Raw genomic sequence first — 71,651 nt, 5'->3', positions numbered from 1 at the left:
AACTAATTTTTAATCTATTTGGTATTTAGGCATTACAATTTTTGGCTTGCCTTGGCTGCATTGGGTGAAGAGGAATTGTTTTGACCAGCATGATACAAAAAAGACTCTAAAATGCAGAGAAGAGCAATAAAGATGATTAGTGGACTGGAGGTTAAAACATATGATAAACAGTTACAGGAATTGGGTGTGTCTAAGAAGATCAGGGATGACATGGTATCAGTTTTAGAATATGAGGGGGTGTCACAGAAGGTATCGATCTATTCTCCAAAGTACTTGAGGGCAGGATAAGAAGTAAGTTACGGATGGCAGCTAATCAAGGAGGGACCCAATCTAGAACTAAGGAGAAGTTTTATGTTAGCGAGAACAATCAGTGGAACAGGTTGCCTTCAGAAGTTGTGGACGCTCGATGAATGGAGCTCTTAAAGAAGAGATTGGACGTCTACTAGCCTGGAATAGTTTAGGGCCACAATGGTGAACCTATGACATGTGTGCCGGAAGTGGCACGCAGAGCAAACTCTCCAGGTTTGTGGCTCTTCTGGGTTCCAGCACGCCAGCCAGCTGGTCTTTACACGCGTGGGAGTGCCAGAAACGGGAAGAGTAACTCCCCGGAGCACATGCGCGCATCAGGAAGATGACCATCCAGTTTCCTGGGTGTGCATGTGCCCTGGCCAGCTGGTCTTCACGCACGCATGGGAGCCAGAAACTGGAAGACTAGGTGGCCAGTGCGCAGGCCAGAAACTGGAAGATCATCTTCCCTGTGCGCGCATGCACACCAGGCAACTGCTCTTCTTGTTTCCAGGGTGCATATGTACACCAGCCAACTGGTCTTCGCATCCATACAGGTCTTACCTCAAAGAGGGGCCTGATCTTGTTCCTTTCCAGGTAGCCTTGGATTCTGTTTTGCTGACGAGATGCCATCAGTTTGCCGAGGAACGAAGGCTGCTGTTTGCCTGCTGCTTCTCCAGAAACTCCTGCTATCCTTTTCCCAGCTCTCTCCAGAAAACGAGCAGGCTGACAACTGCAGGACAGGGGTCTCCGCCGCCCCAGAACTGTGCCGTGCCAGGGAAGTTTTATTGGGCACCCGGTGTGGCTGGTAGCAGCAGCAGCGGTGGTGGCAGTGGTGGCGGCAGAGCATGCCAGAGCCCCCTGCCACCGTGGGACTGTGCTGCGCCTGGGGGTTTTCTTGGGCGCCTGGTGCAGCCAGTAGAAACAGCTACTCCTGCAATACCGACGGCTTCAGGAGATGCTAGTCCGGCAGGGATGGGGGTGGTGGCCACGTGGCTGCGAAGCTTGCCAGGCCGCCCCCTCTCCCCACCAGTCTAGCATCTCCCAAAGCCTCCAGCGGTGAAGCTTGCCAGGCTGCCCCCCCACCCCCTCCCTGTCTCACCTTCACAATGCAAGCAGCTTCGGAACACGCTAGCCTGGTGGGAAGATTGGGGGGAGCCTGGCAAGCTTTGCAGTCGTGTGGCTGCGAAGTTTGCCTGCCCACCCCCTGCCCTCCCCTCGCAATGCTGGCAGCTTCAGGAGATGCTAGCCTGGTGGGGAGGGGGATGCAGCCCAATAAGCTTTGTAGCCATGTGACTGCGAAGCTTGCCAGGCTGCCCCTCCCTCCCTGCCAGGCTGCCCCCCCCCCTCCCTGCCAGGCTGCCCCCCCCCTCCCCGCCAGGCGAGTGTCTCCTGAAGCCACCGGCTGCGAAGCTTGTGCTGAAAAGGTTCTCCAACACTGGTATAGGTTCTCCTGCCTTATAGGGGGTTGGGCTAGATGACCTCCAAAGTCCCTTTGAACTCTGTAATTCTGTATTAAGGCAGGAGGAGGGGCAGCTGCGTCAGTTGGCATTTAATTCTAACAAAAATATGAGGACAATTCGGAAGCTCATCTCGTCCACATTTGGCTAATGCAGCCCAGGTCAGTGATGTTGCCTTAAAGTCCCTCTGATTCTTGAAAGAAAACAGAAACAAAACGAAATTTTCCAGGTGAATCTTTTGATAATCTCAAGTGAGAAGAAGGATCAAAAAGTTCAAGGGGAGGATTGTTCCATAACTGGAGAAAATGTGACCAAAAAAACAGGTGGATGTAGGCCACCTGTTGCTAGAAGAAATTCACAGAGGACAATCCTGTACCCAAGTATTACAGGAAACTAATCTGAAATCAAAGTGTAGATAGGAAAAGTCAACATTTCAAAGGAAAGGACACAGTTGCTCTACTAGTTTAAACTGATAACTGGCACCTTAATTTGTGAAGCGAAACTGAATCACAGAGTCCAAAGATCAGGCTGCCTTCCTTATTGGCCTTTGAGTTCTCTGTGTGGCCCGCTAGCTTTTATTGATTTCTCCTTCCTCCTTCCCCTTTTCCTTGCCTTGCAGGTGCCGTAATCATAAGTTGTGCTTCACACCACCAACAGGATGTTCCTGATATGGTTGGGACTTGTGCCAGTGATGGGATTTTGTCTCAGCACAGCCCATGCAGGTAACCCTCGAGGCGGCAACAGATCCCTTTCCCTTGCAGGCCACCTAAACCTCCCCAAACCGCTTGGGTAAAAAGCAAGTTCTGCCATTTGGCCTGAAGCCCCAACCGGGATTTTCTCTCCTGGAGGCGGCAGGGACTCAACCTCTCCCTGTGTGCGTCGTGTCCCCCTCCTCTTTGTTTCTTAACAGCATTATATTCTTCTTTTATTATTCTAATGTGGACTAGTTTTAATGTTTGTAAGCTGTCCGGAATCATCTCTAACGAGATGGGTGGCAAATAAATGTAATAAAAAACAAACTAAATAAATAAACTTAGCTGGAAAAGGGCAGAAGCGCCTGGGATGGTGGTGGTGGAGGGACTGCGAATGAGCCCAACAATGGTTCCACAGGCAGATTAGGAAAATGCCTCCCTATGTTTTGTGGCTCCTGGTGTTTTCTTTTCTGTGGGGAAATGGGCATCTCTCTCGGTGTGTGTCTCTTTCTTTCTCTCCCTCTCTTTCTCTCTCCCTCTCTCTCTCTCGGTCTCATCTCTATCACATCTCTGTCTCTCTTTCCCCGTCTCTCTCTGTGTCTTTTCATTTTTTCATTTTTTTTCATTTTCCCTTTATTTGTATGCCGCCCTTTTCCCTGGGGGGACTCAGGGCAGCTCACAGTTTAAAAAAAAAGGGGGGGGGAAAGGACAAACAGTTCCCAACATACAGACAATACAACATATTAAAAAACACAACAGCCACACAATTCGAGTGGGGTTAGAGTCTTTAACCCCAGGCCAGCCGGGACAGCCAGATCTTTAGGGCGGCGCGGAAGGACTGGAGGGTGGTGAGGGTCCGAATCTCCATGGGGAGTTCGTTCTAGAGGGTCGGAGCAGCCACCGAGAAGGCTCTTTTCCCCGTCTCTCTCTGTCTCTCTGTCTGTCTCTGTCTCTGTCTCTGTCTCTCTCTCACACACACACAAACACGTTTGTGTGTGTGTGTGTGTGTGTGTGCCCTCTTGAACCATTTCCAAAAATAGGTGAGGGCTTGGGTTTTTCTTTTTTTTGCTGAGGTTGTTCTTTCTTCTTCTTTGAGTGCTTTTTACCTTATGATTTAAATCAAGAGTCATTTCAGGTTCCCTGTCAGCTGAACCCAATACTGGCTGGCCCCGCCCCTCACCCTCTCCTCCCAGTCTCTCCTCGCCTGGCCTGAGAAGGTAAGGGTGACAGGAGGGGGGCAATGGAGACTCGCTTCATATTCCAGAGTGGGAGCAAAGCGCCCCTGTACTTGTCCTGTCTCTTGCTGGGTCTCACAGACACTTCTTCCAGTCCTTGTTGGTGCTGCACACACCTCAGTCGCTCGGGGAGGTGCATGTCTTGCTCTTGGCCCTGAGACACTGACCTGGCCCAGCTGCGGCCAATGCTCCAAGTGATAATGGGCTCCAGAAGGAGGAGGGGACACTGTCTCCCCCATTGTGAAGGGCGCTAAATTTAACCATGCTGCGCAAGGCATTGCAAGAGCAGTGGGCAGGCTATGGAGATGGCAACAGCAGCGGCATTGGCCACAGCTGGGCTAGGGATGGAGAGCGACCAAGGTGTACACAGCATCAACAAGGGCTGGAAGAAATGCCCACGGAACCAAGCAAGAGACGGGTCAAGTACAGGGGCACTTCGCGCCCACTCTGGAGTGTGGAGCGAGTCTCCATCACCCACTCACCCCAGTCGCCCTTACCTTCTAAGGCCAAGCGAGGAGTGACTAGGAGGTGAGGGCGAGGAGTGGGGCCAGCCAGTGGTGGATTCAGCTGACAGGGAGCCTCAGCAAGGGGACAAAAGAGCCGCATGTGGCTCCAGAGCCACAGGTTGCCGACATCTGTCCTATACCATATTTCCTTCCATAACCATGCACTGGTTAAAGCATATTTTAGGAGCACAACCAGTATCCAGAAATACACTGCTTAAAAAAAAATCAAGATGTATTTCTTATGACTCTAGTATTTGATGGTTCAAGTAAGTCTTACCCATAACAGAACCCACAAAAGCATAATTCATAATCCGATATAATTAGGCATATAGAGTAAATTCTACTCAGTTGAATGAGATTTTCTCTCTCTCTTTTAATAATACCAGTTGAACCACCGAGGTTTTGAGCAAAGTAATGTGGCATAATTTGGCAATAGTCATCCAATATGTAAGGAGGTTTAGGGCAAAAATATCATTTTGTCATTTGAGAATATGCACTGCTACTTTAAAAAAAAACATTTTTTCACAAAAAAACTTAGGGTTTTTTGTGTATTGAACAGATGAAGTTCAATTTATTGGATAATTTAACCAAAGAAATGTACAACAAAGAAATTCCAGTTTGGGTGGAGAAATGTTAATGGCAGAAATGTTCATTCAAAAATATGTTCTCTTATTTTATGAAAATGTGTGATGGGATGGAAATTAAAGTTGGTTGCTGCCTGGACTTCAATTTTTGTCTTTTAGAGAAATAATTTGTCAGGAAATCCTCTAGTTTTAATCCACACGCAGACACAAATGTCTGTTTCATAAGAGAACAATTCACTTCTTTTTATTCCACAGCCCACCATATCATCATTTTGTCATTTCAAAACACCTGGGTCCATTTCAAATTACGCTTCTGTCTGTGTTATTGGCCAGACAATTTCATTCAGAATATTCTATGCAAGAGCCCATAACCCATTTGCTTTGGTTGCCCCTTCTCATTCACTGCTTGCTACTCTAACTGTGATGTCTGAATCCGACTGTTTTCAGGTAACTTGATACTCCATATGGACACTGTGGTTGAAATTCTGAACGATGTGGAATCCCACTTGAAAGGAACCCCAGACCTAATTATGGCAGAGCTATACCAGGAGTTGGAGTTTTGCAATAGCAAAATTTGCCAGTTTGTTCTTGGTCCAATGACTTCCAGGACCTCGAACTTGCCTTATCTGAGTGAGGCAAAGAGAATATTCTTTAAAAATCTAGTGAATCGTACACTTGATGGCTCCCAAGTGGAACATGGGGTAGTCTTAACTCCTGATGGAACCACAGTTTCAATTAGCCCTTTGCTTGCTGGGATAGCAGCTGGATTGAAAATGAAAAATGAGTTGCCTGAGAAACTTTTGATCGCTGATCCTTCAAACAGTTCTGGAGAAGAATCAGGGCTTTCTTTGGATCCCCTCATTTCCAGCACTATTTCAATGGACCTTGGAATGGCTTTTCTGCTATTTTACCTGAAGCAGAGCCAGGTAGCCCTGGGACCAAATGGCTGTTGGGATAGTATTTCTGAACCCTCTACTTTTATCCTAATGGGTCCTCCCTCATATATGACCGATGCTGCTATCAACGGTGCAATGGATGGCTTTATTTTGGGCACTTACCTGGTAGAGAAGATTGATCCACCACCCAATATCAGTCTTCTGCTGAATGACTATTACGGCTCTAAGGGTCTGGACGGGGAAGAAAAGATGCGGAGCAACTTCCGCAGGAAAAGTTTTGCAGCACTGCTGAGTAAAGAAAAGCTACAGGAGCAGGTAGAAGATGCTCTGCGCTTTCTCCAGAAGATGAATGAAGTCAGCTCCCTCCTTGAAGGAATCACCGACAAGGAATTGACATTTCTGGCAAAACAGGCTGCTGATGAGTTCATGACGATGTATGTAGGTATGTCCCTTGTTAGAAAAATAGACATCCTGGTAGGATTTCACTTATTGCTGATGTTTGAGATACTACATTGCTGGTAATTAGTTCAAGTGAGGCCATTTATTTAACTTATTTGCAACATTTACATACTCCCCTCTTCTTGCATCCATTCTAAGCAAACATCTCATGGCATGTAAAGTACAATCCTTGCAGTGTTAACAGACACTGTTAGTTAAATGAAACCTCTTCTCGGGCTCTTGAACCATCCATGTAGACATTATGGAGCTAATGAAAAGATAATGGCCTTCAGCCACAATGCGCTCTCTAGGCCCATCACAATATTTTGCTACCCTGCTATTATTCCCTGATTCAGTCTAGCACATTGTGTCTCCCGGAGGGTTAAACACTCCCTTGGGGGAAGTGGGGGAGGTTGAGGTTGGCTAATTGACACGAGATGCTCAAGAACGTCCTCGTTCTACTGCAGATGGAATGCCAATGGGGACCCTCAAGCAGGACATGAGAGCAAGCGTGTCTCCTGCTAGGCACACTTATGGCATTGAGAAACACATGGCTCCTGATACTGTGGATACTGCTTAGCTGTAAGCAACAGATGCCACTGTCACCTTCCTTTCCCTGGAATCGTCAGGTTTTACTTTAAGCTGCCAAGTTTAGAAGCCAAGCGTTGGGATAACAATATCCATACTTTGACTATGTCCCGGGAGGAAAAGTACTGTCTATGGTTCAATATGATTTGGGGAGGGCAACTTCTCACAGTGTTACACATAGAGTAGTTGGAATTCTTCCTATCTATACTGTCTCTGTCATGTTTTATTTTATGAATATTTATAATTGCTATAATATACTGGGTGATTTGATAGTAGCCACGGCATTATCAGCAGCGTCCTGGCTTTCTGCTTTCTGGTGCGTTGCAATGTTTCCTCTTCTGCCCTTCAGCTCTGATGTTTTTCTCCTCGCTCTCCCATAGAATGTCCTGCCATAATCCCGCGGTGCATGTGGGGGGCTCGTCCTTATAAAGGAACACCCACTCAACTTAAGCTGCCCTTGGGGTTTGTCTACATCCATCACACCAGCACCCCTTCTGAGCCGTGCCGGAACTTCTCCTCCTGCGCAGCTGACATGCGGAGTATGCAGCGATTCCACCAAAATTACCGTGGTTGGGACGACATTGGCTACAGGTGTCTCTATGCAATACACATTTTCCAATAAACTAGCTGGACATTTTAATAGCATTTTATCAAATTATATTGTAGAATGCATTTTATATTTGGACTATTAGAAGTTGCTTACTGCTTTTACAGAAGGGTAAAATGTGGGTGAAGAGCAAAATTCCAATTAATCCAGGAAAAAGTTCTTCCCTGTTCCAAGTACATTGGGGGGCTCCATATTTGGGCAAGCTTTAATAGATGAAAGATGAGCATCTGCATATTGTCTTGCATTCCTCTATCAAAGTTTGGTTTGACGAGCCGAGGTGGCGCAGTGGTTAGGGTGCAGTACTGCAGGCCACTTCAGCTGACTGCTATCTGCAGTTTGGCTGTTCTAATCTCACCGGCTCAAGGTTGACTCAGCCTTCCATCCTTCCGAGGTGGGTGAAATGAGGACCAAGATTGTTGGGAGCGATATGCTGACTCTGTAAACCGCTTAGAGAGGGCTGAAAGCCCTATGAAGCGGTATATAAGTCTAACTGCTATTGCTATTGCTATTGAAGCAGCAATACTATACATTTGTTTCATATGCTCCCATTTTAGCTGCCCTGGATTATCAATCATATAGATTACTGTTTATTTCTAGGAAGGCTTATTTAAATAATGTTCACTTTCACATCCATCTGTTTTTGAAAGTATCTTTCTACTCATTCAGCAAAGCTGTGCATTCTTACATGGCTTTTATTTTTCCTAGACGTGTTTTTAAAGTGCATTTCTTTTTATGAAATCGGAAAAATTCCACAAGATGTTTACACTGCTTTTCTTGATTTCTCTTCTGTCCCTGCACAGCTTTGTTTTTGGCAGTGATGGCTACCTCTACCAAGGCCGGGGTTGGCACTGGGTAGGAGCTCACACCCGGGGCTACAACAGCAAAGGATACGGCATCAGTTTCATTGGCAACTACATGAAGACTCTCCCTGACTCCCATGAGCTGGAACTGATGAAGAACAACTTCATTCAGTGTGCAGTGAAGGGTGCCAGGCTGCAGGCGAACTACACCATCCATGGACACCGGCAGATGGTGCGCACCTCATGCCCAGGAGACAGACTTTTCCAGGAGATAGAAACATGGAAAGGTTTCAAAGCAGGATGCTTTATAGGCAAAGGCTGCGATAAGCTTTTTACCTAATATGGAACTTGGAACTAAAGTACGAAAGATCTTTATCTCAGTATTCCTCTCAAACACCAGGGGGCGGCCTTTCACACTAGCAACGGTTCAATTAAAATACATTATCAAAAATCCATTCATTTGCATTCTTTTGAAGAAAGTTAGCATCCCCTCCCCTCCTAGAAGAATGAAATATTTTAGGAATTATTAAAAAGGCAGAATATTATATTTCCCCGGATGAGAAAAGAAGAAACATGTTTTAAAGACCAAGCAGCTCCCTGCAGCTCCCTTCCGCCCACTTCAGCTCCAGGGTAATGGGATTACGACATGGGCCTCAGGACATGGCAGGATTAGCCCTCTATCCATCTAGCAACAGAACTCACCATGTGGCACCTGGGGAGATTGCTTCACTCAGCAAGATTCAACCAAGCCTGGGACTCAAAACAACCTACAAAGTTACCCCTGCATGGCCCCACTGGAGTCTGAGAACCAATCAGAATACATTTCTTACACAGGAACAGGAAGCTCCAAGGCGGGGCTCCAGAGCGGATATAAATTTCTCTCTCTCATGTGCTCTTTTTGCCCAGGACCTCAACCCATGTGGTCCTGTCCACCAATAAACTATCTTTCCAAGCAGTCTCCATGTTTCCAGTGTCTTTCTTCCCACTTGGAACTGAACCCAGATGGACATTTCTTCCAACAAGTTGGCACCCCAGATGGGACTCCAAGCTAACCTGACCGATGGACCTGGACCAGGTAAGCCTCCTTTGCTGGCAGCAGACCCATTGAGTCTGTCTGTGAGGTTTCCTGGACCTTGGCCATTTTAAAGGGTTTTTGAGTGTTGAGCTCAAAGGCTTCTTGGAAAGAAGGTGTGTACCTTTAAAATTTAATTTTATGGTCCAGAAAAGCATGGGAAATGTGTGTGTGCCTGTGTGTATGTGAGTGTAGTGATCCTTCTCCCAATCACAGCTGGATCTTGTTTTCTCTGTGTGTTCTACCAAGAGTGTGTCACAATTCCTCAATCTCCTTCTCTTACTTTTGCGCCAAGGTTCTTAGTATTATAATTACTTTAGTCATATAATCTAACCATATTGTAAAACTCATATACCCTAACTTAGATTTACATCAGACAGATTCCTTTCTGGCAGTGTGTATCTTTTGTTATTCCTGATTGGCCTATTAACAGCACAAAAGGTGTGAGGATTGCTCTGGTAGTAGATAGAGTATAGGTACGTGCCAATTTCTGAAGGAAACGGATGGCATTTGTAGAAGAAGGAAAAGGACCCATGAAGGACTCTGATCCCAATGCAGGAAGGATACAACTGACCACAGGCACATGCTTTCGCAGAGGCTCATGTGCCACAAATGCCCAACAACCAAATGCTCAAAAGGAAAACACCTTTACAGCAGCACAACACATATACATATTACAGTAGAACAAAAGTCTATTAAATAACAAGTTTCTACTTTGTGTGATGATACTCATTACTTTTTTTAAAATTACTGTACCCTTCATTTTTCTCCCTTTTTCTCAAACGATAGAATTCTTTCTATTATGATGAATGAGGGATGCATATTTAGCAGGGATAGTTTGGGGGACCATGATATTTGCGGGCTTATTATGAGGGGTGGCAGGCACAGGGGATGCACCAACTGCCATCCCAGATGACTTTCTATATATTGCAATTTCTAATTCATCTCTGTAATAATTCCAAAAAGGACAACAATTTGTGTTGCAAACAAACAAACCTTGACTCATAAGAATTTTAAAATGCACTCAGGCATAAAAGAGGGAGGGAAGAAGAACAGCTTCAAAAAATAAAACTAGCAATAAAAAAGAGAGGACTTTGAGTCAACATCCAAAATAATCAGATTCCATTCAGATGGAGTCAAATTCTCATTAAGTATGTTAAAACATTTACAAATGTAAGCAAACTATCTCAAAATCATTTCTTTTTATAGGTTTAATTAAGCATTTTAAACCTCAAAAATTTCCAGAAGAAAAATCAAAATTGTATTCAGAGCAGAAAAGGAAATGTGACTGCATAGCTTTTATACGCAGATGAAAAAGATCACAACAGTGAAAAGTGAAGGTGCAGGAGCAGGTGACCCATTTACCTCGAATTTCTCAGAAGAGAGAAAGAGGGAGAAATAAAGTGGTTAAAGTGAGCAGAAAAACCCGCAGCTGTCTTTAATGACCCAGAAGGAAGGAGGGAAAGAAGGGGGGAATACACAGAGGCATTCACAGGTATCTCTGGGGGCATCTCACACGCACACACTCATGGTTAAAATGAGCAGACACCCACACTCCCCCCCTTGCCTGATTCCCTCCAAAGAATGACCCAGAAGGAAGAGGGGGGGATACACACAGGCAATCACAGGTCTCTGGATCCCTTCCACTTATCACACTCACATTCATACTGCAATCAGACCTTCATGCTTGCTCATATCAACCAATCATTATAAGTGTTTCAGGGAGCTTTTTCACCAGCCAATGAGCTCCATTTTGTATTATTAGAGGATCTCACCCTCCCGGTTTGGAAATGATAACACACATACATACACACACACATACCATTAAACAACCTAGCAACTTACTCTTTCTTTATGTGAAAGGGAATAAAAGTACATTCACACCAACTTTTACCATCAACATACTCACATTTGCACTGCAATCAGACTGCTTGTGTAAATTAATTTCACATACAAAAATCCCATTTCATTCTTTCTTCATGAAAAGCAATTATTACAATTATTTCAGGGAGCTGTACGTAAGCCAATGAGCCCCATTTTCTATTATTAAAGGATCAACTTCCCTCCAGGTCTGGAAATGATTACACACATACATGCACAAATACCATGGGTGGCAACCGTAGCGGGTCTGAAGCTCTTTTTTGGCATGTTCAAGAAGCGGAGGTCAGTAGTTTTTGGTGCAAGAAGCTTGCAGCCACCATTGCTAGCTCGGTTCCAGCTGGCAAAGAGGCGGCATCTGGGAGGCTTCTCACACCGAAAAAAAAGGAGGTGGGGCTGCAGACATCTTGTGACAAGAGGGAACGACGCAGGCGGGTGGGGAGCCCAGCGGAAATGGCTCAGCCTTGGCTCAACCCTCTGCCACCAGCCACAGGAGGATTAAGGTAACCCTGAGGGGATATTAAGTAAGTGCTGGGTGGGGGCCTCTGTAGGAGATGAAACGGGGTGATGCATGGTGAAGGAAGAGTGGGCGGCCTGCAAGAGGAGGCCCCAGGAAGGCCGGAGCCAGGAAATAGCCCATTCCCCAAGCCGGCCAAGGCGAACGGCAAGCGAGCAGAGGCTCTGGGCCTCAGGGAATGGCGTCTCCCTGGTTCCACCACAAAACCGTGAAGCCCTTATCCGCGCCGACATAAGTGCGGAGGGCAAATCCACGCCGTTCAAAGCGCTAAGGAAAAACGCAACCCTACCGCGATGACATAATCGCGGAGGGCAAATCCGCGCCTTCCGAAGCACTCAGCACCCTAACCCTAACCCTAACCCTAACCCTAACCCTAACCCTAACCCTAACCCTTAACCTAACCCTAAACCTAACCCTAAACCTAACCCTAAACCTAACCCCTAAACCTAATCCTAACCCTTACCTTAATTTAAATTGGCTTTCTGCCGCTGCGCTGTTTTAAAGCACCCTTCTATCGCTGCGCTGTTGTTGCGGTGGTGATGACGCGCGGTGATGACATTGCGGCTTTAGCGACGCAGTTTTATCACCACTATTTTGACGAGCGCGGTTTTGTCGTGCCACGGTGTCCCTGGGCTCCAGCACCTGACCCAAGTCGAAGGGTGAGCAGGCAGCATGCTTACCTTTGGTGAACTGAGCAGAGTGGGTGAGGCACGGAGGTGGCTGGAGAGGCGATTAGCTGAGCCGCATGGTGAAGGCAACATAGCCGAGGTGGTGCAGTGGTTAGAGTGCAGTACTGCAGCCACTTCAGCTGACTGCTAGTTCTGCAGCTCGGCGCTTCAAATCTCACCGGCTCAGGGTTGACTCAGCCTTCCATCCTTCCAAGGTGGGTGAAATGAGGACCCAGACTGTGGGGGCGATATGCTGACTCTGTAAACCACTTAGAGAGGGCTGGAAGCCCTATGAAGCGGTATATAAGTCTAACTGCTATTGCTATATATAGGGCTGGGATGGGTGGGGTGAGCATCGAATGGGTGGGTGGGGGGGTGAGTGAATGTCAAGCAAGTGCTTGGGGCGAGCAAGCGGCGACTGGGTGGCCGGGAGCGGGGCTAGCCAGAGGTCATTACCAGTTCAGTGAACCAGGTCAAATTTTCCCTACCGGTTCACCCGAACTGGTGCGAACTGGCTGAATGCCACCTCTGGAGTGTGGCAAGGAGAGGCGCTCTTGATGTCAGTGATGAGTTGGCCATGCCCACACAGTCACATGCCCACCCAGCTGGTCTTCAGAGCAGAGAACTGGTTGTTAAATTATTTGAATCTCACCACTGGTGAGGACAATTAACCAACAGAACAGCTTGCCTGCAGAAATCGTGGGCGCTCCATCACTGGATGTTTTTAAGAAAGTCTAGACCAGGGGTGTCAAACTCGCATTGTCACGGCAGTGTCATATAACGTATCAGGACTCCCCCCCCCTTTGCTAAACAGGGCATGGCCAGCGCTTGTAGGCCCCGAGTTTGACAACTCTGGCCTAGACAGTCACTTATCTGAAATGGTATAGGTTCTCCTGTTTGAGCAGAAGGCTGGACTAGAAGACTTCCAAGGTCCCTTCCAGCTCATCATAGTCTATTTTCTAGTCTTTCCCTCCCGCCTCCCTCATGTAGAGCAACCAGCACAACGTGTCTTATTAACTCTTTGCTCTGATATTTTTATTTTATTTCAAGGTTATTTCAAGTACACCAGTTCAGAAATTAAAATGAATTTGCTTCTGTCACCAGGATGCTCGGGCCCTTTGATTTTAGGAATAAACATATTTTTGTTGTAGTTGTTGAAGAGTTTTAAAGTCAAAATAATAAAAGTCACAGTTGGTTGTTTCCTGGCCATAGAACACATAAAATGTTATTTGGAAACAAGAAAGGGGACTATGGCGTGAATAAGCATCTGCCTCTCGCAAGGCTGTTTTCTATTGTTAACATCTCCCGTGGTTCTCTGGGATTCAGGATTGTGGGATGTTAGGCATTTCTCCAGAAGCCCTTCCTAGCAACACGGCTGATGGGGTTACTGATTAAGGCTAGTGTACGGATCTCCTGCTCTTGATACTATCTTCACCCACTTTTGCCCTCAAGGTACTCATAAGTGATTTGAAAGTGCCATCGCCTTCACTTCTGCTACCTTCAAAATGCTGAGAATAAGAGAGATCATTGATCTCAGAAAACACCCAAATTCTCCCCTCCCACAATCGTACACAAAAGAGAAACAAAAGAAAAGAATTGAATTGAATTTATTGCATTTATATGCCGCCCTTTTCCCCGAAGGGGACTCATAAGAAATAAGACATCTGAACGGATTGCCATGTGGTCCTCTGCAAAAGAGAAGATTTTGGTCTTTCTGGGTTGTCTGGATGACAGACGCAATTATGTGAGGCTGTCAAACCAGCCCTCCCCTTCCATTCTCAGTCAAAATATCTGAAGCTGAGAAGTTGCGAGGAGGGTGAGGTTAGAGTTTCTTTTAATGGAGAAATGACACGCACATACACACACCAACCCCCATTGAACACCAGCCTCAGGGAGTTCTTGCGCAGCTGCTGAACTGCCCTAAAAGAGGAGAGAATGTGGCCCAGCTAGAGAGCTGACCCAAACCCTCGTGTGGAATTCTTAAGTGCAATGCGGCAAATTGGCTCAACTAATTTTGCCACGGAAGATCCACTCTGAACGGGGCTGCTAAGGCAGGTGTCACGGAAGGGAGACTGGATGGGGAATATGTCATCTGCTTTTGGGTGGCAGCAGAGCTCACCTAGGGGAGCAGTCTGGATTGAGTGCAGCTTCAGCCACCCACACAGCACAAGGCAATAGCAGTTAGACTTATATACCGCTTCATAGGGCTTTCAGCCCTCTCTAAGCGGTTTACAGAGTCAGCATATCGCCCCCAACAATCCGGGTCCTCATTTTACCCACCTCGGAAGGATGGAAGGCTGAGTCAACCTTGAGCCGGTGAGATTTGAACCGCCGAACTGCAGATAGCAGTCAGCTGAAGTAGCCTGCAGTACTGCACCCTAACCACTATGCCACCTTGGCTCTAGATAGATAGATAGATAGGAGATATGGATGGATAGATAGATAGATAGATAGATAGATAGATAGATAGATAGAAGATAGATAGAAGATAGATAGATAGATAGATAGATAGATAGATAGATAGATAGATAGATAGCAGTAGCAGTTAGACTTATATAGCGCTTCATAGAGCTTTCAGCCCTCTCTAAGCGGTTTACAGAGTCAGCATATCGCCCCCCACAGTCTGGGTCCTCATTTCACCCACCTCGGAAGGATGGAAGGCTGAGTCAACCTGAGCCGGTGAGATTTGAACAGCCGAACTGCAGAACTGCAGTCAGCTGAAGTAGCCTGCAGTGCTGTATTTAACCACTGCGCCATCTCGGCAGAACGAAGTGAGATTATTATCATGTCACAGAAGATCACATGGGGATCTGCAGAGCTGAGGGAGCAGCAGAGGAAGCCAGTCAGTCAGAGGGAGGATGAAGGGAGGTTAAAGGCAAAGGGCAGCTTAGAAGCCAATGTAATGAAGGAAAAGGGGTTGTGGGGGAAAAATCTGGGTCCTGGGTAAAAGCTAAGCAGTGAAATACTAAAAACAAAGGACATTCCCATAACTCTTTCTGATAATTACACAGGGCAATGGTGGTAGTGGAGTTGGGAAATGAGCATGTGGGTACAAAGGGGGTGGTGGGCTTAAGCATGAGCCCAAGGGGAAAAACCTTGGCTTCATTGCTGTCATGCGCCTTGTCTATCTCTGTGTTATGTTCATTTTTGCACGTAATCAACTGCTGGGGCTGCAAGATACTTTCCATTCCTCTCTATTCAGCAAGGTTCAGCGGCTCCCTGCTTTATCGAGCAGCAAAAGATCCGTCTAAGAATCCCTACATAAAGATGCTCTAAATCAGTGTTTCTCAACCTTGGCAACTTGAAGATGTCTGGACTTCAACTCCCAGAATTCCCCAGCCAGCATTCGCTGGGAGTTGAAGTCCGGACATCTTCCAAGTTGCCAAGGTTGAGAAACACTGTCCTAGCCACTGTCTTTCCACTGAAGAGGATGAAGGTATCTGAGGCTTTAAATCAGTGTTTCTCAACCTTGGCAACTTGAAGATGTCTGGACTTCAACTCCCAGAATTCCCCAGCCAGCATTCGCTGGCTGGGGAATTCTGGGAGTTGAGGTCCAGACATCTTCAAGTTGCCAAGGTTGAGAAACACTGCTCTAGATAAATCTGCTCTGCAGGCATACATAATCTCCCTTTCTTTGCTCAGAGCCCGTTTCATAGAAAACATGCTCTCCTTCTCTTTCTTCTCTAAAATTTAGCTCTACCAAGGCTGGGCTACTCTGCGATACAACCTAGAGACGTGGAATGAGCTATTTAGCAGAAACCCATCACTTCCTTCGTCGGAAGAGCAGGAAATGAAACGTTGCGACCCACAACTTCTCTCCCCTCAGCATTCCTCTTCTGAGTTGCTTGCATTTTTCAAGGAGGTTGGGCCACGGGACTTCACGGTGTGCAAGGGCCATGTTCAGACAGGTTCTATGGACTGGGGAAGAGCCGGTGGATCAAGGTGCAAGCATCGCCATGCTTCACCCATCGTTTTTAGAGTTAGGACTCCACAGGGCTGCCAACAAGGGCAGGCTGGGTTTTCTTGGGATGATCTCAAGTAGGTGTCTCACATCAAGGGTGTGCAAGACTTGCCTGCGAGGCATAACGGGCAGTTCTGCAGTGCGTGCTCTTTTGTCACAGGAAGCGTCTGAGTCGGCAAACAGCAACACAGGATGTGGTGAAGCTGCCAGTGTGTTTTTATTTCCTGCCATGGCAGCACAAAGGTTTTTTTTGGCAAAAAGTGAGCAGTAGGAAACCTGCACCTCAGAGTGAGAAGGGTAGAGGGGCCCCGTGCTCACCTTAGCAAGGACTATTCATTGAGAGTAACTCCATTTTTTAAGGGCTCGAAGTGGAAAGTAACTGACTCTTTCCACTGTCTAGGCAGACTGGTATCTGTTTGCTTGTGACTGCTCAGGGTGGGGGTGGGGCCCCCCCGACTACGTGTCTTTGGAGAAATGGCCAAGTCAGAAGAGGTAATTTTGGTCTAGAAGTATGAATGTAGGGCTACCTTGACTATGGTATGCTTGGCAATGGAGGTGTTACTTTTGTGAAATGGCTCTTCTTTCCTTTTTATTTTGGGGTTTGACAGATGGCAGCTCAGCCTGAAACAGAGGGCTCAACTTTGCTTAAGGCCTACCTATGGCAGACAGTGATGCCAACTGGGGAGAAGGCGCCAGAATTGGGACCTATTCACGATGGATCAGAGAGCAGCAGGTGCAAGAGGAAGATACCGAAGTGGAAGCGAGTGCACAGCCATCCTGAGACTGAAGTTCCTGAGCCTGGACACCACGATCTCCCACCATTGGCTTCCCAAGAGAGCAGAGCGGCCACCAAGAGATCCATCTTCCAGAGGGCTTTCTCTCTGCCAGGCAGGATGAGCAAGGCCCAGGAGAGGAGCAGCAAGCTCAGTGTGAGGAAGTACCTGCGTTCCATGTCTCATTGGAAGAACCAAGAGGCCCCCTCCCAAACAGTGAGGGAGACCAAGGAAACAAGCGAAGGTAACGGGGGGAGGGGGCTACGTTATCCTGCCAATTACGGTCCAGCGGGTGTAGAGGAATGTTAGTAAAATTAGGCCATGCTCCAAGGCCAGATATACACTTTCTGCTTTCCTCATCACCAAAACCACCATTTTCTGGCTGCAGGAAAAGACAGCAATGTCTTCTGTTCATTGCCATCCCCATCTGTTCTCTGAAGCTCAGCTTTGAAAGTTCTGTTTTCTGTCCTAAGCATCTTAAACAGTTGGTTCCCCATGCTTCAATCTAATCACATCCCCAACTCCAATTAGCTGTAGTGCCTGGCATACTTTCCCACTGCAGTGGCTGGTTGCTCCTCCATATGGTTATTTCATGCTGACCTGCTGGGCTGCAATATTCTCAGCTGATCAGAAGCTTCCTCCCCCCCCCCAACGTCTTGTAAAGAAGCTGTTGAGTGAGAGAAAGAGGGTGAAGACAGTCCCTCCATAATAGTTCACAGAATATGTGGTAGATGCAGTAGCAGAATGCTCAATCTGGACTGCACAGCAATACTGCGACCGGGACAGAAATTTGTTAAGCCAATTGCAGCACCCCTGAAGCAGCGCAGAGTGCAAGTGCCTGGCATTTAGAATTACCCTACATTTCCCCCACATATGCTCCCTTCCATCTGGTGCCGCTGCCCCTTTATCTATAGCGATAGGGCTCATTCTGTGTTTTTTATCCAAAATACATGCAGGCATGCCTGATGCAATTTCTAGAACAGGAAAAAAAAGTAGTGGTGATGGTGGCCTTCTCCACTGGGTTACAGAGAGAGCAAGGAGTTCATGCTCCTGAATTGATGTGCTGAAGCCACAGGATTTGGATCGCTTGAGCTAAATTGGCACAGTCCTGGCCTGTTGAAACTTGACTTAGTTATTATACAACAGATTTCAGGACTTTTTTCCTGTATGTGGGATCTCCTTTCATAATCCTCCATCCAATTCTTGGGGGACTGTTGTTGTTGTTATTATATACTTTATTCGTTAAACATGAAACTCAAGTCAACTGAACATTCAAAAATTCATCACAAACACCATTGACTGGTGCTAATGGTTGATATGGGTTGCTGCCAGCATCCTAGGTATCGACCAAGTACCTTCTTAAGATGTACGATGTTCCAAGTAGCCCAGTTTTTTGCAGTTCCGCTGGTGTTATTGCAGGAAGCTGCAATTTCTTGATGTGTTTTATAAAATTCGTGGACATGGTACCAAGTGCCCCGATGACAATGGATATCACTCTTACATGTTTCATCCATAATCGCATAGTTTCAATGACCAGGTCGTGGTATTTTGTGATTTTTTCCAGTTCTTTTCCTTTGACTCTGGCATCTCCTGGTACCACAATGTCAATAAATTGCACGTTTCGGTTGTTGACAACTGTGATATCTGGTGCGTTATGTTCCAAATGTTGATCTCTGTGTATTTGAAAGTCCCACAAGTTCTTCACTTTCTCATTTTGATAACTTTTTCCACTTTATGTTCTTATGACTTTCTTGATACAGGTAATTCGTATTTTTTACATAATGACCAGTGGATTAATTTAGCAACTTGGTCATGTCTAGCTTTGTAATCAGTTTGCATGATTTTGCTGCATTCACATATTAAACGTGAAACAGTTTCAACTGTTGTTGCAAAGTCTCCAGTTAATGATTCCAGTTGAGTAGCATATCTCTGGAACTGCCCATGTATTAATGGCTTTCATTATGTTTCCAGCATTCAGCTTTGATTTTAATATTTTGCGGACCCTCCTGATGTATTTCTTTTGCGTTGACTCTTTGACTTTTTCATTCAAGATGTTATCTGCTTCCAATATGCCTTTGTACTTGTAACCATTATCCTTTGCTAATGCTTTCACTATATTTCCATTTCCCAGTTCTATTCCTTCTGTGTTTTCCATTTTTCCTTGCAGCATGGATAATATAGCACATTTTTCAAGTCCAAAGTTCATTTTGATGTCGCTGCTGAACAGTTGAACTGTGTTGAGTATTGATTTAAGTCCAGTGGGGTTTTTTGCATACATTTTTAAGTCATTTATGTATAGTAGATGGCTTATCTTGCCATGTTGGCTTGAGATTTGATATCCCAGTTTTCTGTTTCGTAGGACTGTCAGTGGAATTAATGCGATGTTGAACAATAGTGGTAAAAGTGGGTCCCCCTGCAAGATTCCTCATCTGATGTTGACTTCACCAATGTTCTCCCCATTTATTTTTAGAACTGATTTCCATTTTTGCACATTTGCTTTAAAAAATGTGCTGATTCCAAAGTTGTAATAGTCATAGTAGTAGTAGTAGTAGTAGTAGTAGTAGTAGTATTAGCAGTTGTTATGTGGTTAATCTTTGGTGAGATTCACAGCCTTTGAGGCTGGTTGGTATCTCAACAGCTCGAGTCCTAACCAAGGACCTAGGAACTGTTAAGGTAACGTCGGAGGATATCAGCTGTTCCAAGTAGGGTGGTTTTTTGTAGAATCAGAATGTTCAAGTCTGATAAATTTAAAATTTCCAAATAGTGAGGTAGCCCTTTAGGTATTGCTCCAAGGGCTCCAATAACAATCGGGGACAATACATGATTTCTTTTTCCACAGTCACTCAACTTCAATTTGCAATTCGTGCATCTCCAGGTATTGCAATGTCAATGAACCATACTTTTCTCTTTTCAACTATTGTTATGTCAGGTGTGTTATGGGCCAAGTGCCTGTCAGTCTGAATTCTGAAGTCCCACAAGATCTTGACTTTCTCATTCCCTAAAACCTTCTGAAACTGATGTTCCCAGTGGTTTTTGTTGTACTCAAATCCAAACTTTTGACGCAATTTCCAGTGAGTGATCTTAGCAACGCGGTCATGGCATTGTAGGTAGTCAGTTTGTGAAATTTTGCTGCACCCTCTGATCAAGTGGTCGACTGTCTCGTCTTTCTCATTACAGAGGCGACATTTGCTGTTGGTGGTAAAATGTTGAATTTTTGCCTTTATGCAGTTTGTGGCTAAAGGCTTGTTCTTGAGCTGCCAAAATAAAGCCTTCTGTTTCTTTTTTCAGTGCTCCTGATCTTAACCAGTTCCAAGTTAGCTTTGGGTCAGCTTTGCCTTCAATACTTTTCAAGTATTGACTATGCATAGCTTTGTTTTTCCAATTTTCAGCTTGCTTCTCAATTACTTCTTTCTTATATTCAGTTTTTGACTTAGTTGCCTTTAAAAGGCCTCCTTTATTTACTTCCTTAATCATTGGTACTTCACTTTTCTGGATGTAATCATTCAAGCTGTGTTTTTCTTCTTCAACAGTCTGTTTTACTTGGAGGAGTTCTCGATCACCCTCTGCTCTTGGTAGATATAATCGGTCAACATCACTTTTAGGGTGCAAAGCATGATTCATTGTCATAAGCTTCCTTGTTTTTCTGTCCAAGCTCCATCTGGGTCAAGTCAATTATTCCTGCAGAGTATCGAATCACAGGTATAACCCACTTATAAATATAGCCTATTTATGGCTTTTATGATGTTTCCTCCACTCACTTTGGACTTTAATATCTTACGAATTCATCGAATGTACTTGGCTGAAGTTAATTCCTTGACTTTATTATGCATTAAGTCAGAGGCCTCTAAACTCCCCAAGTACTTGTAGCCTTCTTCTGGTTTTACTGCCTTTATCATTTCTTCATTCTCAAGTTCTATTCCATCATCTTCTATGACCTTGCCTGCTTTGGTTGCCATTATTGCACATTTGTCAATTCCAAACTGCATACCAATGTCTTGTCTAAACTCTTTTGTGCTTTCAATTAATAAATTCAGTTCAGCTTTTGTTTTACCAAACAGCTTCAAATCCTCCATGTACACCACGTGCGAAATTTTCATTCCTTTCTTTGCAAGTTCGGATCCACAGTTCATCTTCTTCAAAATGATTGTCAGTGGTAGCATTGAGAGTATAAAAAGTAGGGATGAAAGGAATTGCCCTGGAAAATGCCTTGTTTAACTTCAACTTCACTCAGTACTTCTTCATTAGCTGTAAGCTTCGTTTTCCAGAGGTTCATTGAAGTTTCCATGAATTTTTGTATGTTGCTGCTGATTCCAAAGATTTTCAGGCATTTCTTGATCCAGTTAGGGGAAACTGAATCAAATGCTTTCTTATAGTCTATCCAAGCCATGAACAGGTTGGTTCATCTTTTCTTTGAATTCTTTAGGATTAGTTTGTTAATCAGCAGTTGGTCCTTTCTTCCTCTTGAATTTTTGAAGCATCCTTTCTGTTCTACAGGAAGCAAGTTATTTCTTTCCAAGTATCCATAAATTTGGTTTGCAATGATACCAGTAAGGACCTTGTATGTTGTTGGCAAAGAGGTGATTGGCCTATAGTTTCCAGGATCCTTTCCTTTTTCTTTATCTTTTTGGATCAAAAATGTCCTTCCAGTTGTCATCCATTCATCATTTTCAGGTGTTTTTAAAATCTGGTTCATTTGGGCTGCCAATCTTTTGTGCACACTTGTAAGTGCCTTTAACCAGAAGCCATGTAACTCATCTGGTCCAGGTGCACTCCAATTCTTCACTTTTCTTGACTGTCTTTGCACCATTTCTTTTGTTATTTTCACATCTTCCATTTTATGCACTTTAATAGAATCCTCAATCTATTATTATTATTATTATTGTTATACAATTGTATCACAGCGGCCAGTTGTTTCGCCGGATTTGGCATTGGTTACTAGTCGGGCCCCACCCAGGGGCCTAGGACGTCGTAACGTATTTTCGTAATATGCGTGCAGATCCAAGCAGTGCGGCTTTTTGCATTTGACTGATGGTGATTTTGTCAATTTTTAACTGTTTTAAATGTAATTCCAGTGCTTTTGGAATAGCACCCAGTGTGCCAATTACCACTGGAATTACCACTGCTGGTTTGTGCCATAGTCGTTGAATTTCGATTTTTAAGTCCTGGTATCTTGCGATTTTTTCATGTTCCTTCTCGGCGACCCTGCTATCACCTGGTATTGCGATGTCTATGATTGTGACCTTATTTTTCTCAACCAGTGTGATGTCTGGTGTATTATGCGCCAGTATTTTGTCGGTTTGTATACGGAAATCCCACAAGATCTTGACCATCTGATTTTCGGTGACTTTTTCAGGCTGATGTTCCCACCAGTTTGTTGCTGTTTTAATATTATAATTTTTGCACGAATTCCAATGGATCATTTGTGCTACTGAATTGTGCCGCAATTTATAATCAGTCTGCGCGATTTTTTTACAGCAGCTGAGTATGTGATCAACAGTTTCATCAGCTTCTTTGCAAAGTCTGCATTTGGCATCATCAGAGGATTTTTCGATTTTGGATTATTATTATTATTATTATTATTATTATTATTATTATTATTATTATTATTATAAAAAAAATTAAATGTGATATGCTACTCAGCTGGAATCATCAACTGGACTTATTATTATTATTTTTCTTCTGTCCAGGAATTTGCCTCTCCTTGACCATTTTAGGGAATAATAATGCTTGCCTTTAGCCAGAGTTTGGAAAGTATTGTGCAATAAAATACTTAATTGTTTTTAAGCTTTTGTGCAAAAGGAAGTGTTATACTTACTTAGCAAGTAACGTAGCAAAGTTCTCTGCAAGTGGAGAGAAACCACACTTGTACTTTGTCTACATTGTACTGGCTTTCGAGTTTTGTGAAAATGGAGTTTCAGGAGATCTCAATGATATGACTCAGTTTCGATTTCTGGTTGAGCTTAACATGAGCCACAATAAAATGTATCCTAATTAAATGATCAGTAGAAGATCTATCATCTATCATCTATCTATCTATCTATCTATCTATCTATCTATCTATCTATCTATCTATCTATCTATCTATCTATCTATCTATAATCTATCTATCAATCATCTATCTATCATCTATCTATCTATCTATCTATCTATCTATCTATCTATCTATCTATCTATCTATCTATCTATCTATAATCTATCTATCAATCATCTATCTATCATCTATCTATCTATCTATCTATCATCTATCTATCTATCAATCATCTATCTATCTATCTATCTATCTATCTATCTATCTATCATCTATCATCTATCTATCTATCTATCTATCTATCTATCTATCTATCTATCTATCTATCTATTATCTATCTATCAATCATCTATCTATCTATCTATCTATCATCTATCTATCTATCTATCTATCTATCTATCTATCTATATCTATCTATCTATCTATCTCTATCTATCTATCATCTATCTATCTATCTATCATCTATCTATCAATCATCTATCAATCATCAATCATCTATCTATCTATCTATCTATCATCTATCATCTATCATCTATCATCTATCTATCTATCTATCAATCTATCTATCTATCTATCTATCTATCTATCAATTATCTATCTATCTATCTATCTATCTATCTATCTATCTATCTATCTATCTATCTATCTATCTATCTATCATCTATCTATCATCCATCCATCCATCCATCCATCATCCATCATCTATCTATCTATCTATCATCTATCTATCTATCTATCTATCTATCTATCTATCTATCTATCTATCTATCTATCTATCTATCTATCTATCTATCTATCTATCTATCTGCTGCAGTGAGCTGTGGTCATACAATTTTCATTTCCAAAATCCCCCGACAACTTTCCACAAATCTTTTTTTAAAAAAAATATTTGCATTTTTGGGGGTATATGTCTACATTTCTTGGCAAGTTTTTCAGAAGCAGTTTGCTGTTGCCTTGTCTCTAGGGCCGAGAGACCCAAGATCACCTAACTGGTCTTAGGTGTAAAAGAGCAGAATTCAAAGCCTTCCAATTTCTAGCTGGGTGCCTTAACCCCTCCCCCAAACTCCATTGTCCAAACTCATCTTAATGACTTAAAATATAGAAGCCGGATCTCCCAGTTAATGAATTAGGCATATACATTTTCAATATAAATAGCAAAAAAAAAAAGGTAAGATTAGGCTTATTCAATTTGATCTCGAAACGCAGACATCCTAATTATTCATGTCAGAATATAAGAGGTGGTTCAGGCTTGCATGAATGAGTCAACTCTATCCTCTTGCTGTCACAATAGTCTAAACCAGTGTTTCTCAACCTTGGCCACTTGAAGATGTCCGGACTTCAACTCCCAGAATTCCCCAGCCAGCGAATGCTGGCTGGGGAATTCTGGGAGTTGAAGTCCGGACATCTTCAAGTGGCCAAGGTTGAGAAACACTGGTCTAAACTCTTTACTAAAACTGAAAGTAATCAGAGATGTGACTAAACATATTATGCCGTGTCTTTATTCAGCAACAAGCTGCTAGCCTTTTCCCCCACAAAAGGCAGCTCAATATTTGAATCAACATTAATTGGTTGGACAGATAAGCATATAAAAACGGGATTAGGTTTTTATGCATTATGCAAGTGCTCCTCTCCCTCACTATCTATCTGCAGTGGTTTCACCGTAGGCCCCATGGTTAGAAGGAAAGAAGTGCGGCAGCCAGATGAGCAAAGTATCACCCCCCTGCTGCTTCTATGGCATCTCATGGATGTTGCAAAGTTGCTCCAATTAGCAAGGCTTCTAATCAGAACTCAGTCATAATTCCAAGATGGGAGGAGGGAGCAGAAAATTTGACCCCTTCTCTCACCACTTGTTCCTGCTGCCTCCTCCCTTAATATCACCCTCCTCCCTTAATGTCACCCCCTTTTCTCTGTTATTTCTTGACCAGTGAAGTAAATTATTCCGGAAGTGGGAGCATGTGGGGAAAATCACAAGGATGAAAATAACTTTAGAATTAAATTATGACTGATTTGTCTACAGAACTTTATAAATCATATTGCTGGAAAGGTTTATATAAGCCAGCAGTCCCCAACCTCTGCAGCTTGGCAGACTGGCTGGGAAAGAGGGGGATCAGGTTGTGCAAGTTGCGTAGAATCCCTAATTTCTCTCTCTCTCTCTCTCTCTCTCTCTCTCTCTCTCTCTCTCACACACACACACACACACACACACACACACACACACACACACTACATATATGCATACTCCATCCTCTGGAGAGTTTGAATAGCAAAGTAAAAAAAAAAGGTTTTAATAGTACATGAATACATAGCAACAGCAGTTAGACTTATATACCGCTTCATAGGGCTTTCAGCCCTCTCTAAGCGGTTTACAGAGTCAGCATATCGCCCCCACAGTCTGGGTCCTCATTTCACCCACCTCGGAAGGATGGAAGGCTGAGTCAACCTGCATCTGTGTACAGCTAGAATATTAAAAGTTATTCACAGATATGCACATCTGGAGGTATTTTAATATGCAGCAGCAGAGCCTCTGTGTGTGTATGTGTATATTTCTGTGCAAAATGCAGAAAGTAGGATACAGCCAGAGGTTGTATTCAGCTGGTTCTAATTGGTTCTTGTGAACCGGTAACAGAAATTTTGCCTGGTTCGGAGAACCGGTAAATACCACCTCTGACTGGCCCCGCCCATCCCACCCGACACCTTCCCGGAGTCCTCATGCACACTGTTTTGGCTCCCAGGTAAGTGCAGGAGGGTGTGAAGTTCCCAAGAGCTGACCTAATTAATTTACAAGCCTCGAGACAAAGTTCAAAAACAACCCCATTCATTTATTAGGACTAACATCTTGGCACGGACTTCTGTGGAGCCGAAATTAAATCCCCCTTAATGGTGTCTGAACTTTACCTCCGTGTCTCCTCCCCTCTGCCTGATGTCATCACATTTGCCAACAGGACGTTGCGGCAGGGTTCTGGACATGCGCATTCACATCTCAGTTACAAGAATATGTGATTTTACTCTGGCCAAAAATATGCATGGCATTTTCTTCCCTTCTCAAGTTGATAGTAGTCATGGAAATGCTTTAGACGTTGACATCCGGCTCCCCTCACTTCCTGAAAACAACCTGTGCAAAACAAAGCAATTTGAGTACAGGTGTATAACTTAGGGATGCATCCGTTCCCCCAGGCTTGCTTGGATTTTCTGCATGGATTTTTGCTACACTCTGGATGTATCTTCCCCAACAATCGAGGCAGTTTCAATTGCACTGTGCACTGTGCACTTTTACAAAGTCTCAACACTTTTTGTGTGACGTGACCAAAACTGGATGCAGTATTCCAGGTGTGGCCTTACTAAGGCTTTATAAAGTGGTACTAATACTTCATGTGATTTTGATTCTATGGCTTTGTTTATATAACCAAGGATTCTATTCGCTTTTTTGGGTGCTTCCATACCCTTCTGGCTCATATTTATGTGATCATCCACTAGGACTCCAAGGTCCATCTCACAGTTCCTCTTTCTGAGCCAGGCTTCATCTAATCTGGATTTGTACCTTTGGAAAAGGCTCCATGATGGGTGGGAATGAAAATGTGAGAAGTGCTCACTTTTCTATATCATGTATTGGAGGTCTGATCCTGGTAAGCTTAGAGTCATAATTCCAGCTCATTCACATATTATATCCATATTCCTCCCTACAGGTGACGATTCTGTTGTCCAGTTGATTCCAAGAATGGGTGTCCCTCCTTGGGATGTGGCTAACGTATCTCTGCAGGATGGACGGCTGATGTTATGGAGCAGAGATGAGGAGGTGGGAGCATCTCTTGCTTTTGGAACTGAATAAAGAGCAGGAGCAGAATCTAAGCATGCTCAGAGTTTATGGGGTTGAGGGCAGATTAATAATAATAATAATATACGTATCAAAATAGTGAATCTACCTACAGAGTTCTCTCTTCTTCTTTTAGAATCTGCTCGAGAAGCGGAAACGAACCAGCAATTCTGTTCCAGAGAATAACTCAATATTCGGACCAGATAAGGAGAATAGTGAGTGTTGTCTCTCTCTTACGCACAAACTGCTAGGCTAAATGTGTGCCCAGCTGTCTGGAAATGAAGAAGGGGTAGCTGGATTTAATTTCAACTTGTTCTGTCTCATTCACCCTATTATTGATATCAAGTATTTCTTAAGCATATTAACTGTTTCCTTGGAGTTGAAGAGTGATCAGCAGGACTGATTGGCACTCTGATACTCTTGCCATTATGTTTTGTCTGTAAGAATGACCAGACATTTAGTTGGGATTAGCACTTTAATCCACACAGCAAAGGCATTTTAAACCCTTAGTAAAAACTAATAAACTAAACTAAATGCCTCATTTTTCCATTTGAGATATTGCCAGGAGATTGGTCTTCATCATACCTCAAATGTAAATAGTTTATGGGTTCTTCAGAAAGGAGTTTCTCGTAGTTGGGATGGCAAAAGCCAACATTTCCATCCAAGGCATGGATGTTGGGAACTTGCACACTAGTTAAAACCCAAAGAGGTGAGAAATTGCAAAGGAGTTTAATGCACGGGGATTTCCATATCTGCTCTGTCATCATGGGGGCATCATGTGATGTTATCGTGACTTTCCCCCCTTCGCTAAAACGGGTGTGGGCATGGCCAGCACATGATGCATTCAGCCTGCAGGCTGTGAATTTGACCCTCCTTTTCTAAGGATTGAGAGATTGATATTCCCATGGGTTGAATTTTTGGAAAGTAAGAAACCTTGATCTTTGACCATCCCTCTCTTACATCCCCCCCATCCAGTAGCATTGAAGCCGCCACTGTGGGGTTTGATGGGATACTGAGGTGCTCAGGTTTGGGTTTCATGGGGCTTAAATCTGCTGTTGGTCTCAGTGAAATCTGAGTTCTTTCCTGGAAGAGTGGATAGACCCCCAGAATGGCAAAAGGACCACAGATTAGGCTACTGAGTACAAAAAGGAAAAAAAGTGGACTCAAGAAACTGCAAACCTGATATTGGTACTTTAAAAAATCCTAGAAAAGATAATCAAGCAATTAGTTTTAAAGTACTTTAAAAGGAACAAGGCATGAGTTTGTTAAAAATAGGTTGTGCCAGAGAAAACTTTCTACTTTTATTTATTTATTTAATGTTGTGGATACAGCTAATCCTCAACTTGCAACCATAATCGAGTCCAAAATTACGATTGTAAAACATTATGGTTCTAAGACAAGGCACATTTGTCGAAGTAAATTTCTGGCCTTTTTCACAGCAGTCATTAAGCAAACCTGATAGTTCCTATGTGAATGCTGTGGTCATTAAGTGAGCCCATTTATTTGATTGGGTATTCATGGAATAGGCCACAGATTAAGCACAAGCTAGCAATGTATTGCAGCTAACAAAAGAACCACTACGTTCTTATATACTGTTAGGCTAATAGTATGTGATATTTTTGCCCTATGCTGTACTGGGCACAGCATATCTCGAATACTGTGCCCAGTTTGAATTTCTACAGTACAAGAAGGATGCTGAGGAATTGGAAAGAATGCGGAGAAGAGTGACAAAGGCTTTGAAGTTAAATCCTATGAAGAATGGTTATAGGGACTCTTCAGCCTAAGAAAGGGAAGGGACAGCAGTCTTCCAATACTATAAGAGCTATTGCAAGAAAGAAGATGTGGATTTATTCTCTGTAATACCCAAGAAATGGCAATGGGTAGAAGCTTTAAAGAGGGAAGTCTAAATCTGAAATAAGGAAGAATTTCTTGAGTATGAGAGCTGTCAAGAACAGCCTCTTTCCGGTCATTATAGGTGCTTTATCAATGAAATTTTCAAGAAAAGCTTAGTAAACTTCTCTGAGATGATACCAGAATTAGAAAAGAATTAGAAAAGTTTCAGAAGTTTCTTCCAATCCTTTGAATCTATAATTCCTTGATTGTTTCACTGTGTTTGACTTCTATTTATTTTACTTCGTTCCAGCAGAGTTCTTCGTAGGAGGACAGGCTCCTGAGAACAAGCCTTTCCAGGAAGCTTCTTCAGGCACACATCTTGGCAATGTGAAGGTACAAGAGATGCGGGGGAGAGGGGTGTGCAGAGCAGGAAAGTCAAGTAAAGGCACTCTCTGGATGACACCCTAACTTCTCAGGGTCTCTCTGTGGCTTTCCCTAGTTTAGTTCTCCCCCGGTGTTCCAGAATCCGGAATAAAAATCCTATTCTAGGAATGTTACTTGCGCGTTGTAGCAGCTTGCCGCATTATTCTTGTCCTCCCTCAGTCAATGCAGATCATTGTACCCTTCTGCTTCATCTCTCCTCCACCAATTGCTCAGTCACTTGTTCTAGCTGCATTATCTCCAAATTTCCCACATGAAAACCAACACCAACTGTCAGCCTCTGCTTTGCTGCTGCTTCGGCTGCCATTGAAACAGGGAGGGGGGGGCATGGTATTTGGGAGGGGATTACTACTTGTGCTGGAGGAAGATTCTGGAGTTTCTGCAGCCTGTCTTACTGCGCATGCGGAGGAGGTTTCCCGCCAAGGCCAACGGCACCGACATTTCATCTGGGTGATGCCTTTCGAAGTTATCTCACACCTGACACTTGGGAGAATTATGATTGGACTGTGACTGGGATGCCAAGGGGTGGGGAATGGGCTATTCTATATATCAATCGCTTTCGCGCCTAAATAATCAGTCTTCGCTTTGCTACGCTTCTGATCATTTATAATTAGTAAAAGTGCACTTGATTTCTATCAATGGAGTCTCGTGGTTTTCTTTCCTAATTACTCAATGGAGGAGTGCTGACACCAACATTGGAGGCCTTGAGGGACCCTCATTTGGGGAGGTGCTGTCTTTGGCTGTGATGTGTGCCTTGGAGTTGGTCTCAACAGCTCCACAAGTATTTTGCTAAAGCGTAGCCCATTTAGTCTTGCTCTCTGCTGTGAGACGCATTGCCCCGGTTGGCTTGTGAGAGGCTGAGAACCTTGGAAGAAAACTGGGCCAAAAAATTTCTAGGTTTTTTTTCAGCTATGCCCCTTTGCTTCAAGGGTAGGAAAATCCTCATAATTATTCCTTTTTCTCATCCTATTTCCAGGGGACACTTTGGAGACGGTTCAGAGATCGGAAGGGACGGGTCCATCCTAATGAATCTGCTGTGAATGGCAATAGGTAGGCTCCAACGGGAATTCTCATCTTGCACCTTTTTCTTGATTCACTTTGTTTTACTGAACATATTGGTTGAGGTGTGATGGGCTCATACTATTCTTTATCTTTCAACTGGTATCCTGACAGCCAGTTTGAGAGGTGGCCCCAAAATGTTATTCTCTGGGCTTCCATTCATTAAATCCAGATTTCCCCAATCCAATGCTTTCATACTTTGTGGTGGTGGTGGGGATTCATGCGAAATATACCAGTTGGGGAAGACTGATAGTCCAACCTAAAACAAAAGTTCTGAATGTTTTATAACAGAGAAAAATATTGGAGAATTGTGCAAGAGAAAATAAAAATTTAAGACTGGAAGCATCTTTATAAAGTACTGCAACTATTATGGCATATAAAAGATTGCTAGGTCAATCTCTTCCTGATAGCTTAAAATGCCATGAAAGGATGCTCTGTTTACTCTTTTATTATTACTAATTTACTGCTGCCTTAAGTCATAGCTGTCCCCAGAACTCCTAATATTCCAGCAGTGGAACAAGGGGCTTCTCATACTTAGCAAAACAAACTGAGCACTTTCCAGACATAATAAAAATGCTGCTGTCAAAAGATTGTTAGGAAGATTCAAAATATGATTGAGAAACACTGAGAATCAATGTTATCTCTCAAAAACTGATAAACTGCCAGGTACCCCTGCTCTCTCCACTACTGAGTGGTTGATTTTAAAAAAAATAATATATTTTTTTTACCCTGCAGCAACTCATGGTTTCTAGAGCATATTTAACTGATTGGCACATCGTATAACTTGTTTTATCGTGATATTTTGCCAGTGTTTCTCAACTCTACCTCCTGACATTTGGCTCAAATTTCAGCTATATGAAAAGGACGAAGAAATAGCTGGTAAAGGTGCCCTTTAATCAAGCTGGCTCCATCCGTGTAGTCTTTGGGGCAGCTTTATGGAAGCACTTCACCATCCAATCCTCCAGGATGTTTTTTCAACCTTCCAGTCTAGACCAGTGGTCTCCAACTTTGGCAACTTTAAGACCTGTGGACTTCAACTCCCAGAGTTCCTCAGCCAGCAAAGCTGGCTGAGGAACTCTGAGAGTTGAAGTCCACAAGTCTTAAAGTTGCCAAGGTTGGAGACCACTGGTCTAGATAATAGCCCTCTCATTCCAGATGGTCTTGCAAGTCATTTCTAACTTGGGCGAAACTTGAGTTAGTTAAACGTCTCCACTTACTCAGGAACTGTCTGGGAGGGGAGCCCCAAAAAAGCCGGTGCCCTGTTAAAAAGATGGACACAGGGACTACAGCAAGTTTATCTATTGCTTCAGCTCTGGCGTGAGCCCAAACAATCATTTTCACAGTTCACTTCGTTTGTGACATCATGGGGGCCTTGTTCTGGAATACCTTTCCAATTTTCTCACCCCAAATAAGCTTCTGGGCTCAAAGTGTGGCCTTTGGAGTTTGCTCAGGTATCCCTACGTCTCATCCCGGCAGATCTACAAGACAATGGGTCCCCGACTCCCTGAATTCTGAAGCCTCTTTTCCAGGGTCTGGTTTGGGGAGGATGGAGGACGACTGTAGTAGAAACTTTTGAGTCTTTTGGACAGGGCTCCTCCTCCTCCTCTCCTGGTGCCTCACTCAGTTCTAGTCTAATCCTAGCAGGAAGAGCAGGCCTACAATGGCTTCCTCCGTTAACTGATGATCTGAAAATAATTCCTGAATAGCAATAGGTCCAGATAATGATTGATCTTTGCAAATACACTGGAGTTCATGGACACGTTATATTTCTTCCGTGTAAATATGTTTTATTTTCATTTCATTTCGTACAGTCACATATATACTGTGCATAACCGGGGCCATATAACATTGAACAATAAACACAGCCATCCCTCTTGTCAACAGTACCCCCCAAAATACAAACCCAATATACCACTTCGACCCTCCATACACCCTTTCTTTCGCCCCCCTCCAACTTTCGTTCTTCCTTCCAACATTCCCCTCTACCCTACTTCCCCTCCCCCTCTACCACTCCTCTCTCCCAATACACTCCCTCCCTTCCTTCTCCCCCTCCCTCCAATCCTCTCTCCCACCCTCTCTACCCCTCTTTCTTCTTTCCTTCTGCTTCTCCCTTCGGTCTATTTCTACTATCTATCAATATATTCAGCTTGTCCTATTTTTACACTAGAATTAAAGAGCAACAGTATACAAGTGCAATCATGTTACTTTAAAATCTAGCATACACTATATTTCCCCCCTCCCCCCTCCCCCCTAATACCCCACCTCCCTCCCCCCACGACTTCCCAGAGCCCGTACACGGTGTAGCTTTTTAACAAACACAGTCTAAAATATATTAAAACAAAGGAGATTAAAAAAAAAGGAAAGAAAGTCAATAAGATCTCTATGTTGAACTCAGCTTCTTGCTGTTACCCAAACTTTAAGCAGTTTAACTTATTCCTAATCTTAAGCATAGGAACACATTATATTTCTTATTGCTTCCTACAGGGAGGCCTTGCCTGGCCCAGCTCTCACCCTGGACCTAAGCAATGAGAAAGATGTCTTGATCCGACCCCTTCATAGCAGCCTTGTGGGAGAGCAGCCCTGCTTTGAGGTATAGAATAATTATACATTATTTCATCACTTGGTTCACTAATGAATATTTCTACATTCTGCAAGTGGTCCTGGAGATTCACCGACCTTCAGATTGAAACTCATCCATAAGGTTGTCCTGGCTAGATGAAGGACTTCAGGAAGTTCTTGGCTGCCAGGGTCTATAAAAGTATATACCCTTGGTCACAGGGCAGCTGCAGCCCAGAACCCCTTGCTGCCTGAGCTGCATAAGCAAAAGTGCTCTCTGCTCTCTGATAGTCCTGGCAAATCAGCTTAGTCTGATATCTCAAGATGAATATATTATATGAACCCCTGGTCTTTTGGCCATCATGGATCATGCAATAAGCAACATTTCAGCTGCTTTCTGCTCCCTCACTTTGTTAATCCCGACAAAGGGACGGTTACGCCTGAATGATAGAAGAGACCAGGCTGGCCCAGGGCATGTCTTAACTAGAGTTCTCCTCTCTTAGATCCTGAGGGCTGGGAAACGCTACTGCTTTAACTGTTCATCTGCTGCTGAGAGAACCCATTGGATGGAGAACATACGTCAAGCTGTCCAGCCCAGTATGGTAAAGTAGTTTTGACTTGTACTGTTCATAAAATGGAGATACTTTTCCATAGGAAACTCCTTTCCCCAAACCACTTTATTTCTTCCTCTATCTTCTCCTTATAAAAAATCTTCCTTACTCTTCTTCTGCCATGGTCTCTGTTCTTATCTCAGTCATTCATCCAAAGCAGAAATTCTAGTCTTTAGGATCAAGAAGTCATAAAGAGCTGCCAGTGCTTGCAAAGACCTCCAGCCTCCCCCACTTGTGTGTCTACCCACTACTCCCACCAGCAAATCCTTAATCTTTCATCTGCTTTGGACCTAATCATGTTTACTTCTTGCCTTTTCTTTGTGATTTCACCTTCATATCTAAAGGTTTTGTGTATCACCACATAGTTGTAGAGTTCACCTGGTTGAGCTCAAGGGAGGGTCAAACACACCATCGGTCTTGAGTTCCTTCATGCCCATCATAGATTTAAAGTCCATCACATCTTGAATTCCATTGACTCTGATCTACCACCAATTTGCTTTGGCCGTTAATAGTTCAGATTCTTGGAAAGCTTTAGTATACAATAAACTTATATGTATAAGCACTTGGCAACAGTTGTCTTCAGTACTTATGGTAGAAGTGTGGCTTTCATAGGAATTACAGTTCAACACATCAATAAAGGTGCCACACTGCGCAAGTTGTAGCACATCTTGTTTTGCATCCGATCCCAGCTCTTAATATTGTCCCATGCATCCATTTTCCAGGACAACGTCCAACGGGTGGAAAACAGGTTAAATCTTTGGGTATATGAAGCCCGAGACTTGTCTCCCAGGAAGCACTACCACTGTGAAATCCAATTGGATGGGATCCTGTATGCCCGCACAACAGCCAAGCAAGCCAGCCCCACAGGAACTCTCTTCTGGGGCGAGCACTTTGACCTCAAGACTCTTCCACCGGCTGTGGAACTGCAGGTCTGCCTGGTACAGGAAGAAGAAGGGCTGTGGCCAAAGGAGAGCCCCATCACCAGTATGTCCGTTCCCCTAAAGGAGCTGGCTGCTATGCACCAGCCCTTGGAGAGATGGTTCCCACTGGGCAAAGAGAAGCCAAGCATGCCCTCCCTTCGACTCCGAGGACGATACTGCAATTTCAAAGTGTTGCCCATCGTGCAGTACAAAGAATTTGCTGAATATCTGACTTTCCATTATCGGGACTTATGTGCTTCGTTGGAGCCCAGCCTCAGTGCCAGAGACAAGGAAGAGCTGATGAGTGTCCTCGTGAGGGTCTTGCAAAGCACGGGCAAAGCCAAGGTATCGTTCATCTTACTAATAGGCAGGCTGGCATTAAGATGCTGGGAAACAACCTGATCCCAGATTCATCATAAGAATTTCCTCCATGCTGATTTCCCCCCCCATGGGCTGTTTCATTGCTAGATCACCTGGCCTCGTGGGGTTATTCTTTTAGCTGCCAAAGTGGCTCTCGGGTCCACAGGAGAAAAACCTGGTATCATTTTACCCTTTGCCTGATATCCTGAGCGCTCCGACCCTGTGGAATCAGCTACCCCCAGAGATCTGGACCTCACCCACTCTCATGGCCTTCAGGAAAGCTGTAAAAACCTGGCTGTTCCGGCAGGCCTGTGGCTGTTGACCTCATTGTTGAGGTCCAGCCTCGATCAAAACGAATGTATGTGTGTTGATTTTAACCTGTTTTTATTTTCATTTTTTATTATTTTTTTCTTTGTTGTAAGCCGACCGGAGTCCTCCAGGATTGGGCGGCCTATAAATCATAGAAATAAATAAATAAAATAAAGTGGGTTTTAAATGTGAACTCAAAACAGGATGGGATTCATTCTATTGACCCCCCTTCCCATTTTCATTGCAGGATTTCCTCATTGACTTGGGCGTAGCTGAGATAGACCGTTTTGGTGACAAGGAAGCTTTGATTTTTCGTGAAAACACACTCGCCACCAAGGCCATAGATGAGTACATGAAGCTGGTGGGGAGTCCGTACCTACTGGCCACATTAAGTAAGTTAACTTAGAAACTCTGCTCTATAATACTAACAAAAATGCGCTGAGGGTTGGTGCCTATAATTGTTACATAGCACATAAGGTGAATTGTGAGTCACGATGGCAAGAGAAATCTACGTCCGATAATAACTATAGTTATTGTTATTACTACAGTTCAGAGGGACCCTGAAAAACTAGCTAAATTCATCATTAGCATTGATAGAACGTGACTATCATTATGTCTTTAACAAGCAATGACAGGCTCATCAAAAAAATCTGTCGGGGTTTCTAATTGGAGACAAGAAACTAAGTTAGAAATATCATTGTGGGTTATGACCCAGAACTATGGCTCTGCAAGCATCTATGCCCGTGATGGCGAATCTATGGCACGCGTGGCAGAGGGGGGCATTTCTTAGGGCACGTGAGGTGTTGCCCTGTCAGCTCCAGCACGCATGTGTGTGTTGGCCAGCTGATTTTGGCCTTCATTTTCGGCCATTTTTTGCCCTCTGTAGGGCAGAAAACGACCCCCAGGGACCCCGGAAGTCTGTTTCCAAACTTCCAGTTTGCAAGTTGGGCTGTTTTTAGAGAAAAACAGCCCAACATGCAAACCAGAAGTCGGAAAACGAACCATTTTCGGCCTCCGGAGGGCCTCTGTTGGCGGGGGGGGAGAAAGCCTCTGGAGCCTGGGGAGGGGGGGAAACGGGTCCACCGTGCCATTACGGGGGGTGGGTGGGTTGCGCGCATGCGCAGGGATGTCGTGTGCATGTGCAGGGAGGAGGGCGCGTAGATTAGGGGTGTGGGCACATGTGTGCACAACCCCCGTGTGCTCCTCCCGCTTTTGGCATGCGGTGGCAAAAAGGTTATCCATCGCTGATCTATGCCATCCCAGCCACCGAAGGGTAACCTATGGGGATTGTCTCACAGGTGATATTATAACCCAGCCAAACTTTCTGGAGGATTGCTGTGAGGTGGACCCAAGCAAATGCCCTCCCCGTGACCTGGCTGACAATCGCAACCACCTGCAGCAACTCTGCGAAGAAGTCTTCCTAAGGATCACCATGTCCAGCAAGTGCGTACTTGAGTATCAACCAGGGAGTTTTCTTTACTGCCACCACTGAGGGGAACCAGATCTGCTTTGTAGAGGAATTTCTGGGCTGCTGAAAGGGCTGATCCAGGACTTTTGATGGCTCATCTAGCACACAGTCTATAGGCACAAAAGAACTAGGAAAATTGTTGTTCTGCTAGAAGAGGTTTAGCATATAAAGTTAAGTATGAGTATACATTTGCAGTTTACCCTTATCCTAGTGTAAGAAGCTCAATTTCACGTGAGAGTATATGTAGCAATAGCAATAGCAGTTAGACTTATATAGCGCTTCATAGGGCTTTCAGCCCTCTCTAAACGGTTTACAGAGTCGGCATATTTCCCCCACAGTCTGGGTCCTCATTTCACCCACCTTGGAAGGATGGAAGGCTGAGTCAACCCTGAGCCGGTGAGATTTGAACAGCCGAACTGCAGAACTGCAGTCAGCTGAAGTAGCCTGCAGTGCTGCATTTAACCACTGCGCCACCTCGGTAAACGACTTTGCAGTAATAAGTTGAATTGGCTGCAAGTGAGATCCTCAGATGTTTCTGAGCAAGGTCCCTGGGCTGGCTATAGGCAAATTGTTGTGGTTGGTCGCTCCATCCAGACCCAAGCAGACTCTGAAGCAAAATTCAATATATCCAGGCAAGGTTGCTTAGCCAAAAGACGTGGCTGTAGCAACTGTCTGGACCAGTAGTGGTGCCTCGAGGCCTCCTTTCAGCCTGCCCTCTCTTCTCTCCCTGCAGCTCCTTCCCAGCTGAGCTGAGCGAGATTTTCACAGCCTGGCAAGAGGAGTGCCAGTTGCGGGGCAAGGAGGACATTGGCCAGCGACTTGTCTCTGCTTCTCTCTTCTTACGCTTCCTTTGTCCAGCCATTATGTCCCCCAGCCTTTTTGGCCTCACACAGAAGTACCCCGATGACATCACCTCCCGCACCCTCACCCTGGTGGCCAAGGTCATTCAGAACCTGGCCAATTTCACCACGTAAGTAACCACGTCCCTTGTTCAGAATTCTAGAAACTTGACCTCAGGTACAAACTAGGGCTTCCAAAAAAGATTGGACATCCATTTGTGTCTTCTGCCCTGGGCGTTGGGTTGGGCTAAAAGAACTTTGAGTCCCTTCCAGCTTTTTGATTAGCAATAGCAGTTAGCAATAGCAGTTAGACTTCTATACCGCTTCATAGGGTTTTCAGCCCCCTCTAAGCGGTTTACAGAGTCAGCATATCACCCTCACAGTCTGGGTCCTCATTTCACCCACCTCAGAAGGATGGAAGGCTGAGTCAACCTGGAGCCTGATGAGGTTCAAACTGCTAACAGTGGGCAGAGTTAGTCTACAATACTGCATTCTAACTACTAGGAAGGAAGGAAGGAAGGAAGGAAGGAAGGAAGGAAGGAAGGAGGGAGGGAGGGAGGGAGGGAGGGGGAGGGAGGGAAGGAAGGAAGGAAGGAAGGAAGGAAGGAAGGAAGGAAGGAAGGAAGGAAGAACTGGCAATAGCACTTAGACATATATCACTTCACAGTGCTTTACAGCCCTCTCTAAGCGGTTTACAGAGTCAGCATATTGCCCCCAACAACAATCCGGGTCCTCATTTTACCCACCTCGGAAGGATGGAAGGCTGAGTCAACCTTGAGCCGGTGAGATTTGAACTGCTGAACTGCAGATCACAGTCAGCTGAAGTGGCCTGCAGTACTGCACCCTAACCACTGCGCCACCTCGGATTCCACCTGTGATTCTATGATGCTAGCCTGTCCCATGAAAAGGAGAGCATTGATAATTAGGGCAATGACGTTATGCGCTTCTGTAAGCCCATGCAGAAGGGGCAGAAGACAGAGCGGATTTTGAAAAAGCATCTGGAGGCAACAGACTTTTCAATTATGGAAATATGCAAAAGCAAAAAATACCATTATTGTTTAATGCCCAACATAACAAAGTACAATTTAAAAAAACCCATCATAAATAATATCGGTTCAAGATGTCAGAAAAACACTTTTTAAAGTGGGGAATGTAGGGGAAATAATTACAAGAATGATACTCCTCTGTTTTTCTCTTCTTTCTATGAATTGGCAATCAGCTCGAGAAAAGTCAGGCTGGAAGAGCAGGGAAGATCTCACGGTGCAAGAAGGCAAGAGCTGAGCAGCTTTAGATTAGCCAGCCTGAGGGACAGTGGAATCCACTGACTTCCCCAATTCAGAAAATTAAATGGATTGTCTCAGCAGGAATGATAAGTTCTCCACCTGGCCAGCAGTACCGGTGGCAAAAGGGATGGATCTCTGATCTACAGGGCTCAGCCATTCTTCTCTCCATTACAGTGACATGGTGTTTTCATTTCCCATAGGTTTGGGGAAAAGGAGGCCTATATGAGTTTCATGAATGAGTTTCTTGAGCACAACTGGTATGCCATGAAATCATTTCTCAGCAGCGTTTCAAGCCCCGGTAGTACCATAGCATTGAGCACCTATAATGACTCAATTGACCTGGCCCTGGAGTTGTCCATCCTTCACTCCCTGCTCTGCAGCATCTTCTCCACTCTGGAACAGGTATCAGCTACTCTTGAGCTGGGGGGGGGGAAATGGGGAGTGGGTGGGAGGGAATTCTCATGATAAACTAGCCTGCTCTCTAGTGCAGTGTTTCCCAACCTTAGCAACTTGAAGATGTCCGGACTTCAACTCCCAGAATTCCCCAGCCAGCGAATGCTGGCTGGGGAATTCTGGGAGTTGAAGTCCAGACATCTTCAAGTTGCCAAGGTTGGGAAACACTGCTCTAGTGACAAGATGCCACACGAGTTTTTTTGCATGACATCCCCAATGGTTGGAGCTGTTCATATGTGGAAACAACACAGAAACAGGCACTTTTGTGGACTTTTTACTTAAAATTGAAAAAAACGAAACTTTGATTTTAGGTTTTGGTGATTTTTGTTATTGTAGAAATTGTTTAAAATATTGTAAAATGCAAAGCAAAAGATTGAGATTGCAATTTATTTGCATTTTACGGCACTGAGAAAAGTCAGAAGTCACTAGCCATTTTTCTCTTTCTTTGCATTTCTCTTTTTTTCCTCAGTTTTCTTTTATCCCCCCCCGTCTTTTCATCTCATAGTGAAATTTAATAAAAACTATAAAATAAAGAAGACAGAAACAAATGTTAAAATTTAGGGCTCAAGTCACCAACTATTGTCTCAAATCAAAGTCTTCTGGGATTGGTTTGATCCCTTTTGTTGTCTGCATGCTGCCCAACAAGAACTTTACTCCACACATTAATTGCAATTGCAAATGAGAAAACAGAAGGCCCAAGAGTCTATTGGGATTACACCAGGTCAGCATCAAGTTGCAGAGGATTCATACAACAGCATTGGGACCTAAATTAACCTCTTCTATCCAGCCATCTCATGCAAACGGAGAGTAGAGAATGAGCTCCCACCAGAAGTCTTCTCTGTAGCCTTGGGACTGTTCCAGGAATCCCATTTCTCTCCTACCCGAATGTGATTCTTAAAGGGAGGAAGATGGATAGATGCGGATAACTCTCCTCAACTGCCCTCTTCAGTGATGCTGACTTTATTGAGCCCCCTAAGATTTTTTCAAGTTTTTTTTTAATGAACAGTTGACAGTCTTCCAGCCACTTTTATAGCAGCTGGCAGACTGCCAAATACGGTTCTTCTTTGTCTGAGCAGGAAATGGATCTGTTTGCTGTTGAAATCAACTGCGAGAAGAGGGGCTCTGCAATACGATTTGCAAGGGAGAAGGGGGGGAGAGAAGGCATTCTGCAGGCAACTTGTCCAACACATGGCATGTTGTAATATAGTTCCGTGTGTAGGTGTGGGACACCCATGGCCCAGTTCATATCAGGGCATGCAGAGCCACGCTGAACCACACAGGAGAAAACAAACTCCTAAAACCCCATAACATCCTGATAGTGCATAACATAACATTCTGAGATGTGCCCTACCAATGACGTCCAGGATTTGACCATATATAGACAGAACTTCTCTGAGCAGTAGATTAGAAATTGTACTTTTACAGGCTGTTTTTAATCACATGCTATTGCTCCTCCTGCCTTTGTCCTATCTCAAAAAAAGGGGCTCTCACACCCCAATCTGGGTTGCTCCATCCCGAGAAAGGTCGTGTCCTGTCTTTTCTCAACATTGGCCTCATGGACGAACCACGGGAACGTTACAATGGCATACTTTTTAAAGTATGCTCGAGTTTGTATGTGTGAATTTAAATATACAGTATAAGAAATAAGTATATATAGGTGTAAATATATAAATGCAATGGATAGAAAATAGATCAGCCGTTGGCCAGATTGAAACCAATTTCTACCATCAGTCTGGCCAAGTTCTTCATGTTGGCCCTTTGTGCTCTTCTGTTTACAAGGGAACCCAGGAGAAACTGCAGCCTCTGCCAGCCATCCTCCAGGCCATCCAAGAGGGAACCCCCGTGCCCGTCTCCGTTCTTCCTGGGCCCCACATGGAGGAAAGGTAATGAAATGGCAGCACCAAAAGCGACATGTGGTCCTTTGGGGTCACGAGGAATGCTTTATGGCCTCTTTTTATCCCTTTGAGGAAGAGGCGCCCTTCAGCCTCCTTCAACTGCTTACTTTCTGGTGCTATGGTTATGGCCACCTTGTAGCACTGATGGAGGACGGATCTCACTTATCCCTTGTCCTGAACTGTCCCCCTCTGGGCTCCTCTGCGCTTGTTAGCCCAACCTTTCAAATCCCCACCCCCCACACATAGAGTTCAAAGGCAGCCTCTTTTTTTCCCATCAGAAATGTGGTGTAGCCATGTAGTATCTGTGACCTGTTTGGCAACTTGAAAGAAGGCAAATCGCTGCTCAAAGTACTTGTCTCGCATCTGTCAGACCTGCCCCGGTCTGCTCTCCTAGGGAAGTAAAACTTTCAACTCCATTTGGTTGATGTGAAGATGCACTTTTAGTGAGAGATGCTGATTGTTCAAGCGGAATCTGAAGTTGCCATGCGCCCATACAGAGCTAATTCTCGCTCCTCCCTAGCCCTCCCCCACGGTCCATCCGTGTGCAACCAATCTAGCACTGCCAAGATGTTTTGGGAAACACTGAGGTCTTTGGGCTGGGGAAATTCCACTCTCAGGGAAAACAGCTTTGAAAATGCCAGCCCGAACCAGATTCCAAAACGCTCTGTTCTTCCTCAACTGTCAATTCCTCCCTCCCAATTTCCCATCATAAAGGTATACTGCTTTTCCGTCCGTTTGTTCCCACCTCCCTTCCTCGATTGACGGCAGAATGCCAACAAGGGGGAAAGTGAAGGCAGCGGTTCTGACACGTGGCCCCCTTTGACAAGTACATCAGTCCTGTAAAACAAATGAAAAGACACAACAGGTAGAGAGAGAAACAAGGTAGATCTACAGTTAGATGATATGTGAGCTATTTTGGTTTATCAGGATATTAATTATGGAAGCATTTGAGGAATTTGATTGCTTTAAACCTGCTTAACCCATTCAGTTTCCGAGGGAGGAAAATCTTTCCACATAACTAAATACTGGAGTTTTCTTTGGTGTTTATGAGAATCTAAAATGACTTTCATTTCAAAATGTTCCACCTCAATCACGAGCGGCTCAGAGGGCAGAGTCAGTGTCGCACACAAAGGGGAGAGTTTTCTGATTTTAGTACCCTAAAAGGGAAAGTTGGGTGAATCTGCCTAAGGGGCTTCAGCAGTTCGAGTTCAACTGTGACTGGGTGGATAATCCTTTTGATGGGGAAAGTGTCAACGTACTTGGGCCCCAGATTTTGGGAAGGCTGTCTGGACTGCAGATATTTTGTGGAGAGGTAGACCTGGTTCCCTATTTTTTTTTGACCAAATTTATTTTATTTCTTTTAAAAAACACAAATATTTCATCATTCGTCAATCATTAAAACATTGAAGTACATTTTTTTGTATGCCCCTCCCTCCCTCCACCCCCCCGAGCCCCCCTCCTCCTTCCCCCCCCCCGACTTCCCAGAACCCGTACACGGTATGGATTTTTAACTAACACAGTCTAAAATCTATTGAGAAAAAAGAAATAAAGAAATTAATGACATCTCTACGATGATCTTAGCTTCTTCTTACTGAACTAACTTTTAACAGTTTAAATCATTTCTGATCTTAAGCATAGGCTAACTGGAATTTCTTGGTCCCGTATTTATTTTGTATATAGTCAATCCATTTTTTCCAGTCTCATTTATATCTCTCATTTGAGTGGTCTTTAAGATATGCTGATATTTTAGCCATCTCGGCTAAGTTTGTGACTTTCAATGTCCATTCTTGGATTGTAGGCAAGTCTTCCTTCTTCCAGTATTGCGCCACCAACAGTCTTGCTGCCGTTATTAGGTGCAGAATCAAGTTAGTCTCTACCACTGTAAAGTCAGTACATATACCTAATAAAAATAACTGAGGAATAAACTTTATCCTTCTTTTAAAAATATTTTGCATAATTTTTATCCAGAATGCCTTAACCTTTTGGCAGGTCCACCATATATGATAATATGTAGCATCGAGAGAACCACACCTCCAACATTTAGGCTGTACATTCGGATACATAGAAGCCAACTTTTTAGGATCTAAATGCCATCTATAGAACATCTTGTAAAAATTTTCTCTCAGATTTTGAGCTTGTGTGAATTTCACATTTGTTACCCAGATTCTTTCCCATGTATCCAACATTATTGGTTCTTCAATATTTTGAGCCCATTTTATCATACAATCTTTAACTAATTCTGTTTCCGAATCCATCTGTATTAATACATTATATATCCTCTTTATATGCATCAAGCTTTGATCTCTTATTTGTTTAAGTTTTGGTTCCCTATTTTAAGGTCTTTGGGCTTTGTCCATTTTTTATTTACATATTTTTTCCCCAATCGTTTTCTAACCACCGGCCAGGAATTCTTCACCTGGGCAAAGTAAATCTCTCTCTCCTCTCTCTCTCTCTCTCTCTCTCTCTCTCTCTCTCTCTCTCTCTCTCTCTCTCTCTGTGTGTGTGTGTGTGTGTGTGTGTGTGTGTGTGACCACTCTTGAACCTGATTACTATAGCAGAATAGGGCTTTGCTGGCAGGATAGTAGATTTTATGCTTGCATATTTTTCTGCCAGCTAAAGGACTAGTGGGTTGCATTTTACCGTGGCCGACTGCCGGTGTCCTTAATTCGATAGCAGGCAGAAATTGCCCTAAAAGAACTCTGGGTTAAGAAAGTGGGATGGAGAAGCCATCAATGCAGAATGTGAGAAAGTTGTGCATCAAAACATAAGGACATGTAGATGTGGGCCAGGTTTGGGTCTGAAGACCTAATCTGGAATTGAGATTGTCAACATTACTATGCCTTTTGCACAGCCGACTCCTCATTCTTTGTCTTTCAGAGACGCTGAGAAACAGAAGCTGGGGTTTGTGCCCCCCCGGGATCTGGCCAAGTATAGTCCTCTGATCAAGAGCCACTCCATGACCAGCATCCAGAAGAACAGAGGCAAGGAAGACGCCCTGACTCCTTTACATCCAACGAAATCCAGGAGCAAAGTGCAGCGTACTCAGAGCGTCCCAACCCAGAGTAAGGCATCTCGACGTCTCCGCAAGCAGAGAAGCATCGGGCGAGTGGATGACTGTCAGGACAGCAATCCTCAGCCTTACGACTCCTCTCTATGCAATGCTGGCAGCCACGAGGCATCTCAGGTAAGCAGAGTTTCGGATAGGTTTGCTCAACTACTATATTACAATGCAGTCTTGATGGCCCAAAACTCCCTTTAGTTCCAATTTTGTGGAAAGCTGCTGTTATAACAGAAAGGAAAAGTTTTTTCACAAGGAGACCAGTCAATCAGTCAGTCTCTCCCTCCCTCCCCCTCCCTCCCTCTCCCTCTCCAGACTTTCTTAACACTTTTCCATCTGAGCTCTAAAACCTGGGAGGTTTTCTTATCTTCCTCCACGTTTTCCAGCATGGAGACTCCATTTAAAGGGCATTTTGTATTGCAAGTGGACTTTCATGTCTCTGTAATTGTTCTCTTAGTCTTGTTCTCTTCAAACTCTCCAAATAATGTTCTTCTGCTTTAGGGATGCTCAAAGCTCCACCTGTCTGTGTCACTGCCCCAGAAACCAGCGGTCCCTTGGTTACGACATTCAGAGGATGCGTCAGCAATAAAAAACTGTCTCTACCCCATGCAGCCCCTGGAACAGGTAGAGGAGGATTGTGCTCGGAGGAGCACCCACATGTTTAGTTTTCTGTTAATCTATTCCTAATTAAAAATCCATCAAAAATTATGGGAAAAAAATGTGTGCCATTGAATGTTGCGTACATGCATCTGGCAAAAGTACAAGTGAAACTTGAAAAATTAGAATATCGTGCAAAAATTCATTTGTTTAAGTAATTTAATTTACTAGGGAAACTACACACAAAAGCAATGTGTAGAATGTAACCCTGCAAATCTTTCCCCTAATTGGGGGAAGATGAGAGTTAGGAGAGAAAATCCTCAAAGCTGCGATCGTATACTTCTTAAGACATAATTGGAGTCTTCCCCAATTATGACGAGAAGAGCCTAAAACATCTCCTGGTGCAGCTTTTCTCTATTCCTGCACAGCTTTCCCTCAGCCTCTTAATCCGGAGCCCTTGCGGAGCCTTGAGCCTAGGGGGGCTCTAAGCTTCATCACTGCCCCCTCTGTCCCCCCCCCCCCTAGTATGCAAGACAGATGGAAGTGCTGCAAATGAAGCTGAGTTCGGCTACAGACAAGCAGAAGCTGCTGGAGGAGCAGGTGAAGTCCCTGTCTGTCCAGAATCAAGCACTGCTGCAGGAGCAGGCCAGATTTCAAGAACGCGAAGAGATTCTTGGCAAGAGGCTGGAGGAGACGGAACTTTGCCTGGTTCAGCTCAGCGGCAGGTAGGAGAAGCCAGCAACAGGAAGCAGAGGCACAGTGTCAAATGTGGCGATGGGGGGACAGGGACTGCTAGCCCTGACGGGAATTTCCATCCCATCCAATGGGCGATTCCCACTTTATTAGGCAATGCAAATCCCAAGGCAGGGGATAAGGAAGAGGACAGCCCAGGTTTCCTGTCCTGGGGATCCAGCAGGCCCTAGTTGGGGCCCAATCCATTTACATCAAGGAGCCTAGCCAGAAATAAAAAAAACTCTTGGGGCTAATGGTATAAGAGAACACCTATAGCCGAACGGGTTTGTATATGTGGTAAAGGAGAAGTGGAAGATAATTCACATGTTCTATTACACTGCGAGCTATACAGAGCTTGTAGGTTTGCTCATATTCTCCCCTTATTAGAGAGATTGCCAGGGAGGGCAGACCATTTTTATCTAGGCTTCCTCCTCCAGGACACTAACCCGGTTACCACGTCTGCAGGGGCAAAGTTCTGTGCGGCTGCAATGTCCATAAGAAAAAAAATTGGCTACAGAAGTATAGTTGTCATCTTGTACCAATTATCTGGACATACCTCTAACAATCTTTGGACCATTATCTTATTATCCACTTTTAAGGTCAATACTCTTTAATTATATTTTAATGTTAGTATTTTTTAATATAGTGTAAAGACAAATGTACATTGCTGGTCTTTGACCGTAATAAAGATCTTACTTACTTACTCTTGGGGCTGATGGAGTGAAGTAAGCATCCGTGGCCTGATCTTTCTTGCCATTTCCCATGGCAAGACCAGCAGCTACAATCCACTGCTGAAGTCTTCTGCTGGGCTGAAAAACAAACAATCACGGCAGTTCAATCCTTGTAGTGGAAAACAGAGTCTGATGAAGGATCTCATTGGCCCCTGAGAATAATTCTCATACGGACTGAACATCTGGAAGGTGACAGATTGTGGGGAAGGTACCATTTATACAGAAAGCGAAAACTCTAACGTGAGCTTCTCTTTGTTATTCTAACTTTATTTGCTATCGGTTTCCTTTTTTTTTATTCTGTCCTACTTCATTCCTCAAACTGTTGCCAGGGGGATCTTGAGGGTCAGAGGCCAACTAGCAGGGAATTGTGGGGAAGGGTTGAAACCACAATCCAGCTGAGGTGAGATCTGAAGGAGACTCGGCTGTTGTGTTTCTCCAGGGTGTCCTGCATAGAGGCCGGTTGGAAGAAGGACCATGAAAAGCTGCAAGTGAGTGAGGAGAAGGCCAAGCAACTGGTAAGAGCCCTCCAGAGGCCATGTCTAGCAAATGGGATCCAACCTGTTGAAAGGGTGGTATAAATAGCAGAAAGATGGTTCTGAAGTATGAACAACAGGCTGAAAATCCAGCACAGGGCTAGCTAACATCCCCCCTGGGTGTTATGGAAGCGGAGGTGTCAACAAAAGAGAAGATGGCAGTTAGGGAAAGCAATGCAACACCCCCACCCCTTTTGCATGTGCATTGACACGGCATACAGATACAACAGGAGTGAGGTCTGCACTGTGGCATTCACAATATTGCTTCATTTCACCCTCCGGTGGCAGATGCCATTTTGCATTCCAGGGAGAATTTCGATAGGACAAACTCAAGCTTCTGTGCTTGAATTTGTACTTAGCTTCTTCATATCATGCACTGCTAAACCTCTTGTGCTCACAGAGGTGGCAGCCCTATTTCCCGAAGATTAATTTGCTTTAGATTAAGAAACGGCCTGGCGTGGCTGACTCTCTCCAGCGTGTGTCTTGTAGGATCTGCAGCTCTCCAGAATGGAAAGGGACCAGGACCAGCGTTTCCATGCTGTTAGCCAGATGTTGGGGTGTCGAGATAACCAACCACATTACAGCAACAACTCTCAGGGCTTGTGTGGATGATAAGACTGAGAATGGGAAAGCCACGTTTTCCACACAGCTCAGGTATGGAATCCAGAGAAGTCAAGAGGATGGAAGAAGTGCCTTCCACTTACAAGGACAGCATCATGTTAAGAGTTCTCAACAGTATTCAGCCATTGCTTCATCTTCCGATCCCCCCCTTCCTGAAAGTTTATTCACACACATATTCCGGCTTAAAGAGACCCCCATTTACCGTTTCCTGGGTACATATCCTCACTACAGAGCTGCCTTGGCTTGAAAATGTTTTCCCTGAGAAAATGGGAGAAGATCTCAGTTCCAGATCATTCCCAACTATGGGCAAAGAATCTCCAGAGCTTGCAAATACGTGGCTCTTCCAGTTGGCTGAATGACTCCATAGCGGTTGGTTCTATGGCTGCCAGAAAGGCCAGAGACGCCTTCATTGTGCACTTCCTGCCTGTGCTTGTGGCTTGGTCAGGGAAATAGATTTCTCTGCCCGCTAATAGTCCAAATGAGGGCCTTCAGTGAGTTCATAATTATGTTGCCATGCAGGAGGTTTTCTATAACAGTGTTTCTCAACCTTGTCAACTTGAAGATGTCCGGACTTCAACTCCCAGAATTCCCCAGCCAGCGAATGCTGGCTGGGGAATTCTGGGAGTTGAAGTCCGGACATCTTCAAGTTGACAAGGTTGAGAAACACTGTCCTAGACACTGAATTGTTTATACGCGAATGCTGGCTGGGGTATTCTGGGAGTTGAAGTCCGGACATCTTCAAGTTGCCAAGGTTGAGAAACACTGTTCTATAATACAGCTTTGCTCTTTCCTTTCCTCCCTCCTTCCTTCCCCCCCCCCCAGCATGCTCTTTTGTGACAATGAATGCTCCAATCCCATAAGCCCCAAGTGTGAGTGATTTGCAGTTGAGAGTGAGGGAGCAGGACTTTCCCTTCTCTACAGTCAGGTGGTTTCAGGCACTGAGGGGGACTTAACAGAGTTTGAAGGGACCTTGTAGGTCATCTAGTCCAACCCCTCCACCCCCGCCCAAGCAGGAGACTCTATACCATTTCCGACAAATGGCAGTCCAGTCTCTTCTTGAAAGCTTCCAGTGATGAAGCTCCCACAACTTCCAAAGGCAACTTCTGTTCCATTGGTTGATTGCTCTCTCTGTCAGAAAAATTCTCATTTCTAGGATGAATCCCTCCTTGATCAGTTTCCATCCATTATTCCTTTTCTGGCCTTCAGGTGCCTTGGAGAATAGCTTGACCCCCTCCTCCTCTCTGTGGCAGCCCCTCAAATATTGGAAGACTCCTATCCTGTCTCCCCTGGTCCTTCTCCTCACTAAACTACCCCTACTGAGCACTTGCAACCGTTCATCATATATTTTAGCCTTCAGTATTTGTATTTGTATTTGTATTTATTGGACATTTATAGGCCGCCCTTTTCCCTGAGGGGACTCAGGGCGGCTTACAGTCAAAAAGGAAAGGGAGTGTAGGACAATACAAAAGAAATGTGAACAAAAATAAATTAAACAGTAAAACTCAACATTCACTCAGCATTCGGGAGGGGCAAAAGTAAACTTATCCCCAGGCCTGACGGGCTAGCCAGTTCTTGAGGGCTGTGCGGAAGGCCTGGACGGTGGAGAGGGTATGAATCTCCACGGGGAGATTGTTCCACAGGGTCGGAGCTGCAACAGAGAAGGCTCTCCTCCGAGTAGTCGCCAGTCGGCACTGACTGGCAGATGGAATACGGAGGAGGCCAACTCTATGCGATCTGATGGGACGCAGGGAGGTAATTGGCAGAAGGCGGTCTCTCAAATAGCCAGATCCACTACCATGGAGCGCTTTATAGGTGGTGAGTAGGACCTTGAAGTGCACCCGGAGATCGACAGGTAGCCAGTGCAGCTCACGGAGGATCGGTGTTATGTGGGCGAACCGTGGTGCGCCCACGATCACTCGCGCGGCCGCATTCTGGACTAGCTGAAGTCTCCGGATGCTCTTCAAGGGCAGCCCCATGTAGAGCACATTACAGTATTCCAGCCTAGAGATCACAAGGGCTCGAGTGACTGTTGTGAGGGCCTCCTGATTCAGGTAGGGCCGCAACTGGCGCACCAGGCGAACCTGGGCAAATGCCCCCCTGGTCACAGCTGAGAGATGGTGGTCAAAAGTCAGCTGTGGGTCCAGGAGGACTCCCAAGTTGCGGGCCCTTTCTGAGGGGTGTAAGTTTTGTCCCCCCAGCCTGAGTGATGGTATGTTGGTCAAATTTTTGGGAGGAAAACACAACAGCCACTCGGTCTTGTCTGGGTTGAGTATCAGCTTGTTTGCTCTCATCCAGTCTTTAACGGCTTCTAGACCCCGGTTCATCACGTCCACCGCTTCATTGAGTTGGCACGGGGCGGACAGATACAACTGTGTATCGTCCGCATATTGGTGGTATTTTATCCCGTGCCTTCGGATGATCTCGCCCAGCGGTTTCATGTAAATGTTAAATAGTAGGGGGGATAGGACCGACCCCTGCGGCACCCCATAAGTTAGGGGCCTCAGGGACGATCTCTGCCCCCGCACCAACACCAACTGCGACCTGTCCGAGAGATAGGAGGAGAACCACTGCAAAACAGTGCCGCCCACCCCCACCTCCCGCAGTCGTCGCAGAAGGATACCATGGTCGATGGTATCGAAAGCCGCTGAGAGGTCCAGGAGAACTAGGATGGACGCATAGCCTCCATCCCTAGCTCTCCAGAGATCATCAGTCAATGCGACCAAAGCGGTTTCTGTGCTGTAACCGGGTCTGAAGCCAGACTGGAAGGGGTCAAGATAGTTAGCTTCCTCCAAGGTACGCTGAAGCTGGAGAGCCAGCTCAGTCCCCTAACCATCTTGGTTGCTCTTCTCTGCACTCTTTCTAGAGTCTCAACGTCTTTTTTATAATGTGGTGACCAAAACTGGATGCCGGATTATAGCCAAGGCGTTATAGAGAGGTATTCGTATGGAGTAACCGTATGTTCCTTTCCCTGCTTCTTCCTTCTCAGCTGCTTGGAATTAAAGAGAGAGGTGCATCCCTGCTACACCACCTCTCCTGCTGAATAGGGTGCTGCAGGAGAAGGCAAGTGTGTGATGTAAAGGATGCACTTTCCATCTGTTCTTACCAGAGGTGGGTTCCTACCAGTTCGCACCAGTTCGGTAGAACCGGTTCGTCAAATCTACCGAACCGGTTAGAAGAGGTTCCACCAGTGGACCCGGAAAGCAGGCCACACCTACAGAAGAGGTCCCAAAAAATTTTGAAACCCACCATTCAGAGAGAGAGAGAGAGAGAGAGAGAGAGAGAGGGAGGGAGGGAGGGAGAGAGAGAGAGAGAGAGACTCACACAGAGAAAGGGAAAGAAAGGAGGAAAGAAAGAAAGAAATAAAGAAAGAGTGAGAGAGAGAGATGAAAGAGAAAAAGGGACAGAGAGAAAAAAGGAAGGAGAGAGAGAGAGAAAGAGAGAGAGAGAGAGAGAGAGAGAAAGAAAGAAAGAAAGAAAGAAAGAAAGAAAGAAAGAAAGAAAGAAAGAAAAGACATGGCCAGCAAGCCACTCCCAGCAGGTCACATGGCCGGTAAGCCACTCCCAGCAGATCACATGGCCGGCAAGCCACTCCCACAAAGGAGGCCACACCCACAGAGTAGGTTCGAAAAATGTTTGAAACCCACCACTGGTTCTTACCCTCGTAAGGGTAAGAGGGTAAGAACTACGAGGGTAAGAACAGAAAACCAGCAGCAGCCTCTGCAATTGTTCCTGAACTGACCAGCAATCACTGGGTGAAGAAATGCCTTCCCTGGGTCTGGTCAAGTCCACCGTCTTTTACCAAGCCCCACTCCTCACAGGCTTTTCTCTCGCATGGAGAGTTGGGCGAAGTATATTTCCAGCTTGCAGCCTAGAGCCCTCTTCTGCGGCTAATGGGTCCCCCCCGCTCCGATCAACTGCCTGAAAGCAACACTACCAGCCTCCGTCCTGAGGTGTGGCGAAAGGCAGACTCTGTTGCGGTGGCTCTTCTGTCGGCCTACGTCCCTCCAGTGGGGAGGAAGCCCCTCGAGTGTGGCTGTGCAGATGAGCCCTCTTTCTGTTGCCTAAGGCAGTGTTTCTCAACCTTGGCGGCTTTAAGTCCTGTGGACTTCAATTCCCAGAATTCCCCAGCCAGCTATGCTGGCTGGGGGATTCTGGGAATTAAAGTCCACAGGACTTAAAGCCGCCAAGGTTGAGAAACACTGGCCTAAGGGCACATAAGGCCGGCACTACAAAGGTCACTGAATTTTGGGCAATAATTGCTTCTATGTCCAGAAGGATCTCAAGCGAGCATGAAAGAGAATGTCCCTGGGCTTATTTTTTTTCTTGCTTCTCCTATAAAAGGTGCCTTATTCCACCAGAAAATCCTGATAATTTCTTTCTCCTGCCTTTGAAGCCAGGAGACGTGAGGGGGGGTGGGGCTCAATGAAATGGCATTAGCCACCCTGGGGTGTCCTTATGGTCTGCCACCCTCCTGCTGTGCCAAGCACTGAAGAAGAAGGCTCTTCACCCCTGTCCTAAGCAGGCTGCAGGCTGCTGACTTGGCTGATGCTCATGGCCAGCTTGCCGCAGGGCAAGTATCACCAGTTCTGAGACCAAAAATGGGTTCCACCACAAAACCGCGGTAGAATGAAGCGCGCTCGACGAAAGCGCGTACGTGACGTCATCACAGCGCGACGAAAACATCGCGCTGTGAGCGGTAAATTTAAAATTAAAGCGAAAACCTTACCCTAACCCCCCCAAACCTAACCCTTAACCTAACCCTAAACCTAACCCTTAACCTAACCCTAAACCTAACCCTTAACCTAACCCTAAACCTAATGCTAACCCTAAACCTAACCCTAAACCTAACCCTTAACCTAACCCTAAACCTAATGCTAACCCTAAACCTAACCCTAAACCTAACCCTAAACCTAATGCTAACCCTTAACCTAACCCTTAACCTAACCCTAACGCTTAACGTAACCCTAAACCTAACCCTTAACCTAACCCTTAACCTAACCCTAAACCTAACCCTTAACCTAACCCTAAACCTAACCCTTAACCTAACCCTTAACCTAACCCTAACCCTAACCCTTAACCTAACCCTTAACCTAACCCTAACGCTTAACGTAACCCTAAACCTAACCCTTAACCTAACCCTTAACCTAACCCTAAACCTAACCCTTAACCTAACCCTAAACCTAACCCTTAACCTAACCCTTAACCTAACCCTAAACCTAATGCTAACCCTAAACCTAACCCTAAACCTAACCCTTAACCTAACCCTAAACCTAATGCTAACCCTAAACCTAACCCTAAACCTAACCCTAAACCTAATGCTAACCCTTAACCTAACCCTTAACCTAACCCTAACGCTTAACGTAACCCTAAACCTAACCCTTAACCTAACCCTAAACCTAACCCTAAACCTAACCCTAAACCTAACCCTAAACCTAACCCTTAACCTAACCCTAAACCTAACCCTAACCCTAACCCTTAACCTAACCCTTAACCTAACCCTAACGCTTAACGTAACCCTAAACCTAACCCTTAACCTAACCCTTAACCTAACCCTAAACCTAACCCTTAACCTAACCCTAAACCTAACCCTTAACCTAACCCTTAACCTAACCCTAACCCTAACCCTTAACCTAACCCTTAACCTAACCCTAACGCTTAACGTAACCCTAAACCTAACCCTTAACCTAACCCTTAACCTAACCCTAAACCTAACCCTTAACCTAACCCTAACGCTTAACGTAACCCTAAACCTAACCCTTAACCTAACCCTTAACCTAACCCTAAACCTAACCCTTAACCTAACCCTAACGCTTAACGTAACCCTAACCCTAAACCTAACCCTTACCTTTATGTGAATCGGCTTGCTTTAATTTTATTTTAAATTTATTTTAATTTATTTTTAATTTTTTTCATCGCGCTGCTGATGACGTCACGTACGCGCTTTAATCGGGCGCGCTTTAGTGGACCGCGGTTTTGACGGGTCACGCAAAAATGCCCAGTCTTGTCTTCGATCTGCTCACTTCCCTCTAGGAAAGCCACCTCCACCTGTTCTTTTTCTGCTATGTATCACAAAGTAGCCTGTCCTCACTTGCGCTAGTTTAAGAGATGCTGCCTGTTGTGCTTCATTTCCTCCTCGTCAAAGCCTCCTGCCCACTTAACTCCCAGGCACAACGCAAAAACACCTCGTCCCCCGGGTCACTCTCCTTCATGGCAGAGCTCCCGTAATGGGGCCATTGGTAGGGAGAAAAAATGGGTTCTTTTTTTAATTACAGTATATTGATGAAACAATAAAATCCCTGCTAATTGGTTTATTTGTTTTTAATCAGATGAAACTGACTACCTTTCTGCCCTTTCCAAGCCCCAACAGTTTTTTTTCTTTCCCTTAACATTTTCCCCACATTTGATTCCTTCAATCGGGCTGTGGGAAATCTGTCCCCACCTTAATAGCAGACGGCCACAACCAAAATGAAGGTATCTGAAACCCCCAGATTTCCTAAGCCCCCTTTGGTCCCAGCTGGCTCACACAGGAGAAGGAAGCAGCTCCAGGAATGCAGTTTGTCTACTGTACAAATGGTAGAGAAAATTATGGGGGGAAAAACCTGACTTGGTTCTTATAGCTTCAGAGACATTGGACAGAAACCTTACAGTAAAATATGAACTGAAATGGGATTCCAATAGTTATTGAACCATAATCCTTTTGTTACATTTTATTTTAGTTATTTATTAGTTAGCTTTATCCCACCTTTCTTATTTTAGAAATAATCCAGGGCAGTAAAAATACCTAATGCGCCCCTTTCCTCCTATTTTCCCCACAACAACCCCCGTGTGAGGTGAAGGAGTTGGGTTGGGAAAGTGATAGTTCTTCATGGCTCAGCTGGGACTAGAATTCACACTTCCCTAGTTTCTAGCCTGGTGCCTTAACCACTAGGCTCAGCTAGCTCTTTGATCTGCTGTGCTGAACGGCAATTAGAACTAAAATTATAAAGGGTTTCACAAAGTGTTCAGAATCGCACAATGTCCATCCATGTGGAGAGAGAAGATGGTACATTAGGGTTTCATCTTCAAGGCCCTGCTTATCCAAGCCTCGACCCGCTGGCCTTTCCTTAAATGCTGGGACTGCTCTTTCTCGTAGCTACGTCTTTTAAATGTTTAGATTAAAAAGTTTCAAGTAAAAAAAAAACTTTAAAAAGCTTTAAAAATAAGGAAAGAAAGGGTGGAAGTAAAAAGCAACCTCACATTATTAGCATATTGTGTGTTGTTAGAGCAGCTAGAAGACCACGATGCAATTGCAGAGTTTGGCTTACCAAGATGCCAGTCCTATCGGAGGACAGGCTTGTGCGCTACCCGAGGAAGGCCACAGGATGGCGAATTTGCCACAGGAACAAGATCAGCGTCTCTGCCTGCAGCATCGCACGAGGATCTCTCCCTCTCTGAAGCTCCCTCACCAACAGACACCACAACCGGAAAGGAACGGAGCCATCGGGAATCTGACTGCTTGCACAGAGCACCAGCTCATCTCCCCACCCAAATGTGGGGGTCCCCTATATATCTGCTGGGTCTGCTTTTATAAACATTTATAAAAGGTTTTTTTTAAAAAAAAATTAAATTAAAATTATTATACATGTAAGGCACTTTTTAAAAATTCATTTTAGGGTAGGGATGATATCAAGTAGTGCCTCACAGAAAGCTGTTTCTAGAGAATGTTCAGAATAGCATTTTACCCTCAAATTTAGAGATAAAGGGATTAAAGTAGATATAGAGGGATTACTAAACATACTTTATTTCTGTATCTGCTCCATCCACATACTGTATATATAAAGCAGAGTCACATTTAGAAAGGATCTATAAAGTCCTATAAACCTATAGGGCTAAAAAGAGCAAGAGGAGCAAGATGTTTGTATTGCAGACAAAATCATCTGGTTCTTTATTTTGAAAAATCCAAAGTTTTGGTCTTTCCCAACAGAAGCACCCGACAATCCTGAAGACCTAGAGGGAACACCTTATAGTAGCAGGTTATTGCATTTAAATACCCTAAGGTAATTTTCCACTCTAATTTCAAATGTCAATTTATTCACTTCAGCACATTCCATTATTTTATGAATAACTTCCTCCTGCGTTGGTATTTTCTCATTTTTCCAATTTTTAGCAAATACAATTCTAGTTGCCGTTAATACATTTACAATCAAATATTTCAGTTCTCTATTGTATGGTTCCGGTATAATTCCCAATAAAAAGATTTCTAGTTTAAAGTCTATATGTTTTTGTATAATTTTTTCCAACCAGGTGTGGATTTTAGTCCAATATCTTTTAGCTTCTATGCATGTCCACCACATATGGTAATATGAACCCGGTATCTGATGACATTTCCAACATTTTTCCGATTTATTCTTGAACATTCTTGTTATTCTTGTCGGGGACAGGTGCCACCTGTAAAACATCTTATACAAATTTTCTTTATATACTGTTGACATTGTCATAATTTTGAGACCACAATTTCTGCCAATTCTCTAAGTCAATCCGATGTCCAAAGTTTTCCCCCCAAGCAATCATAGATTCTTTAACTTGTTCCTCTTCTAGCTTAACCTCTAATAAGTATCCATATAGTTTTTTAATTACCTTTTCATCAGTACCTATCAAAATTTTATTTAACTCAGTCATTTTATCATGGAAACCTTCCATTTTAAGATCTTTATCGTATCTAGAATGTATTTGCACATATGAAAACCAGTTCAACTTTTTACTTTGCTGTTCCAGTTCTTGCATAGATTTAAGATCACCCTTTGCATTCAATATTTTACCATATCTAACTGTTCCTTTTTGTATGTTATTGGATATGAAAGTGTTTCAATAGTTGATAACTAGACAGGAATTTTTAAATAATGCTGCCTTTTAATCTTCTCCCAATTTAATAGCAAAGCCTCACGTATATAATGTCTTCTAAAATACCCCTGTGCCTTGTTTATATATATATATATATATATATATATATATATATATATATATATATGATATGTATATGTATATGTATATGTATATGTATATGTATATGTATATGTATATGTATATGTATATGTATATGTATATGTATATGTATATGTATATGTATATGTATATGTATATGTATATGTATATGTATATGTATATGTATATGTATATGTATATGTATATGTTATATTTATGCATTTATTTATTTATTTATTTATTTAAAATGTAACATAAAGGCAACAGTAAAAAATATTGGGTTTCTGTCTGGATGGTCTCTTGTGACGAGCCGAAGACAGAGAGTGGAAGTGTGACCTTCCTCCCATATTTGGGCATACCAGGGGTTGTGACTTTGTATTTGTGCTGATAAATAAATAAAGGGAGACTAGTATAGATCTATTTCAAGCTATTTAGCTCTCTTCAGCTAGCCATTCCCTTACTGGGATTTAATCATATATATATGTGTGTGTGTGTGTGTGTGTGTGTGTGTGTGTGTGTGTGTGTGTGTGTATTTAGAGTCACAACCCCTGGTAAGCCCCAATTATGGGAGGAACCTAACTGCTTCCATCATCTGTCAATTCTCTGTCCTTCGGCTCGTCACAAGAGACCATCCACACAGAAACCCAATATTTTTACTGTTGCCTTTTTGTTACATTTTGTTGTATTTGTCCTTTATTTATTTATCAGCACAAATACACACACACACACATACACACACACACATATAATTAATCTCATTTACTTAATTTTACTTTGACATTATCTTTTTTCAAATGTTGCTGATTGTTTACACAGCATTTCATTTCATATACAAAGCAGAGGCTGGGGGACATCTCATCCTTATATACTTGTAGGCATGAAATATGGAAAGGAACAGACTAATCTCCATGCTCCACTGTGCCAAAGCCAGCGGGCAGATGACCTTCGTCACAGAATCTTGGTACCTTGAAAATTGATTGACCTTTGCTTTCCCAGATTAGGACTCTGCCTAATAGTCCAGTAGAGATAAGTAAACGGCCTGAAGCAACGTTTCCCAACCATGGCGATATGATCAACAGAGGGAGAGTATCAAGATCACCACTTTATGCTGCCTTGGTAATACCTCGCTTAGAACTCTGCAATCAGTTTTGATCACCGTGATACAAAAGAAATGTTGAAACTAAAGAAAGAATACCAGTTCCCCAGTCACCCACGCTGTTGCTGGCATGTTTTTTCGTCCTTTTTAAACGTTCTGCACATGCGCAGAGCAATTTACAGGCAACTGTGCACGCAGCGAACCAGCAGTAACGCCGGCAGCAGCCCACCCCTGAACCAGGTCTGTTTAGTCTAATGAAGAGAAGGACTAGAGGTGACATGAGAGCATCCAATATTTCAGGTGCTGTGACAAAAAAGTGGGGGAGTTGTCAACCTATTCTCCAAATCTCTGAAGGTGGGACAAGAAGTAATGGATGAAAACCTATCAAGGAGCAATCAAACCTAGAATTCATCCTGTATGTTGTTGTGTTTTTTTTCCACTGGCTTGGCAGTTTGTTCAGGTGTTGGAGCAGTTTCTTCAGCTTGTTCACATTACTTGTTTTCTTTTTAGTCAATATTTCTAGATGTTGCATTTCCACATCTGTGAAAACTTTATTATGGATGATGAAACATCTTTGATCCATTAATCTTTGTTAGGTTATGTCACTTTCTGCAGTTGCTTCATTCTTTTTTGAAATCCTTTGGTTGTTGGTTCTGCCTGGTAATAATATTTGATGATTTCTCTATTTTCTTCGGTTGTCCAAGTTTTGCTCTTTGGTTCCAGTTGCTTTGCAGTTGCACATCCTGGATCCCTGGCAGTAACAACTGAGCCCCATAGTCCCTTTTTCGACAGATGGCCAGGAGCCACAGCATCTGACGCAACCCTTGTTGACTTGGCACCGACCGACCTGATGTGGAATTTTGTTGATTCTTTCTCATCATTACTGATGGTAGGTGCCTGGGTTGGTTCTCGGTGGCTAAGTCACTACTGATCCAAAGACGACAATCCCATAACCATAGGAACTGCACCGGATAGCTGTCCAGGCCCAGCCACTGCAGGAAAGTGGTCCTCCTTCCTGTTTGGTGGTAGGAAGGCAATATATAGCAGTATATAGCAGTAGACTTATATACCGCTTCATAGGCCTTCAGGCCTCTCTAAGCGGTTTACAGAGAGTCAGCATATTGCCCCCAACAATCTGGGTCCTCATTTTACCCACCTCGGAAGGATGGAAGGCTGAGTCAACCCTGAGCCCGTGAGATTTGAACCGCTGACCTGCTGATCTAGCAGTAGCCTGCAGTGCTGCATTTAACCACTGCGCCACCTTGGCTCTTATATAGGCAGGATCAGGTATTATTATTATACAATTGTATCACAGCGGCCAGTTGTTTTGCCGGATTTGGCATTAGTTACTAGTCGGGCCCCACCCAGGGGCCTAGGACATCGTAACATATTTTCGTAATATGTGTGCAGTTCCAAGCAGTGCGGCTTTTTGCATTTGACTGATGGTGATTTTGTCAATTTTTAACTGTTTTAAATGTAATTCCAGTGCTTTTGGAATAGCACCCAGTGTGCCGATTACCACTGGAATTACCACTGCTGGTTTGTGCCATAGTCGTTGAATTTCGATTTTTAAGTCCTGGTATCTTGCGATTTTTTCATGTTCCTTCTCGGCGACCCTGCTATCACCTGGTATTGCGATGTCTATGATTGTGACCTTATTTTTCTCAACCAGTGTGATGTCTGGTGTATTATGCGCCAGTATTTTGTCCGTTTGTATAAGAAAATCCCACAAGAATTATTATTATTATTATTATTATTATTATTATTATTATTATTATTATTATGTTAATCTTTGGTGAGATTCAGAGCCTTTGGGGCTGGTTGGTAGCTCAACAGCTCGAGTTCTAACCAAAGACCTAGGAACTGTTAAGGTAACGTCGGAGGATATAAGCTGTTCCAAGTAGGGAGGTTTTTTGTAGAATCAGAATGTTCAAGTCTGATAAATTTAAAATTTCCAAATAGCGAGGTAGCCCTTTGGGTATTGCTCCAAGGGCTCCAATTACAATTGGAACAACACACAATTTCTTTTTCCAGTTGCTCAACTTCAATTTGCAAGTCCCAGTACTTTGTGATTTTTTTCTTGCTGTTTATCTTCAATTCGTGCATCTCCAGGTATTGCAATGTCAATGAACCATACTTTTATCTTTTCAACTATTGTTATGTCAGGTGTGTTGTGGGCCAAGTGCCTGTCAGTCTGAATTCTGAATTCCCACAAGATCTTGACTTTCTCATTCTCTAAAACCTTCTCAACCTGATGGTCCCAGTGGTTTTTGCTGTACTCAAATCCAAACTTTTGGCACAATTTCCAGTGAATGATCTTAGCAACGCGGTCATGGCGTTGTAGGTAGTCAGTTTGTGAAATTTTGCTGCACCCAATGATCAAGTGGTTGGCTGTCTCGTCTTTCTCATTACAGAGGCGACATTTGCTGTTGGTGGTAAAATGTTGAATTTTTGCCTTCATGCAGTTTGTGGCAAAGGCTTCTTCTTGAGCTGCCAAAATAAAGCCTTCTATTTCTTTTTTCAGTACTCCTGATCTTTACCAGTTCCAAGTTAGTTTTTGGTCAGCTTTGCCTTCAATACTTTTCAAGTATTGACTATGCATAGCTTTGTTTTTCCAATTTTCACCTCGCTTCTCAATTACTTCTTTCTTATATTCAGCTTTTGACTTAGTTGTCTTTTAAAAGACCTCCTTTATTTACTTCCTTAATCATTGGTTCGTCATTTTTCTGGATGTAATCATTCAAGCTGTGTTTTTCTTTTTCCACAGTCTGTTTTACTTGTAGGAGTCCTCGACCACCCTCTGCTCTTGGTAGATATAATCAGTCAACATCACTTTTAGGGTGCAAAGCATGATTCATTGTCATAAGCTTCCTTGTTTTTCTGTCCAAATTGTCCAACTCCATCTGGGTCCAGTCAATTAGTCCTGCAGAGTATCGGATCACAGGTATAGCCCAGGTATTTATGGCTTTTATGATGTTTCCTCCACTCAATTTGGACTTTAATATCTTGCGAATTCATCGAATGTACTTGGCTGAAGTTAATTCCTTGACTTTATTATGCATTAAGTCATAGGCCTCTAAAATCTCCAAGTACTTGTAGCCTTCTTCTGGTTTTACTGCCTTTATCATTTCTTCATTCTCAAGTTCTATTCCATCATTTTCGGGGAAACACGGTATATATGTTGTTAACTATATCTCTTATCATTTCTGTTCTACAGGAAGCAAGTTATTTCTTTCCAAGTATCCATCATTTATTATCTTTCAAGTCCAAATGTTGTCTTCCATCCAATAGCTAGTGATAGAACTCCCAAAAAGCACCTGTATAAACTATTTGTGCTCTTCCTACTATCACTGTCAGTAAACAAACTGAAAGAACCTTGAATCTCAAGTGATCAAAGAGAAAGAAGAAAAACAATGTATACAGCGTCCAGCCTCTAAGGGGCAGTGTAACTGCTTTTCCTCCTGTTGTTATAACCCTCTTTATAATCCTTATTATTATTTTCTTTATATTCCAAGCTGAAGAAAGAAAAAAAACCCTTAAATGGAGATAAAAAACAATCCAATCAATCCAATCAAACATTATAAAAAAGAAGGAAAATTTTAATCCATACGTGTAAGCAAAAATGAAAAAAGAAGAAGAAAAATTAATCCTTTCAGTTTAAAAAATAGGGAGCCTTTGCAAAAATTCCATCCATGAAAAAAAAATTAGAAACAGGATAACATACTAAGTTTAATGTAAATCAATTTCACCGCTTACAGTCTTCTATCTTCAATTTTAATTTAACTTAATTTTTTTTTTGGGGGGGGGTAGTCTCTTTTTCTAATAATAAAATTTTCTCACCAATTTGACACGCTTTCTCTTTTCGCTTTCTTCTCATTCCAGAGCTGTCCCAACTTCAGCAGCTTCATTAGCTGCATTTCTGTTGCTGGAAAAAAGGCTATTCCTGGATCGTTCAGGGACTTCGCGGTGTCCCTGAGATCAGCAGGAGGTGCCCTTCTCAATCACCATCTCTGCGGGATGGTTTAGGTCCAAATGGACCGTCCACCAGCAGAAATATCTACTGCGATCTTGGAGCACCAAGATCGCACATCGTGCCATCGTGATGTCAGACCCTTTTCTCCCAGGATAGGACAGGTTTCTGTGGGGTAGGCCTGAGGGAGAGAAGGGGATGGGATAGGACAGGTTTCTATGGGGCAAGACTGAGGGAGAGAAGGGAATAGGATAGGAGAGGATTCCATGGGCAAGACTGAGGGAAAGAAGGTGATAGGATAGAGCAGCTTTCTGTGGGATAAGCCTGAGGGAGAGAAGGAGGATAGGTTAGGACAGGTTTCTGTGGGGCAGACCTGAGGGAGAGAAGGGAATAGGATAGGATAGGCTTCTGTGGGGCAGGCCTGAGGGACAGAAGGGCATAGAATAGGAGACATTTCTATGCGGCAAGGCTGAGGGGAAAAAGAGGAAAGGATAGGGGAAGTTTCTGTGGGAATTTTTCAAGCTGTATCAATTTAGAGCCAAGGTGGCGCAGTGGTTAAATGCAGCACTGCAGGCTACTGCTAGATCAGCAGGTCAGCGGTTCAAATCTCACCGGCTCAGGGTTGACTCAGCCTTCCATCCTTCCGAGGTGGGTAAAATGAGGACCCAGATTGTTGGGGGCAATATGCTGACTCTCCGTAAACCGCTTAGAGAGGCCTGAAAGGCCTATGAAGCGGTATATAAGTCTACTGCTATTGCTATTGCTATTATCAAGCCCAATGACATAGTTTCATAACAGATATTCAGCTTGTGTGTGCACACACACACACACACACACACACACACACACACACACAAATATTTCCTGGAGCAGATTGTATTTCTTCCCGAATGGGGGGAAAGGATTTTTCTGACCTAAGTTATAGCTAAAACCACCGGCCCAGGCATCTGTATATACTTACTTAACTCCATTCCACACTACTTTGGTGCTTGATTGATTGCTTGATTGATTGCTGATAGTTTTTCCCACTGGTGGTTGACAAACGCAGTTGGGACATCTGCCCTTAAATAGCCTTAAGTGATCCTGCATTGAAGCTGAAAGGATAAGCATCACTTGCAACGACATAAATAAAGCAGATTGAAATTCAGATTTTGGACAGCATAATAAGCTTGCTTACTTTCAGCTGACACAAACCCTGGAGGCACGTGGTCCACATTTACACTGTGACTCCCACCCAGATAAGCAGCAGATCATGGCAGAGATCTCCTTGGCATGTGCACATCTCATCCCTGTTCTCTACCTCTAGCAGTGGGAATAGCTGCACCAACGTTACATTCAGCATTCTTTACAACAAGTTTAAGATGAGAAAACCCAGATTAAAGTGAATCACAATACTGTACAATATTCACAGGCTATTAAAAAAAAACGAGGAAAAGGTTTCCCATGTCCAGTCGTCCAGAAACAGATGAGCACTAGGGTGCAAATGCTCATCTCTGTTTCGTGGCCAAGGGAGCCAGCATCGTCCAAAGACATTTCTGTGGTCATGTGGCCAATATGATTGTATGCCGTTGCACACGGATCCTTCCCACCAGAGTGGTGGTACCTATTTTCCCACTCACATTTACATGCTTTCGAACTGCTAGGTGGGCGAGCACTGGGGCAAGAATGAGAGCTCACCCTTTCATATGGCACTCAGGTCTCGAACCCTGGCTGTCTGTTTTCCAACTGAGCAGCTCAATGCCTTTGACCACTGAGACACTGAAGGACTCCACACAGATTGGGTGGTTTCCACTTTAACGTAGCCTTGGCTGAGTCTTGTAGCTAAAGGTCGTTTAGAGCGTAAGAGAACTCAGCATATTAGTCAAGGCCACAAAAAAGCAGGGTGATTTTGCAGGACTGCAAAGAAAACAGGGTTGGCTTTTTATCTGTGAATTGAAAAAAGAAGCAATTCCCCTTTTTCAGTGTTGTATCTTCTGTGAATTGAAAAAAGAATGAAGATTCTTGTGATATTTTAAGTGCTGACAGATGCTTGGTGCCAGAATCTGTGGGGCTGCTTTCTTCTATGAACGTTGAAATGAAATTGAAACAAAGCAAAGAAAAATAAAAATGAAGACCAGGGTACCATTGCCTTCACTTGTAGTTCTATAGGCTTGTAACAATAATGTTACAGAATCGGGAGAGCCTGAAAACAGTATGGAGGTTTTTTTTAATTGCTGGAGATCTATGGAGTTAGTCTATCTACTCTACTTAATGCAACAAAGCAATTGAATACTTAAATATTGCAAGCTGATAGTCTTTTAATAAGCACACCAGGTAGATCTCTCTCTCACTTTAATTCATAGGATCTGATGGTGGTTTTCAATTTTTTTAAAATATGGGTTCTGTGGGCATGGCTTATTTTGTGGGCATGGCTTGGCAGTCATGTGATCAGGTGGGAGTGGCTTTGCATCCATGTGACTGGGTGGGAGTGGCTTGATGGTCCTGTGACTGGATAGGCGTGGGCAATTTAGCTGTCCATTTTGCCAATTTAGCAGTCCATTAAACGATACACAGCAGCCCTCTTTTCTTTCCTTTCCTTTTTAATACTGAAGTTTTTGCTGTTGGTTGGCAAAAACCCTAAGGGTGAGGTTGACAAAGCCTGAGATTTCTGGGAATTTGTTTTAGAGGCACTAAAATAACAAAGATGATATAAGGTCTCCTGCTGGAGCAGGGAGTTGGACTAGATGACCTCTGAGGTCCCTTCCAGCCCTGGATTGCTGTGCTGTTTCGAAGCATCCTCTCAGGCTGCATCTAGTGCCAAGTTTGTGGTCCTTCTTTCCTCTCCTTTTTCTCTCTCCCTTCCTCCCTCCCTCCCTCTATCCATCCATCCATATCTCATTCCCTTTCCTTTTTCTCCCTTCCCTCCCTCCCTCTCCCTCCCTCCCTCCCTGTGAAGAACCTCAGGTGGTCTTTGGTAGGAGGAAGAAAAGCCAGGTGTTCTGAGAACATGTCCATTGGTCATCTGACATTCTTAGAGCTCCACTCTTGATTAGCTTAGCCTGAGTCTAAATGTAGCAGCTAGCAGAGGTCTTAAAACGTGGCAACTTGTGGACTTCAACTCCAAGAATTCTCTGGCCAGCAAAGCTGAATTCTGGGAGTTGAAGTCCACAAGTCTTAAAGTTCCCAAGTTTGAAGACCTCTTTGCTCCATGCATTTGCTGGGGAAGGCCTCATTTTTAATAGCTCAGTCAATGGGAGGGCAATTTCAGCGAAAGTCAGAATGAACTGCCTGTAGAAATTGGCAAATCCAAGGAAGCTTTGTAGTTGTCTGCAAGGACTTGGAGGTTTCCAGTCTAACACCACTTTCACTTTTCCTGGATCCATTTCTATCCCCTCGTTGGAGATACGATAACCCAGGTAATCTAGCAAGGTCTTGTGGAAATTTCTTGTAGAATTTTTTTCAGGACTTGCTGTACCAGCTTCACGTGTTCTTCTAGAGTCTCAGAGAAGATCAAGATGTCATCGAGATAAACGAGTACTCCGCGGTACAGGTGCTCATGTAGCACCTCATTTATGTACTGCATAAAGACTGTGGGTGCTTCTTGTAGCCCAAAAGGCATGACTTTGTATTGAAAGCTGCCAAGGGGGGTGTTAAAAGCGGCCTTCCACTCATCTCCCTCTCTGATTCGTATGCAGTAATACGCTTCTCTCAAGTCCAGCTTGGTGAAGATCTTGCCTTTAGCCAAGTGGTTCAACATATCTTTCATGAGGGGAAGAGGATAGGTGTTCTTTTCGCATACTGCATTCAAGGCTCGCAGATCAACATAGAGACGAATACCACCATCTTTCTTTTCTCTGAATAACACTGGAGCAGCTACTTTCAACTTCGCTAGTTCAATAAAGCCCCATTTCAAATTGGTGTCAATGTACTTCTTCAATTCAACCAACGACTGGGAGTCATGGAGTACATTTTTGGAGGTAGTGAAGAAGCCACCAGAGAATAAGGATAAAGTATATTGGCAGAGAACACATGGAAGCATGTAACCAAAAAACTGTGAGGATCAGGAGGCACTCAGGGCTCAATCATAGTTCATAAGTTGAGGAGTCTTTATGGATGATCTCCAAGGTCTCTGTTGTGGCCCACTAGCGGTCAGCAAAGCTGGCAGTAGAGTTGGACAGTGAGAATTGAATTTGAATTTTTGAATTTAATAAAATTTATATGCCGCCCAATCGCGTAGGACTCTGGGCGGCTTACAAATACAGAAATAAAATAAAACAAAAATATAGGAAAAAAGAAAAGATAGATTTAAAAGCAGCACACCATACATTCAATCCTAGATGGGGCTGGACCTCATTATGAGGTCAACAGCCCCAGGCCTGCCGGAACAGCCAGATTTTAGTGGCTTTTCGGAAGGCCAAGAGAGTGGGAAGGGTCCGGATCTCTGCGGGTCCAAAGGTTGGGAAGAAGCATGAGCCAGTCCTGGAGGCTGGGGAAGGCTCAGACGAGGGCTCTGCATCATAGGCAGAGACGGAACCAAGGCCGTCTGGCAGTGATCAGGTGCCTATGGAACTAGACAGAAGTGAGGCAGAGGAACAGCTGGAGCCTGTTCCCAGTGTGCGCATGCGCAGAGCTGCCAGAAGAAAAGAACAACTCAGAAATCAGGATAGACTGGGGAGTAAAGTCACAGGTGGAAGGTGATTGGTCCCTCCCATAGGTAAATAAGTAAGTAAAGTAAAATCTTTATTACGGTCAAAGACCAGCAATACACATTAGTTTTTACACTATATTAAAAAATACTAACATTAAAATATAATTAAAAAGTATTGACATTAAAAGTGGATAATAACATAATGGTCCAAAGATTCTTAAAGGTATGTCCAGATAATTGGTACAAGATGGTACTATACTTCTGTAGCCAATTTTTTCCTTATGGACATTGCAGCAGCACAGAACTTTGCCCCTGCAGACGTGGTAACCGGGTTCGTGTCCTGGAGGAGGAAGCCTAGATAAAAATTGTCTGCCCTCCCTGGAAATCTCTCTAATAAGGGGAGGATATGTGCAGACCTACAAGCTCTGTATAGCTCGCAGTGTAATAGAACATGGGAGATATCTTCCACTTCTCCTTTACCACATATACAAACCCGTTTTGCAATAGGTGTTCTCTTATACCTGCCCTGGAGGAGTGCTGAAGGAAGAAGGTTAAATCTGGCTCTGAAGAAAGCTACTCTTTGTTTTGGGAAGATCAGGTCATTTAAATATCTTGCCGATTCCCACACACCCTGTTTAATTCTGTCCCTACTGTGGAGAGGCAACCTATTTTGTTCTTCTTGGAACTCCATGTCCCTCATTCCATTAATTACTACTTGCTTTGCTTGCTCAAAGCCTAGGGACATTAAGAATAATGGTGAGAGCCCATAAGAGCCCAGCTTGTGATCAATTGCCTGTTTCCGGGGGGAAGGGAAATTGTCAGTCAACACTAGTGGGGACAGTCCCTCTGGAAAGAAATGCATTTTAAGCCAAAGAATGATCATCATCTTCCAGGCTCTTACCTGAATTTGAGGCATGCCTGTCTCAATTCTTAACTGGGCATTTGGAGTTCCATTGGGTGCAGCTAAGAAGGCTCGCAGGAATTTAGTTTGTATGTTTTCTAGCAAGTCTGTCTTTGCAAGGATTCCTGTTTGTGCCCCGTAAAGAATTTGTGCCAATGTTTTGGCCTCAAAAAGCTTTAAGGCAGCAACTGACCTCCACCTGTATAAAAGAAATGTTTGATTGCATTTGAGGACCTAATGACTACTTGCAATGTGTGACCCAGGTGTGCCCTTCATGTCCCTAGCGAGTGGAAAACCACACCAAGGTATCTAAATGTTCTAACCTGTTCCAAACTATATCCTATTTGCCAGGAGTATTGGCTTGGTCTTTTAGCAAAAACTAAAATTTTTGATTTATCGAAGTTAAGGACCAGCTTGTTTTGCCTGCAATAGCCGAGTGTTGCCCTAATTGCTCTCTTCAGTCCTATGGGGGTTTGTGTAATGATAGCGGCGTCATCAGCAAATAAGAGAATTGGCACTTTGCATTGTGCTAGGTTAGGAGGATGGAAATCAGGATTCTGTAAAAGCTCAATCAGGGGATTAATATAGAAGTTGAAGAGGGAGGGGGACAGGACGCAACCCTGCCGTACCCCTTTTTGTACCCTTACTGGGGCGGTTAAACTCCCTTGGGGATTGCACCTCACTTTCAAGGGGGAATTGGCATACAATTTTTGTATGAGGAAGAGGAGGCGTTGATCGATAGTGGTGCATTTTAATTTCCCCCAGAGGGAGATCCTGGATATTGAATCAAAGGCCTGCTTAAAATCCAGGAAGGCCACAAAAAGAGAGGATTTTTTTTTTATGTGTGTATTTTTGTACTAAATGGTGGAGTACCCAGATATGGTCCACCATCGCTCTTCCTTCTCTAAAACCGGCTTGTTCGTCTTTGATTATCCCCCCTGAAATTAGCCAATCTTGAAGTTTATAATTTAGGTGTTTGGCATACAGTTTACTAATAACGCTTAGAAGACTAATGGGTCTGTAGTTGCCTGGGTCATTTCTATTCCCTTTTTTATAAATTGGTATGATAATTGCTACTCCCCAATCTCTAGGCATATGGCCTGTTTTGTCTATAAGTGCAAACAGTGATGCTAAAAGTGGAGCCCACCAATTGGCCTTCTTTTTGATTATTTCTGGCAGGACATTATCAGCCCCGGGTGCCTTATTAGCCTTTAGGGCTCCAATCAACCGGGATATCTCTTCTGGTGTAACAGGGGGCCAGTAAGGGGTTTGGTCCAAACTAGCTTGGCTCTCCTTGGTTACATAGTCAGGATCTCTATAAAGCTCCCTAAAATACTCCTCCCAGGCATGAATCGGAACCTGATTAGTTGGGGGGTAGGGGGGGTTTCCCCAATCCCCTGGTGATGTACCAAAAAGGGATGTATTTTTTGTCCTGACTGCCGTAATTAGTCTATGCCAAGACTCCTTCAGAGCCGCACTTTTCTTTTCTTTTAGAAGGTTCTTATATTGTGCTTTCAGCTGCTTTAAGTAGTAAGTGTGCTCCTCAAAGGGGGCACTTTTACTTTTCTTGTATTCCACATTATATATCCTTTTTAGTTGAACGCAATCTCTATCGAACCATTTTTTGTTTTTTGAAACCAGCATTTTGGGGTGAGCTAGTGATCTGTTACTGAGAACCGAATTCAAATTTAAAATTAAGGATTCAAACCCCTGTAGTTAAGATCCCCCACAGTTATTTCTTAGAAGAGATGTACGTAGCTCTATGGTTTCAGGGGCTAACATCCGTTTGGTAACTTCCTTAGCGTTTTTCTCGTTCCATTTAATTTTTACCTGGGTATTTCGAGTCTCTAACCTGGGTAGGTAGGCTGTGCCTGCCCTTAGAGAATTCTGGTGCAATGTGAGAGTAAGGAGTATTGTATTATGATCACTTTCCAGTCGCGAGTCTACCTCCATCTTCTGTAAGAGCTTCGGGAGGTCATATGATATTATCCAGTAATCAACTGTGGATTTTCTTCCTGCTCCCCGGTAAGTATGTTCTGCTGGAAAGTCGCCCCATGGGGACCCGTTAAGGATACAAAGATCCAAACGTTCAGTCATTTGTCTTACACATAAGCCTGCCCAATTAGCTTTAGGGTCTTTAAATTGTCTGGCATGCAAAGATTCACCTGTTACATTTTCATCATAGTGAATCTTAAACTGCTTATATAATGCTTGATCATTTGGACCCATTATAGCGTTTAAGTCACCCCCCCCCTATAATTATTGCAGCTTTGGGGAATTTAGCTGAACAGCCAAGAATAAAATCTTCTATGCTGTCCCAAATCTTGTTAATCACATTATTCTTATTAAGTGGAGGAATATAGATATTAAAAAGCAATAGCAATAGCAATAGCAGTAGACTTATATACTGCTTCATAGGCCTTTCAGCCCTCTCTAAGCGGTTTACAGAGTCAGCATATTGCCCCCAACAACAATCCGGGTCCTCATTTCACCCACCTCGGAAGGATGGAAGGCTGAGTCAACCTTTGAGCCGGTGAGATTAGAACCGCTGAACTGCTGATCTAGCAGTAGCCTGCAGTGCTGCATTTAACCACTGCGCCACCTCGGCAAAATCTCCACCTGTTTAAATAAGAGTAATGTAGTTACAACCCATGGCTGGAAAGGTGGCAGTGGTACACATTTAAATTGCAAGGATGTATTAACTAATGTCACAATACCCCCTTTAGCTCTCCTCCCCCCCCCCACCTTGCTTGGGACAGCCGGGATTGAGTTGACCCAATAGCCATCTAACTGAATCTCTGTGGAGGCCCAGGTTCCCTGCAAGAAGAGGATGTCAAATTGTGATATATAGTCAAAAAAGAGTTGGTCTTTTGATGGGACGGACCAACCTGCTTTTATTCCAGGTTATAAGAGAAAGTGGGTCAACTTTTGGAGCTCATCGGGAAACTTGATTTATTCAAAGGGAAGTTGTCTGGTTTCCCTTCAGATCGTATAAATCTTTCCCTCCCATAGAAAATAAACGAGGAGCAAAAGGGGAGTGGGCTTTCGCAGGAAACAATTTGGTTGGTTGGTTGTTAGATCCATTTCAGGAGTGTGAAGATCTGTCTGTGAATCTCAGAGACTCTGTGCCTGGTCTTTCCTTGCACAGCACCTCAATTGGGAAATATTTACATGGCAGCTTTCCGAGATAGATAAGGCATGTAGTCCCAAATATTCCTTTGAAAGACGTGAATAATGGTTATGATGAACTGCATTGTTATTAAATCCTGGAATGATCCCTGTTGTAGTAAACATGCAATTATGTATTATTAAACTGGTTCAGCCACAACTGGACAATGATATTGCATTATGTTTTTGCTGATTGTTCCATGATACTACAACCACAGAGAAAATTGGATAGAACAAGAATAACAGAGAACAAGCAGGAGTTAATCTGTAGCCGAAGTTTTCTCCTATCCCAGACAGCCTGAAGCTTGTACTGTGTCTCACTGCCATAAATTAATAAAAATGTATTCCTCTTGCAAAATGAAAGTTGAAATGCTGTCATGAAAATCAACAGAAGCCAATGCTGACTTCCCTCCTCACTCCTCCTTTTGCAGAGCCACAGTTGAGGTCAGGATTTTAACCGAGCAATCTTAGCCAATTTTGGAAACACTTATTTTATCCTCTTTTATGGAGAATGTAGAATGTAGTGGAAATTAGCCAACGAAGAAGACTTGTGCAAACACTGAACAAAACAAAAGCTAAACCAAAAATAGGAAGCCGAAGTTGCTTCCACTTGTCCCAGAACCTCCTTCTGATATCCTGCAAATCAGAAGGAGGTTCCTACCGGTTTGGACCGGTTTGGCCAAACCGGTAATGGTTTGGCGGCTTGGGTTGCTGGAACTGGCAGCTCTGATCTAATGGGAGCGTTTCTGAAGGATACAGCCTCGTGGTGGCTAAGGAATTAGTACAATTCAGAGACACTCAACCAGTAACGAAGAACAATACCTGCTGTGTTTAGAACATGAGCCCTTCTAGCAGGGAGAGAAGCCAGAACTTCTAGCTATTTCCACAGATCAATTAGAAACGTACAAGACTGGAGGTGAAGTAGTTGCAGGCTGTTGTTGTTTCACTCTATTTGAATTACAAATATGGTTCGAACAATCCTTGCTTCATTCCTGCAATCCAACATGTAAAAAAATGAAATTAATATTTTTCCAGCCAATTATTCCTTGGGCAAAGAAGAGATTAGGATAATTGTTCCCTCCCGCTAAACTTCTAGCTGTTCTCACAGATCAATAAATTATGTGATAAAATCAGTTCTCAATACCTTGTGCCCAGCTTCACTGAGAAAATGATGTTCCTTGTTTAGAACATCTTTCCCTCTCAGCATCCCATAAATTAAACTGGTATACTATGTTGAAACCATTATCCTTACTTTATGGTGCAACCTATCCTCAGTCAAGAAAAGTCATTAATTTTGAGCATCAGAATAAAAATTGGATCATGCACCATCCACTTCTTAAGTGAACGAGTCATATATTTCACCACACAGCATGTGATGCCCATGTAGATTGACAGGTGAAAGCTTCCTCAGGAGCTCTTTCTTACCAAGAGGAGAGGCCGGAAGGCAAAACAGTCATAACGGCTGACTTTGAAGCTTGATTCCATGGCTTGCTGCTCTCAAGCTGCTTGGCTATGTGCCCCATGTGTTGCATTGCTGCATGCATCTAGTACCAAACTCTGGGTGGCCCAAAACCAGTAGATAAAAGAACAATTGTGCACTATAACAACTATTAAAACCTGCTGTTAAATTAATTGTTCATACAGTTAAACTTCCATTATTTCATCTTATTCCCATTTTTGTTGGTAATGACTTGCCAGCCTGGGTCGCCGGAACCAACAGTAACCCAGGCCTGCCACACCTCCGAACTGGCTCCCCGGTTGGTGCGGCATGGTTTTTTTTTGTTCCTTTTTTAATGTTCTGCGGATGCACTGATTTATTTATGGGCAACT

The 71,651-nt window shown here is 43.8% G+C and overlaps 2 protein-coding genes across 2 annotated transcripts; both read left to right on the top strand.

Annotated features, from left to right (window-relative positions):
* The first annotated feature begins 2,352 nt into the window (after positions 1-2,352).
* PGLYRP2 (peptidoglycan recognition protein 2) lies at positions 2,353-9,046 on the top strand. Its single transcript, XM_014068277.2, has 4 exons — positions 2,353-2,467; positions 5,210-6,100; positions 7,065-7,275; positions 8,092-9,046. Exons 1-4 carry the CDS (start codon positions 2,404-2,406, stop codon positions 8,429-8,431), a joined length of 1,506 nt encoding a protein of 501 aa, XP_013923752.2. The 5' UTR covers positions 2,353-2,403; the 3' UTR covers positions 8,432-9,046.
* Positions 9,047-16,795: 7,749 nt separating this feature from the next.
* On the top strand, positions 16,796-47,229 carry RASAL3 (RAS protein activator like 3). The gene is made up of 18 exons (XM_087711076.1): positions 16,796-17,204; positions 26,672-26,781; positions 26,936-27,014; positions 28,946-29,025; positions 30,050-30,123; positions 32,617-32,722; positions 33,192-33,290; positions 34,022-34,564; positions 35,136-35,280; positions 36,187-36,331; positions 37,090-37,326; positions 38,679-38,880; positions 40,711-40,814; positions 43,704-44,010; positions 44,386-44,508; positions 45,007-45,206; positions 46,384-46,459; positions 46,967-47,229. Exons 1-18 carry the CDS (start codon positions 16,796-16,798, stop codon positions 47,087-47,089), a joined length of 3,162 nt encoding a protein of 1,053 aa, XP_087567202.1. The 3' UTR covers positions 47,090-47,229.
* Positions 47,230-71,651: the final 24,422 nt, after the last annotated feature.

The sequence above is a fragment of the Thamnophis sirtalis genome, unplaced genomic scaffold (assembly GCF_051295495.1).
Source record: "Thamnophis sirtalis isolate CommonGarterSnake01/CBP01778 unplaced genomic scaffold, rThaSir2_p1.2 scaffold_3, whole genome shotgun sequence".
NCBI classification, from domain to species: Eukaryota; Metazoa; Chordata; class Lepidosauria; order Squamata; family Natricidae; genus Thamnophis; species Thamnophis sirtalis.
The sequence above is the reverse complement of the archived record's forward strand: the minus strand, read 5'-3'. Positions and strand labels throughout refer to the sequence as shown.

Coding starts and splice junctions, on each gene's coding strand:
- PGLYRP2 (XM_014068277.2), top strand. CDS start 2,404: ATGTTCCTGATATGGTTGGGACTTGTGCCAGTGATGGGATTTTGTCTC. Junction 2,468..5,209: donor TCTCAGCACAGCCCATGCAG/GTAACCCTCGAG, acceptor GACTGTTTTCAG/GTAACTTGATACTCCATATG. Junction 7,276..8,091: donor TGGGACGACATTGGCTACAG/GTGTCTCTATGC, acceptor GTCCCTGCACAG/CTTTGTTTTTGGCAGTGATG.
- RASAL3 (XM_087711076.1), top strand. CDS start 16,796: ATGGCAGCTCAGCCTGAAACAGAGGGCTCAACTTTGCTTAAGGCCTAC. Junction 34,565..35,135: donor AAAGCACGGGCAAAGCCAAG/GTATCGTTCATC, acceptor TTTTCATTGCAG/GATTTCCTCATTGACTTGGG. Junction 36,332..37,089: donor AGGATCACCATGTCCAGCAA/GTGCGTACTTGA, acceptor CTCTCCCTGCAG/CTCCTTCCCAGCTGAGCTGA.